This window comes from Lichenostomus cassidix, chromosome 7, assembly GCF_008360975.1.
Source record: "Lichenostomus cassidix isolate B80296 chromosome 7, HeHo_3.0, whole genome shotgun sequence".
Classification (NCBI taxonomy): domain Eukaryota; kingdom Metazoa; phylum Chordata; class Aves; order Passeriformes; family Meliphagidae; genus Lichenostomus; species Lichenostomus cassidix.
The window spans coordinates 37,116,873-37,178,961 of record NC_139488.1 but is presented as its reverse complement, the minus strand read 5'-3'; the positions used below and the strand labels follow the sequence as shown (position 1 = coordinate 37,178,961).

The 62,089-nt window shown below is 48.3% G+C and overlaps 1 protein-coding gene, 1 long non-coding RNA gene and 2 other non-coding genes across 5 annotated transcripts; 2 read left to right on the top strand and 2 right to left on the bottom strand.

Moving 5' to 3' along the window:
- Positions 1-2,839: 2,839 nt before the first annotated feature.
- Positions 2,840-50,987, bottom strand: GPD2 (glycerol-3-phosphate dehydrogenase 2). 2 transcript variants are annotated; one of them, XM_085067216.1, is made up of 17 exons: positions 50,852-50,987; positions 40,055-40,162; positions 34,884-35,052; positions 33,299-33,423; positions 31,664-31,761; positions 30,540-30,703; positions 18,132-18,296; positions 17,122-17,266; positions 12,945-13,138; positions 10,680-10,814; positions 10,271-10,446; positions 9,670-9,801; positions 9,127-9,285; positions 7,199-7,311; positions 6,978-7,056; positions 6,779-6,877; positions 2,840-3,617 (listed from the first exon to the last, which is right to left on the bottom strand). In XM_085067216.1, exons 2-17 carry the CDS (start codon positions 40,154-40,156, stop codon positions 3,492-3,494), a joined length of 2,181 nt encoding a protein of 726 aa, XP_084923342.1. In that variant the 5' UTR covers positions 40,157-40,162; positions 50,852-50,987; the 3' UTR covers positions 2,840-3,491. The 2 variants fall into 2 exon arrangements, with proteins under 2 accessions (XP_084923342.1, XP_084923343.1); XM_085067217.1 differs by lacking the exon at positions 50,852-50,987 and adding an exon at positions 40,663-40,797.
- A 190-nt stretch (positions 50,988-51,177) lies between these two features.
- On the top strand, positions 51,178-54,281 carry LOC146434977 (uncharacterized). Its single transcript, XR_014853566.1, has 3 exons — positions 51,178-51,489; positions 52,565-52,676; positions 53,435-54,281. It is a non-coding gene; the product is annotated as an uncharacterized LOC146434977 (long non-coding RNA).
- A 3,822-nt stretch (positions 54,282-58,103) lies between these two features.
- On the top strand, positions 58,104-58,174 carry TRNAG-GCC (transfer RNA glycine (anticodon GCC)). Its single transcript has one exon. It is a non-coding gene; the product is annotated as a tRNA-Gly (tRNA).
- Positions 58,175-58,379: 205 nt separating this feature from the next.
- On the bottom strand, positions 58,380-58,451 carry TRNAA-CGC (transfer RNA alanine (anticodon CGC)). Its single transcript has one exon. It is a non-coding gene; the product is annotated as a tRNA-Ala (tRNA).
- Positions 58,452-62,089: the final 3,638 nt, after the last annotated feature.

Sequence of the window (62,089 nt, the reverse complement as noted above, 5' to 3'; positions counted from 1 at the left end):
CAGCAGCAAAGACTGGAGTGTGGCATAAGGCAATTCTAGTGCTGCAAAATATTTGGGACAAAGCTGATCACAGCAAATATTTTTTGATTTATCACTTAACACACCACGGATTAGGGGAAAACCCATAATCTCTGTAGTTCTCCTCCAGTCTGGTTCATTCCCACGTGGAAGGAGCTGTTTGTACACAACCCCTGCATCAGCACAGCTCCGTGGCAGTTGTGCAATATCCCCATTACAAGTGTAAATTAAACTCTATAAAATAATCTGGAGATTCTTATAAAGATTGTGCTCACCATGATAACGGCGCTGTGGATTCCCTGACAGGGAAAATGGATCTGTTCTGTCAGAACATCCATCAGCACATGGCAACCCCGGGCTAACCTGACATGGAACACGATCCAAACGGATTAGGGAATCTCTCCTGTTCACTGGGATTGATTTGAGCCAGGATCAAACCCATCGGTGTGCAGGGTCTGCTCCCAGCTGGCATTTCCCCCACAAAATCCCGGTGGCTGCTGCCATTCCAGCCTGGGAGGGCAGTGCAGCATTCCTGACCCTGTCACCTCCGGGAATGCCAAGTGCTGCACTGACTCCTCACTTCCACTTTTAAACCACAGGGTACTAAACTCTGAGCTGAGATGGGAAAGCATGGGGAAACTGAGTTCTGTTTGCCAAACACATTTATCCCAACGCTTTGCCTTCCCAAAGAAACTTCTTCAGGGCGACTCTGAGTTATTTTTGCATTTGCCACAACAAACTGCCAGGGAAAGGAGTGTTTTTAACCAGTTTTATTGATTCATGCTTTCAGTCCTTACTCAGTTAAAAACAAGGCACATTAAATACATCTTCTTATTGCTCAATAAACGCATGCGGCTCATTCCAGATATCAAAGGTAATAAATAATGGCAGGAAAACACCAAGACAGTTATAAAAATGACAGCCCAGCTTCAAACACAGCATTGAACAGCCCAGGCTGCAACAGGAACCTGACAACAGACTGAAGTGCCACGTGTAAACCTGCAGTGTGGCTGTACAAGTATTTACACACACCCAGACACTGCATGGATCCCCCCTCCCCACATGGGCAGCTTATTTAAAATACAAAACACCCACAGAAAAGCCAGAAATCTTTCACCTCACCAAAAAAAAAAAAAAAAAAAAAAAAAAAAAAAAAAAAAAAAAAAAAAATCCCATTCCTGCTTTTCCACCCCAGATCAGCACAGCAAGACAGTGACATCGTACAACTCTCCCCACAGTACATTCACATAAAAACCCCTAAAGACAAAGCCAACATTCCTGCAGACAGAACGAGGGGATAAATAAACACTGGAGAGTTCTCCATGCACAGATTCAGCTGCTGGAGGAACACATGCAGTTGTCCCTGTCACTGCAGGCCTGGCTGGCCGTGCAGGGGAGCAGGATGTGACATAAAGTGCCTGAGATGCAAAGCAAATCCTTGTCCAGGGAAACACAGCCAGGAGATCCCAAAGCCACATTCCAGATGCAATAATAGCAAAACAAGAGCACAAAGAGCATACTTTGGGTACAACACAGAAATCCTGCTTTCCAGGTAAACTCAGGTGTTTAATTCAACAATGCCAGTTAGATAGGAGCAGAGGAGAATTTCTCTTTAAACTATACAAAAATTGTTCAATAGTGAAAATATTTTTTCTTTACAAAAGCTGTTCAATATTGGAAATACTTTTTCTTCATATGGCCTGGAAAAGGTCTCATGACTTGTTTTTTTTCCCCCTGAAATTACTGTTAATAGTAGAATCCTAAACCCCTTCTGTCACTCACTGAGCCAGAATTAACTGTGTGTTATACATTTTTTCCCCTCGACTTTTCAGGAGATGTGAAATCTGTTACTGTGGGTTTGGAAATCCAAACATCCCATCCTTCACCTGAACATTCTGGAACACAGCTCAAAAGGGAGAGTCTACAGGACCACAGGAACAAACCCCTTTGTTCTTTAAAACATCCTTGTGGTGTCAGATGTGCCAGCTCCTCCTCCCTCAGCCCCTGCTCGAAGCACAAAGCCACAACCTGAACAACATCTGCACCAAAAAACGAACTGAACATGCAAAACCCATCTGAACTACTTAAGGAACTCATTTTAGACGAGTCTTGCCCTTTTCTTTTTCTTTTGTATCTACTATTTTTCAACAACTGAATTTTTAGTTTTCTTTTTTAGGGACTCTGCTTCTCCAGCCAAACACATCTGTACTCACTGTGCTATATCCAACCACTCCTCAGCATCTCCATTTGTGCCTGGAACCATTTTCCCTGCTAAAATATCCAAGGAATCTTTGCTGTCCACTCCTGCCCTGCTATTTTCCATCAGTGAATGTGATGATACCAGTTAAATACATCAAATTTTACTTCAGCAGAAATTCTGACCCCTGGGAAGTGAAGCTTGGTTTGAGGTGGAATATAGCAGATGCCAAATCCAGCAGCAAACCAGGTTTTCCCTGCCTTGTTCTACGTTAGTTAGAAATCTCCCACCTGACCTTGACCCAATCCAGCAGCAGGAAGACAAGAGGCAGGTACAGCAGTGCTGAAAACAGCTCCAGTGAGGCTCCTTGGTTTGGTTTTTCCATTAATCTGCTGAAAAACAGCCCTTTGCTTCTAGAAAAGTTAGTAGGATGCACGACACACTTTGTGGTTTTTTTTCCACTGTGTTTGAGCATTTTTAATTAACATTTAAGACTGTTGAGCTACCACAACCTGCCCCATCCAACACAGCATCAGGGTTTGCCCCAAACTCGAAGCACTTTTTAGCATTAAACACCTTTTGCCTTTATTTCACGGCACAAAGCACCACCTGCAGACAAGGCCATTTATTAGAGGCAGTTTATTTGTGTTAACAGGGGAGAAGGGAAGCTGCTCCCAGCTTTCAGCTACATTATTGCCTCGGGTGATTAATCCAGGTGTCTTGTTTTCCAGCTGGAATTTTTGTGTGGCTGAATTCTGGCACCACTGGAATAACAGGGCAAACCTATCCCCCCCAGAAGGCTCAGGACAGGTTTCCACCATCACCACCACCACCCCAGAAGTTCCAGATTTGATCCTCTGGGATGGTACCTCCACTCCAGCACACCAGCTTTCCCTCTCTTGCTCCTCGTTGAAGAGGCAGAAGCAGCTCGGAGATTTTGTATTTGCAGAACTCAAGGCGTTTAGGGCAGGATTCACTCTGAGCATCATGTGCTCAAAAGGTAAAGGTGATGCAAACGTTAATGGCCGAGGCAGGACGTGCCTGAGTGTGCAGCCAAACCTTCCCAGCCTGCATTCCTGACCTGTGCCAGGAAGCCCTGGGACTGCAGGAGCCTCACCCCAAGGCCGCGTACCGGAGCAGTAAGGAAATCATTAATGACAACAACAAACGCACCCAAGTATTTTGTGAGAGCTACGCCGAGGCTCTGTGCCCTGGGCCAGGCCAGGAGGGTCAGCAGCCCTGGAATGTTCTGGCAGCCCGAGGCTGAGGTGGGAGCTCAGAGCCCCCCGCCGCTGCGATCCACCGGGATGGCGTCGCGGCGCCGCAGGTTCTCCTCAGCGCTCTTCATCAGCACGGCCAGCCTGCTCCCCGACACGTGGCCCTTCTGGATGGCACTCATCAGCTGGGGACACAGGGGACACAGTCACCTCACGGGCTCTGGGCTGCCAGCAGTCACTGCTTGGGCCCAGAGCCACGTTAATGAGCCCACAGACCTGAATTCTCTGGGCCAAACCCAAACTGCAGCTTCAGAGCCTCACTGGGACTCACTCACACCTCCCAGAAATAGCAGAGAATGCTTTGGACAGGCAGAGTGGAAGTACCAAATATAATCCACGTGGAAGTACCAGTGAGGATAACCATCAGCACCAGGGCTTTTCCACAGCATTTCAGAATGTGGGATAACCCACCAGTTGCACAGGATTTTTTCTGGTTACTTGTAATAGCTGAAGGATGCAGCTCACAGAAGAGCACCATTTGGGACTTTTTCCATTAAAGGAAGGAATTCCTGGCTGAGAGGGCAGGGAGGCCTTGGCACAGAGAAGCTGTGGCTGCCCCTGGATCCCTGGAAGTGTCCAAAGCCAGGCTGGAACAACCTGATCTAGTGGAAGGTGTCAGTGCCCCTGGCTTAAGGATGAGCTCTAGAGTCTCTCCCAACCCCCATCATGCTGGGATTCCATGATTCCTGATCCACCACTGATCCCACACCTGCCCTTCTCCACTCACATGCCTTTCTCTGGAGAGACACTGCACTTGACTTCCACAATTCTTTCAAATCCAAATTCCTTTATAGACTTTTAAAACTAATTTGCCTTTAAGTCCTGGAAGCTGGACTCTGTTCTCTCCCAGCTGATGCACACTAGTGCTAAGATTTCAGTTAATTCTCTTTTATCCTATGGATAAAGCCAGCATTAGAGCTGGAATTACCTGCAGCCAGCTCGGCAGAGAGTGCTGGGGAAGCAGTCAGCACTTGCCAAATGCAGTTCCTTACTCCCACTGACTGCAGGAATCCTTCAGATTCCTTCCCCTCCACAGGAAAATCTGTTCATTACACCTGCAGCTGGACCTGTGTAAGTGTGCTGTGGCCTTCTCCCTGGCCTCCCTCCCAATTCCAGAGCCATCCCTGAGCACAGACAGGGATCTCCCTGGAGCAGAGGCACTGCCCTCCTGCCCTGTCACCCTCCTGGGCCACCAGCCTGCCAGCCCTGGGTCTGTCTGCTCTGGGACACAATGTGGGAAATGACCACAGAGGGCTGATCCTCTGGCACTGCCAGGAACACAGGAGTTTCTGGTCTGTCAGGACCCCAAAGGAAATCTGCTGTTGGGAATAATGTCCTATGGAGCCAGGCTGAGAGAGCTGGGAATGTTCACCTGGAGAAGGGAAGACTTCAGGGAGACCTCAGAGCCCCTGCCAGGCCCTGGCACAGATTCCCAGAGAAGCTGTGGCTGTCCCTGGATCCCTGGCAGTGTCCAAGGCCAGGCTGGACAGGGCTTGGAGCAATGTGTTTCAGTGGAATGGGATAGGCTTTGAGGTCCCTTCCCACTCAAACCATTCTGGCATTCCATGATTGCTCCTGATTTACCATGGGAGAGTTGCCTTTACATCCCAACACCACTTCCCAAGGCTGCCTCTCCTTCCTGGAGCACCACTGGCAGCAGCTGCTCTCCAGGAGTGCAGTCCTGTGCCCTGGGCTGTGCCAGCTGTGCCCCTTCCTCAGGCAGCCCGGTGTGCCCTCAGTCCTTCTGAGCCCCAGGGCCACTCTGTGCCCTCAGCAGCATGCAGGGGACAAGGCCAGCCCTGCTCTGCTCCCACCTGGAGAGCCAGGCAGCCCCCAGGTACAACCTGCTCTATATTCCAACACAAACCTCCACAAATATTTGCCCAGGGCTTGCACAAGCTCTGTGCCGAAACGCAATTACTTGAAAGTTTTCAGAAAGCAAACACCCAAGTGTTGGGCACTGACTTAACAGATCCATTAAAAAATTAAACAAACATTTAATGTATTTTGCTCCTTCCATGGCAACCCCCAGTGCATTTCAGTGCCACCCTTCCTTCTTAGCACAAAAAAACCCCAGAATACCCTCAGCCCCACAGAACAACATTTACTGGTTGTTTCAACTCTTCACCAGTGTAGCCAACCTAACCAAAGTCCAGCTCAGCCCTGCAGAAAGGGCTGGCTGTGCCAGTGAAAGCTTTCCCATGGAGGTACAAGGGGGATCCTTTCCAGCAGCCAAACTCAGCTGGGATGTTCTCTCCCATTTGAATGGATCAGCATAAACTCCCAAAGCCAGTGGTTCTCCCTCCCCCCTGGTTTGTTGGGTTTGGCTTTTCCCCTTCCCCCAGGTTCACTGCAGCTCCTCAGCTCAATTGCTGCATTTTAGGCAAATAAATACTCCTTTTTGCTAATGCTGGACACAACCTGTGAAAATTTTCTGCATTTAGATTCAACAATGCTGCTCTTATCCCCAGCTCATCTCCAGAGAGACAATTACCATTTCCTTTGCCTTGATCTTGTTTGTTTAACTTGACACAGTGAAGAAAGGGCTGACATTGACCAAAATCCCCAGCATTAATTTCTCTCCTGTTTGGCATTCATCATTGCCACTGGGCAGGGGAGACATGGCAGCTCTGAAATACCACCCCAAAAAAGACTCCTCACACACCAACCCAGCTGACAAACTGCATATGCAAAGGGAGCACCCTTGGGCTTGCCTGAAAGCCCCCCAAAAAGCAAATGCATGTCATTTTTTCATAGAGACTGGGACAATTTAGCCAATCCAGGAGTTAAAATGGGTTATAGGGCCTGGATGGGCTCTAGCTACAAGTTCATTCTTTATAATAGTCAGTTATTTAGGTTATTATTTAGTTATTTAGCTTATTATTATTGTAGCTATATTACTATTTATTATTATATTTTGTTAATTGTTATTATTCAGTTACTTAGTTGACTCATCTTTATAACATCCCTTAACAGCTGCAGGTAATGTCAGTGTGCATACCTCCCAATGGACACCTGTATCATTTTTAATATATTTAAACAACATTTCTGGGCTGAAAATGCAAAATTCAGGTCTGGCTTGGGGCATACTTTGTAAACTGGACCTGTTCTTTGGGTCTCAAAGGGAAAACATCCCCAAACTTCCGAGGTGCTCGAGGATGGCTCTGTGTGCTCCTTGCACCAACACCACTGGTAAATCTCCCCTGGTCTCCAACCCAGCCCTAGGCCAAGGGGAAAATTCCCTGCCTGTGTCTTTGCTGTCTAAGGAAACAAGTGAATGACATACCTGCAGGAACTCGTCGAGCTCCACCTGCCCGTTCTTGTTGAGATCCACCTCGTTGAGGATCTCGTGGAGAGTGTTCTCCGCAATCTGCACACTGATGCTCTGCACACAACAAGCACAGCAGGGAGCTCAGCACGGCTGGGCATCACTCCAGTTCCCACCAGCTGCTCCCCAGGGGCTCAGGAGCTCGGGGAAGCCTCACCTCCAGCACACGCTGCACGTCCAGGATGGTGATGAAGCCTTTCTTGTCCTTGTCAAACATGCGGAATCGCTTCTTGTACCTGCGGGAGAGACAGACAGACAGACAGACAGGGGCTGTCACAGGGGCTGTCACAAGGGCTGTCACATCAGGGTGTCCCTGGGCTCTGCAGGGGACAGGGCTGGGGCTCACCCAGCAGCACAGGCAGCTCCTGCTTCACTCACCTCTCAATATCTGAAGGCACTAGGCTGATCTCAGACCTGTCTGTTAATTGATCTGTTTTTACTTTGTAGCCCATTTCATAATACAGGAATTTTTTAGCAATTTCAAGCTCTTCCTGCAATGAAAACACAAAACCTGAGTATCTGAGCAATAGAAACTTCTTACACAAGTAAGAACAATTTATTTATTATTTATGTTTTATTATTAGATTCTTCCACTTCACCAGTATCTATCTAAGGTCCCAAGATTAAGCAGAGGGCAGCTGAAAAGTATTAAAAAGTTAAACTTTGGCACTTTTACTCTTGGAATGAGGTATCCAGGTTAACAAACATTTCTAATTTCTGTGTGAATGCTTTCAGGACCATCCCACACCTCCTTTCAGGAAGAAATGGCCCTTTGAGGACAGGCCTACAACATGTCATTTCTCTCTCAGCTGATATCTTAGTGTGATGTTTCACCCAGCTGTCCAAAATCAGTGAAAAAATCAGGGAGCTCAACACCAGGCAGATTCTTTATGGTTCAAACTGGTTTTCTGATGGTAGCAAAATTACTTTATTACCTGTAAGTTCAGTGCAAGGTCTTCCCTGGCCAGGTTTTAATAAGTGATAAAGCCCTGACATACATCAAGTATCACAGAACAGAGTTCTCTCTGCAGCCATGGGTTCTCTTCCAGAGCAAATCCCAGAGGACACCCAGGGGATGCAGGAACACTTTGCTGGCATTCATGAGCTCCCATGAGCCAGGGATGGCTCTGGAACTGCTGCAGGTCTGTGCAGGACTTGTCCATTTTCCTGGCTGCAGGTGAGGGTGGGAAGAGTGCCTGACTCCCCACGTGGGCTGCAGGTGCTCAGCCTGTCCATGCAGCCCTAAACATGTGCTTGTTTCAAATTCCTTGCCTTGGCAGCTTCCCACTGGCTAAGCTATGCTGAGGGAAGAACTGGTGGGGCTTTGTTCAACCTGGAAAATGATTCCCAGAGCAAATCTGCCAGGTGAGGCACCTCTAATGCAGCCAAATTCCTGTGCCCAGCAGGGTGTCCCACACAGGCACCAGGCAGCACACCCACACCTGGGACAGGATGGCATCCCTGTCACACAGAACCACAGCAGCTGCCCTGGCTAGGAGGGCTCAAGGGAGCTCCTTCCAGAATGTCTGTCCAACTGCTGACTGGCTAAAAGATTCCATGAGCACTCCAAGGAAAACTCTGGGATGGAAGTGCCAGGTGAGCATTCACAGGCTCTGTTTCCCTCTGAGCAGAAGAGGTCCCAGAGGCTGTGTCCCTCCCTTCCTGCTGTCCCTCCTCCACACTCAGGACAGCGTTCAAGTGCAGCCTCCACTGCTCTGGCCACTCCTCTTTTTAGACCAGCAGCAACAAGTGTCATTTGGTAACTTCCTGGTGTGACAGCCCAGCAGCAGGACTCCTGTAAGTGGAATATCTCCACCTGTTGCCAACCCCACAGTGACTTGCTGAGTATGAGCATGGACCCACTGAGGGCAAAGGGAGCCAACAACAACCTCAAACATTCCTTTAGACCTGAGATTGGTGCAAGCTCAGTCTCAACCCTCCTCAGAAAACACCGTGGACAAAATGGGGTGAAGAGGTTACAGGAGCCTCCTTTGCTGACGCAGATGTGTTGAAAAGTGTCAGTAAAACAAAAGAACTGATGGGTAGGACAGCAGTGCCAAATCTGCTTTCACTTGTAAGGCTGGGGAGCAACAGGATGCAGATCTTCCCCTTCCCCTCCATCCCCCAGCCAATCCAACTGATTTCACAGCTATTTGATAAAGCCTTTAGAATGAAATGCACCGAGTGACTCATTCTCCTGGGAATAAAACATCACTTGTAGCTTTCTATTCAACCGAGTTGGATGGCTAACACGGAAACTCCTCAAGCACAACAAAGCAGCTTCAGCTGAAAAAGGCCCTTTGTACCTTCTTCTTCTGCTCAGACCAGTTGAGCTCTCTGCCCATGATGTCCACAATCCTGGGCAGAGCCTCCTCGGCAGCCTGCACGTTGAGGAAGGCGAGGCGGGTGCGGCGGGAGATGATGTCCACGGCAGTGCGGGCATATTCCTTCACCCCGTACACAACCTGGGCAGCACAGAGCCAGAAATGCACATCAAACACAGACTGCAGCCAGGAGAAAGCAGGTTGAGCACCCCAGACCCCAGGAAAAGGGCTTGGAAAGCTGCCTTTTCCTTGGAACATTTTACAGAATGCACCTGGGATGAGATGTTTGGATATGAAGTGAAAAACAGACACTATATAAATATTTAATTATAGATAAATATATTAGTATGTGTATACATAGATACATAAAGTGTGCTCTAGGAAAGGGGAAAAACAGGCACAGAAGAAGATGTTGGCCTCCCCAAAGGAAAGGACTGAAGGAGATGTTTCACAGAGCCACCAAGCTGCTCTGGAACCTGCTCGTCCCAAGGACAGAACCACAGATGATGTGCTTTTCCCACATACCTCAGCTTCAATGTAAGGAAATTCAGACACCAGACGTTTCCCAACAATAGGCCACCTCTTCCCTGTCACCTGGGCGATTTTGGCCACCTCAAAAGCCTTGTCCCCGTAGGTGGAAGCCAGGTGCTGAGCCACCTGTGGAGAGGAAAACAGATCCAGCATGATTCAAAGCACATCAAAAACACATTTCCTTGTCCATTCCCTCAGCCCCAGGAACAAACAGACTGCCAAGGGTGTTGGACTGTGACAGTGTGGGAGGAAGCTCTGTGCTGTGGGAGGTTGGATCAGCACTGCCCCACTGTGTCTGTGCCACTGGGACTGCCAAACCCCAGCTGTTGTGCCATGCTGTGCTCACAGCTTCTGGGGGGTGCAGGGACAGAGCCCAGAAAATCAGAGTCGTTTTGGGCAGGAGGAAGGAAAAAGGGAAGATGAAGAACAATTATTAGAATTTATTTCTGTTAGAACTATCTTGGCCCCAGCCAGACAATAAACTCTGATCAGGCTCACCAGACCTTTGTCCAAGTTATGTTGGTGTTTGATTTGGGGGAAAACCAAACCCCTCCAACACAGGAACATGAGAGCATCTCCAGAACCCAGGACTCACCTCGCTTTCAAGTCCATAGTCTTGGACCAGCCTGATGTAGAGCGTGGGGCTCCAGTTCTCAGCCCCTTCCAGCTGCAGCCCCATGGTTCTGCACGAGTCTGCCTTCAGGTTGTGCTCCTGGATGGCTGCATCGATGGTGTCCCGAGCCATGGCACGGTACGTTGTCCACTTCCCACCTGGGGGAACACATGTTCACCTCGTTATTTGGGGAAAGCAAGGAAAAGATGAAGCTGCTACATACTATAAATATACATATGTATTTTATAAATTGCGTTATTATTGCTGGGCATGCTCCAAGCCAGTCCTGCTGCCACTGACAGAGCAGTTTGTGGTTGCAGGAGCTGAAAAATGACCATGGAACAAGATTTTACATTAAATGCCCTGGGGAAGCCCAGCAAAGGCAAAGTACCTGCAATGGTGATGAGGCCGCTGTCGCTGATGTTCACCACGTGGTTCCGGGATATGGACTGGGTGTCCTTGGAGTTGGGGTTGGTGACCAGGGGTCTGATGCCACTCCAGGCTGCCAGCACGTCTCCTCTTCTCACTGCACGGAGCCAGAGCTGAGGCAGGGCCACCCCCAAGCCCGGGGTGCCCAGCTACACCCTCCAGGCACTGCTCCACACCCTGCTCGGCCCTGAACAACCACAGAGCTGGAGAGAAGCTGGGCTATGGAATCAGAATCCCTGACGTTGGAAAAGCCCTCCAAGCCCATCAAATCCATGCTGATCCCCACCTTGTCCCCAGCCCAGAGCACTGAGTGCCACATCCAGGAATTCCTTGGACACTCTAGGGATGGGGAATCCAAACCTTGCTGGGCCTGAGCACCCTTTCCATGGAGAAATTCCTCCCAGTGAACTGCCCTGGCCCAGCCTGAGGCTGTTCCCTCTCCTCCTGTCCCTGTTCCCTGGAGCAGATCCCAAATCCTCCTGGCTGTCCCCTCCAGTCAGCAGTTGTGCAGAGCCACAAGGTCCCCCTGATCCCCTTTTCTCCAGGCTGAATTAAACCCAGCACTGTTCTGATCAGCATCAGCAATAATCTCCAACCCAAAGCTAAGTCAGACAGAGAGGTCTGTTTGTCATCCTCATTCAAAATCCAACAGAACAGAGTTATCCCAGGTACACATCAACCAAGAGAGTTCAGCTGTCAAACTCACCCACCAGCTCACAAAAATCCCAAACCCAAAGACCAAACCCAGCACCAAGTCCTCTCCTTGTCTGCTTGTGCTGACAGGACAGTCCTTACACTACATTTTATACACCAAAATAAAGTTTGTTCCATGAGTTTCTTTTGGAATTTCAAACAAATTCCAATTTCCTTTTGGAATTTCAAAGCTTTTCCTCTACTTTGCAGGTTATTTTTCCAAGTTTTCCTCTTGACAAGCCATCTTTATCCACAGCCTTCACCCTAAGTGCAGTCACCGATTTGCTTTATACCAAAGTCTTTGGAACATGTTTTTAATACAACTTTCAAATAAACGCTAATTGAAAAATCACTAAAAGGGTGTAAAAAACATCCCCCAAAGAACACAGAATAGATTTCCGAAATCAATGGTGCTCTGCCAGCGTGTTTAACCTGCCAAAATGAAGTGTTAATCACAGACATGAGATCCTGTATTAGGTTTCTAAACTAATGAAACTACAGAAAGCAGCACGCGTGACGCTGTAATTAAGCAGCTGGAAGGTGTCCAAGCTGTGGAAGTTGATAACCCTGGCACTGCTCTGGCAGCAGAGGCAGCACTGCTGAGGGTTGATATGGGCAGTGCAGTTGTTAGTGCAGCTCCAGCCATCTATAAACAGTCATTGCACAGGAAAACCAGCATGGGCCCAGCTGGGCTGAGCCACTAGCACTGAGCAATTCTGAATGTGCTGTTGGAAAACTCCTGGGAAATCACAGAATGGCCTAGCTTGGGACAGACCTTGAAGTCCATCCAGTCCCACTCCTGCCATGGCCTTCCACTATCCCAGATTACTCCAAGCCCCAGTGTCCATCCTGGCCTTGGACACTTCCACTGATCCAGGGGCAGCCACAGCTTCTCTGGGCACCCTGTGCCACCCAATAACCCATCTAATCTGTCCTATTCACAGTCCCAACTCCCTCCCCAGTCTCCTGTGCTTCCAACACTCACTGCTGCTCCAGACGTTCAACAGACTTTCCCTGGACACTCTTTTAGAGCTTTATAAAATGTGCAGACATCAATTCTCCACTGCAGGAAAAAAGGAATCCAGCATTTCCCATCTCCAGACAGCATGTTTTCCTAAACCTAAGGATGCTACAATGTTCCTGCCTGAGTGCTTTTCAGATTTATTTTAATGCTGTAGCAGAAACACAGCAGAAAAACAGTGCAAATGCTTTCACAGAAAAATTTACATAAACCAAACCCTGACTCTGACGGAAAGATGACTGCCCAGGGCAGTGGTGGAAGCCCTCAAAATCCATGTGGCTGTGGCACTTGGGGACATGGGTTAGTGGTGACCACGGTGGAGGTGCTGGTGGATGGTTGGACTCGATGATCTGGAACAGCATCACTGTCAGCTCCTGCTGACACTTCACCCCACGGGTTTTAGACACTCAACAAGCACAGCTGTCAGTCCCACAAGGACTTCAGGCACAGCATTTCCCCAGGCTGAGCTGCCTGGGCTCCCCAGCCCTCCCCAGGAAAGGCTCCCCAAATCACCTTCCACATCGGCGCCCAGGTAGTTGCGCACTTCGCTCAGGATGAAGTTGATGTCCTCCTCCATGGGGATGGGGTGGGAGGTGACATCTGTGGGGCTGTCCGTGGTGCCTGCAATCGTCATCTTCTCCCAGGGCAGGAAGAAGATCACTCTGCCATCGCTGGTGGCTGGGTCCAGCAGCCCCATGTTGTCAGGGCTGCAAGAGAGGAGGGACCTGGGTCACAGCAGGGCAGGTGGCACCTGGGGCTGTCCCTGCACACCCAGGGAAGGACTGAGACACAGCAGCTGCTCTTAGGGAAAGGAGTTCATAAATACATGAATAAATAACAGATTCCACGTGTGGCCAAGAACTGGCTTTAAACAGCAGTCCCAGGAGTTTGAGGAAACAAGGCTCCTGGATTTTTTTAATGACATCAAATCCCAGTGATTCCTCGAACCTGCCTCCAGAAGAAAGGTGGGGCAGGAGGGGTGAGGTGTGCTGACTGAGAGAAAATGGAGAAAAAAGAAGAGAAATTAGGAGATTTAAGAATACCCTTCCAGTGACACTAAGCCTGAGTTCATCACCACAAGGAACACCCACAGACTCCCAAGGGATTTGCACCAAGGAATACACCCTGAGTGCTTCCAGCTCTGTGGCTGAATGGGGAACTGTGCTTTGAGGAAAACAGGCAAAAGAGACTCTCAGTGGATGCTGCTACTCAGACACTTTTCATTAGTTCTGCCAGTGCTACAACGGAATGAGTCAGTGCAAGGGAGAAAAATTGTAGTTCTCTGGATAGGAGATTTTAATTTATGTATCAGGGTTTTCTGGTGTAAGGTAAAAAAGAAATCCACAGGTACAAATCCAGCTATGTCTGTGTAGCTTATTAAAAAGCTCTGCTTCTATTTCAGAAAACAAAAGGCTTTCAGAAATACTTAAAAGAAAACAGCTTTTATGTAGCAAAACACTGAACTGCCCCCTTTTTCATTCATTGTTATTTAAAGGACCAATGCTGACTTTCATTTCAGGTGCTGCAAGTCCCTACAAAACCACCTGCAGTCAGGTTAGGGCTCTGCAGGCTGTGCCCCTGCTCCTGAGATACAGGGAGCACATGGAAGGAGGGCTTGGAGGTACAGATTTAGGTGGCAAATAGGGACTTTAGAGAGGACTCAACTCCTAAGGCAGTGTTTGAAGGCAAAGACCTGCTTGGGTGGGATTTACCTATTCAAGCTGAACCACTGAATATTGCATTTTTAGGAAGTCTGAAGTGATTACTGAAGGGAGGTTGGCAATATCTGGCAAGGCTGGGAGAGAGGCTGAGAATTTCATAGCTAGCATGTATATTAGACCCATTTTAGCTGATATTTATAGACAGCTTAGGCATACAGTGGGAGAGGTACAATCTAATAGGGGAAGTCAACACAGGTTTGGGAAAGGTAAATCACCTCAGGCAAATGATTACTTTTTAAAATGAAAAAGCTGTTGATTTAGAGACAGAGGAAATCAGAGGTTTAATATACAGTATCAGAATTCAGAAACTTCATAGACATTTTCTTCAAAGTATGAAATTTTTTGATGTGATTTCATAAAAACTGGTAAAAACAAGGAAGAGAAACAAGCAAAGACTTCAAACTAAGTTTCCCCACAGCACCTCTGGACTCAAGTGTTTTAGACTGCACAGCAAGTGCTGAGAAAGGCTGAAACAGTTTTCCATATGCCAATTATTTACTGAATCACTGATACTAGCTATCCTGGGAAGCTCTCTCTCCATGCCCTTTGCCATGCTTGTTCCAGCTTATTTAAATAACTAAAGAGCCACCCAAACAAATGCAAAATAAGGTGTTTTGCATCAGAAAGAAGCATCTTAACACCCAAATACTGGCCTTCCTGAGGCCTCTGGAGTCATGCTGCTGCACACCAGGAATACCTCTGAAACAACATGGTTTTATGAGGCAGGAATTCCTAGATCCCAGCATGGATGGGAGAAGGAGGTACAAGCCATGTCAGCCATGGTGAGATTTCTCCTGAAAGATGGCTAAAATGGGCAAATTCAGGATTGGAAACTCTAATATGAAGCATAAAGCAATGCCTTTACAGAGAAACGTAGAGGCAAAAGCTCTGGGAGACCCACAAAAGGTCTTGGGTCCATGAAAATCTCCAGCTGAAGAAGCGTTTGACCAAAGCACTGCAAATGCAGTTAAAGAACCATAAAAAGTGACTGTCCAGAGAGAACTAAAGTGCAACAGACAAGTTCACCTGGAATCTGGAATGCAGAGCAGAGAGGAAAATTCCAGAAAGACAGAAAGCATCTGAAATCAGTCGGAAGGGAGAGGAAAAAGCTTTGCCTTCACAGACACATTCCAGGCAGGAAGCCTAATTAATGAGTGGACGAATTCTGGGACTATTAATGAAGGACATCAATGAGTAAGAAACCCATGGGGAGTACATGCATTAGGTTAACATTAGTTTTACAAAATCCTGACTATATTTATAACTAAAAGCCTCTAGATGTTAAAAAAAATTCAATTTGTGTGACTGTGGGCCAGAATCCTGTACCACATTCACACGGCACACGTGGACACGGTGAAATGCCAACCTTCCTGTGCTGAGCAGTGTTCCTTGGCACCAGGAGAAGGAAGGCCTGATACAACCAAGATTAAATCCCACGAGTGTTTTCTATTTAGCAGACAGTTCCCTGCTTTCAGCTATCCCACTCCAAGGAAATTCAGTGCAGTTTTATCTTATCAGCTGTGCTGGGGAGGCTGTGTGTGGGCAGATACTATTTTCCAAGGAAAGTAATGCCCACATGCTGACATACACCAGGGAACATGGAGAACAAGAATTCTCCACATTTCCAATTAAAATTATTGGGTTATTACAAAATAAATAAATCACAGCCCTCAAGTGTATCCAGCCATATTCTACTTAGAATTTACCAAATGAGTCCAGGCTTTAGAGCTTTCCATGTTCTTGTGTAGGGCCATAAAGCTAATCACACACATCCTTCTCCTGGCATATGAGGAAACTGGGATTACAGCCCATTTCTCCACATTTTTAGTACTTTAAAGCAGCTATCAGGTCATTTTACCATTTTTTCATGGAGAAAGATACAAAAAAGAAAAAAAAACCACGAGAGAATGCAGGGGTGATTTTACACTAGGCCAAAAATGCCTCAATTTTACAGCCTGTGGTCGTGTCCTGTTGGGACAGCTCTGGCAGAAACACCCCCTGGTGCACTGGAAGGCTGAATTCCCATTCTGAGAGGGGCTGTGGAAGGCATTACTGCAAGGGCACTGTATCAACACAACTGGGCTAAGTCCATAAAGGGGAATTTCCATTAGGATGCTAATGACTTCAGGAACCAAAGGTAATATTTGAGTTCCGACTGACAAGGCTGGCTTGGGAGAAGGGGATTTGGCTTTGCACAGCAAACAGGGAGAGGAGCAGGGACTGCAGGGAGCAGAGTGCCATGGGAACCTCTCCTGGAACAAGGAGGGACACATCCTGTCCACCAAAATCCCCAGGTTGGGGCTTGGGCTTGGGGCCACAGCAAATGTGGTTGTGTTACTCTGAACTACCTCTATTGCCTGTGATAGTAATCATTATTACTGATTACATTGCCCCATCTATCACTTATTCTGTAGTTCTGCACTCCTGTTTTCCCTGAGCAGAGCCACACCACGGCAGAGTCACTGCACAGGCAGTTTCATATGCAAAGGCAGGCAGCTGAACAAGATCTTTAAAGTCCCTTTCAGCCCAGACCATTCTGTGATTCCATAATCTAACAGGACAAGAGATTCTGCATGAAGGTGCAACCTCCCTGGAAGGTTTGAAATGCTCCTTGTTTTCCTGAGGGGCTGAGCATGCAGCAGCACACTCAGCTCAAAGGCATCACTGACACAGGTGCTCTCATAAGCCCGGGGATGCACTGCCTAAACGCCTCCTGCTTCAGCAGGAGTCCTGCCTGGGGGAGCTTGAACTAAAACCTACGAGACTCCAGTCTTTTCTGAAGAGATGAAATTGTTCTTCTCAGCGGCACAGTGCCAAGATCCTCTTGAAAAAACACAACTAAAAACCAGAATCAAGGCTTGCACTCGGAACTGCTGTAAAGGCAGCAGCGTGTCTCTCCCAGCTGATTTATTCAGCAGCAGCAGAGATTACAAATGGTGTTAGGGAGCAGCAGGCTCCCCCTGCGTTACCTGTAATAACCAGGCATCACGATATGCACGCCTGCACTGGGCTGACAGATGTTGGGCACTTCCTCATCATCCATTTTGCGCACCGAGTCTGTGAAAGGTCCCGTAGCATTGATAACACACTTGGCTCTGACATCAAATTCCTTCCCTGTGAAAGAAAACAGTATCAATCACAGACACCATTTGTTTCCTGCTCGCTGGTGCTCTTTGTTATTAATCTCTCTATGAACTCAACCTACTGTAAAGTGTACCCTGTGTGTCTGAACACAACAGCTGGGATGGGGTCTAAAAATTAACTAAGTGTTCACCCAACACCAGATTTGAGAGAAAATGTTTTAGAGTGGAATTCCAGCTTATCCGTAAGGGCAGAAGAGAGGCAGGCAGGGTGGAAGTTGCACAGCTGAAATGTGCCTCTCAAGAAGAGAGATTTCAGTCTCAGCCCGCAGACTCGGTAAATGGGATTACTACTGTACAACACAGAGCTTTTACAATGTCATCTTTGCTTGACACAAGGGCTGGGATGAAAAGCTCAGCCTGGCCTGCCAAAACACTGGGGTTTGAGTGAGAAATGTGACAGAAGTGGAAGCTGAGTGACACTAATGGTACAGCCCAGGAAGATGGCTCCTGTGCCGGTTCGGGGATGTTTGCAGACAGCAGTGTCCTGCTCCTCCCTCCTGCATTATCCCAGGGTGCTGCTGTCCCCAGGCACCTGAGAGCACAGCCCAGCAGTGCATCCTACACATCCCAAACACACCTGAGAGCATGGCCACACCCCACACACCTGAGAGCACGGCCCTGCAGCGCACCCCACACACACCCCACACTCCATACCCGTGAGCACACACCCCACACACCCCACACACCCCATGTACCTGTGAGCACGTCCCTGCAGCGCACCCCACACACCCCACACACACCTGTGAGCACTCCATACCTGTGAGCACGTCCCTGCAGCGCACCCCACACACCCCCCACACACCTGTGAGCACTCCATACCTGTGGGCACTCCATACCTGTGAGCACGTCCCTGCAGCGCACCCCGCACACGCGCTGCCGCCCGCTGCCCGGCTCGGTGCTCTTGAGCAGGTGCCTCACCTCGGTGTAATTGGCGGTGGCAGCGCCGTAGCGCGCGGCGGTCAGCGCGATGGCCAGGTTCATCCGCGCGTCGTTGTGCTGTCCTGCGGGGAAGGACAGCCGTCACCCGCGGCACGAGTGTGTCACAAGGCATCTGTCACGCCGGGCTGTCACACCGCGTAGCGCTGACGGCCGCTCGCTGCCGGGCTCTGCGCACAGGGCTGAGTGGGCAGTGCTGCGTCCAGCCTGCGCCCCACGGGGCTCTCTGTGCCACCCCTCACTGAGCATCTGCACCACTGCCCTGCACTGAGGAGCACACAAACCATCACTGCCTTTTGGAATCTTGTGGTAATGCCACACCTGTATCCGAGATTTTGACAATCTGACTGGTATTAACCAACAATTCCGATTACCGAGTGAACACGCGACACTCGACATCCAAAACGTCCTTTCAGAGACTGTGCCAAATTTAACTGGTTTTTTTCTTGTATATTCCTTTGAACTTCCCAACATACAACATAAAAGCACCCAAAAAAGAGAAATAAGTGGACAAGAATTAATGAAGGATTCTTAACATATATCATTAAAGATTTATTACTGAAATTCCCTCGTTAAAGAAAACCAAGAGAGAGGCGGAGGGACCGTGAGGGGAAGATGATTAATTACTCTGAAATACTGGCTTCACCTGAGACTTTTCCTATTTATTATTGCACTGAAGTTGGAGGCCTGGATGCTGGCTGGAAAGAATTACTATACATTGAAGGGGCCAGGCTCTGTGTGTCCTGAATAATTAATCTCTGAGTGGGCTAAACTTCCTGAGGTACGGTTCACTTCCCCACCTGTTTGGACCACTCCTATCACAGATGATACTGGTAAAGTGATAAATTTGTAATAGATACTGTAGGTGATTTATGTTGCCAGCATTCCCAACGTTTAGTATAAATGGTTTATGTAAAGTTTGGTCCTTCAGATTCTGCCTGCGCAGATCTCCAAGCCCTGCGCAAATCATCTGCTCCCAGCTAAAAGGGCAAAGTTATAAAGATGGGATCAATGGCCTCGCAGGCACCACCTCCCCTCCCCAAACCCCTCATTCCAACCCAGCCCAGGCCGTGCAGTGCAATCTGTCTTCAGCTACAAGAAAAAAAGTTACACAAAGTGTACAGAAACAGCAGCATGATAAAGCACCGATGAAGAAACAAACAGTAACTCCAATTCCACTCAGCAAACAATGCCCGGAATCAGCTGCAAAAGAGAACAGCAAAACAACTGAGCAAGATGTCAGGAAAAGTTGGGGATGCTCCATCACACGAGATGCACGAGAGGGAACAACCATCGGTCAGAGCTGGCAGGCAAAGCATTCAGCAAAGGCACAGACACTGCTGCTGCCGCCGGGGCAGGGAGGGATAAATGACCTTATGAGGTTCACCTCAAACCTCCCCAGTGTCAGGCAGGGTTTAGAGAAGGTACAGCTCGTGTGCAGAAGGAGCTCTGGGTGAAAAAGGGACAAAGGACAGCACAGCAGCTGCTTCCACATACAAAAGGAATTCCAAAGGAACCCAGTGCTCAAGGAATGACTTGTCGTGGCACTCAGTGCTCTGGGCTGGTTGATGAGGTGAGGTCACAGGTTGGACTCAATTCTCTTGGAGGGCTTTTCCAACATAAATGCTTCAGTGATTCTGTAATCCCAGAAACGCTCCTCTAGCCTGAAGCCAAGGGCTCTCCAGAGCTCATTATTCTGGAGATATCCCCCTTTATCCTGGTGCTGGACGTGGGGCCAGCCTGACCCACAGCCCTACCGGACTCTGCTGTCCTGAGCCACGGAGCAGCATCCCCTCAGGGCCACCAAACCCCAAATCCTGCCGTGCCATCAGCACAAGGGGGCTTTGCTCCCTCATTGTAGCAGGACCCTGGGGTTGGGGGGTTCAGACCCCCTCTGTGTGCTCCTGCCAGCAGTGCCATCCCCAGGTGGCACTGACACAAACCCCTCATCTCCTGCGGCTGCCCTGGCGTGGGGATTCATCACACAGCAGCACAACCCTGCATCAGCCAATATTAGCTTTGGTCTATGGAACTCTGACTGTTTAAATCTGGCAAGTTTGCCTCTTCCCAGATTTGTCCCTTATTTGTCCAGAGCAAAAGCAATCCAGAGAAGCCAATCAGCAGAATAAATAATGTGGAAACGGGTAATTTCTATAAAACCAAACTTCCAAATAACAGTTGTTCAGCAAGCCCCAAATCCAAAGGCTGCTCAGCATTTCACTGAGCCTCCCAATGCTCCTAAAGCCAGAGCGAGCTCAGGACAATCTCAGCACACTCCAGGATTTGGACCACTGTATTCAAAACATCATTTTCCTGCTTTCTCTGAACCTCTCATCCATTTTCCCCTCATCATTATTCTGACGCAAGAACCCCCATGCTATTACTCACTCCTCAGCTGTCCAAAAGGAACGGCGTGCCCATGGAATGCATTTGCAGGCAGAGGACTGGGAAATAACCAGTTCCTGATTAACTACACTGGTAGAAAAACCCACTGACTTCAGATTGATGTGACCTACAGTGTGGAGTCCTTGAGTATTTCATGACATAAACAGCAGAGATCTAGAGAGGTCTGGATTTGAAAGGAATAAAGAGTGACTTCCCACCTTGGGAATTTATCATCTGTGGAGAACAACAGTGCAACAGTTTAGGAGAGATGGGGTCACAGGATAGTGGTTTTATACTCAGGAACAGCTGGGTTTTGCAGGTTTTTTTTTCTTAAGGCCTGCCAACTGGCATGTGTGTGTTCTCCCCTAGAAAATGACATTAAAATCCTGCACTTGAACAGAGAATCAGAATATCCTGAATGAGGAAGAGACCCACAGGAATCATCCAGTCCCACTCCTGGCCTCACACAGACACCCCAACAGTCCCACCTGGTCCCTGAGAGCATTGTCCAAATGCTCCTGGAGCTCTGGCAGCCTCAGGGCTGTGCCCATTCCCTGGGGAGCCTGGGCAGTGCCTGACCATGCCTTCCAAAGGGGAAGCACCTTTTCCTGATATCCAACCTAAACCCTCTGGAAACAGCTCCAGTCACTCCCTCGGGTCCTGTCCCTGGTCACAGAGAGCAGAGATGGGAGCTCCAGACCACAGTGATGATCCTTAAACTCTGGAGAGAAAGGGAAAGAGAAAGCAGATTCTGCATCTCAACCCTTCTGATCTTGTAATCAAATGCCATTCTCCCCAGACACAGAGATCACCCAAACCCAAGAGAAAAGCACCTTTGCTACCAGAAGGCTAAGCCAAATAAATTTGGCGTCCTTCTCCAAAGGTGAGTACACTCCTGGAGATCTTAATCTCCTCAGTGTAGGCAATAAGGGAAATTGTAACTGTGACATTCACCAAGAACATATGCTCCCTAACGCCCTGCCTGGAGAGGACTGCTGCCCCAGGGCTGGGTGTGAGAGCACTTGCTCCTTGCATGATGCCAGTTGTCCCCTGTGCATCCCGACAGAAGGCAGTCACAACTCAGTGCCTTGGGAGAAGCCTCCCAGAGCCAACTGATGGAACATGCTGAGTTCTCTTTGCAATTCCTTGCGTAGCGCCTCTTGAAAATAGGAGGATGTTCTTTCTAGCAAGGAAAGCTGAAAGAATCATTCCTCCCTTAATCTGTTGTTGTCACCTGCTGTAATATGGTGACAGCAAAGAGATACTTTAAATTTTATTAAGGGCAGTCAACCCAGCTTTTCCCAAAACAGCGGCCTAAGTGCATTCACCAAATTATACTGAATTATCTAAAAACCCCTCAATCCTAGAAGCCACACTGTTGAGGACATTTAGTGTGCAAAGACAGTTTGAGTAAGTCTATCCCTCATCATGTTAAGCCCAACAATGATGCCATTTGGTTTATAATTTCTTCTTTTTGTGTAATTTGGGAAAATTCTATTTTCACTCCTTAGTAGCAAATGCTGTATTTCTTCACATCCGAACAGACAATGTTTCCGTTGGCACTCGCAGGATCCTCCCCCAGAGTGCACACAGTGTACATTCAATTTTATTTTTATCAGCGCTGAGCCCCAGCCAGCAGGGAGTGCTAACAAAGCCCACAGACCAGAGAGATTTGTTTGGGACTGATTTGTGTGAAAACCAGAGCATTAATGAGGCACTCTGGCAGTTCTGGTATGTTCTGTCCTGTGTCACTCTGACAACGATCCCTGTTATACCAATTCACAGAATCACAGAGCCACAGAATGGTTTGGGATGAGAGGCACCTTAAAGCTCATTTGGTGCCACCCCTGGCCTGGGCAGGGACACCTTCCACTAGCCCAGGCTGCTCCAATTCCTGCTTTCTCCTCTGCAGCTCTCTTCAGTTCAGACAAACAGCACCCAGTGACTGCAGCTGTAGTTTTTAAAGGAAGCTGGAATGCTTTCAATGCTCATGTCAGCCTTTCTGGGCCAAGAACTCCCACCTGGCTATGGCGTGCCTGCAGCACAGTGACAATGAACTGCGTCACGACACACACACAGGTGTCACAGCAACTGCCCCAAACACACCTCAGCACAGCTGTAACACCTGGGCTGGCAAACTCCAGCTGTGAGAAACAGCTAGTTCTCCTGTCTCCTGTCTCCCCTGCAGCAGAGACAAAGCCTTTCTCACCTCTTCCCAGTTTACAGCCTTCCCTGACTCGGCACAGCCCATCGTGCCACAGAGCTGGGGTGTGCTGGGGAGCTGGAGGTGGCTGTGCAAGGAGCTGGTGACATGAATGAACCTCTCGGGGGGGAAAATCCCTCCCCAGAACCATCTGCCATGCTGCTTTGTAAAGCAAACACACATTAAAACAAATACTTGAATCAGACGACCAGGCCCTTAGTATGGTCACAAATACAGATCCCTACCAAGTGCAGCCACAAAAACAAGGAGGGTTTGAGCTTTTTATGTTTCTTCTAAAAAGCTGAGAGAATAAAAGCAAAATAAATACTTGCAGATTAACCCGTATGTTATTCCTTTGATGATATCAGTGAGCTCCCCAAAACCACTGATATTATAGAAATTATGCTAAAATACATGTAATTCTGTACCTACAGGTGTATTTCTGACAGCAGCCCTGCACCAGATAACTGCAGGCACACAATAAAGCAACACAGGAAACCAAATCCTTCCATGTTCAAAATTTTCTCATTGTGTACATACAAACCTTACCCAAACCCCACCAAATTTAAAGCTGGTGAGTGATTACACAATTATCCATGTACATTAGATATATACAATTAACTTCACTAAGGTACCAAGACTGTCCCTATCCTATAATTTTAAAGAAGTGCTTAATTGCATGAGCAGCTTTTTTACAAGCACTAAGCAGGAACCCAGGAGCTGTTGTGCATATGGAAAGGGCTAGATCCCAGTTAGGCATGATGAATCAGCTGGAGTGACTCAAAATCATTACAGACTTCTCTGAGAGGGAACTCAGCAAGTTCTCCCCAACACAAGCAGAGTAAGTTCAGGGGAAATGTCCCCTTTGACTTGTGAGTCACAAGTCAGTGCAATGCCCTCAGACCTGAGCTGTCTCCAGCTCTCTGAATCACATGAAACTGAAGTGGAATTTACTGCAAACTCCCAGACTTTTTAGGATCTGCAGCACTCATGTCTCTGTTCCTGGCCTGCTGCAGAGGGATGAGCTCTGCCTTGGCTCCATCAGCTCCAGCCCAGCCAGCAGCACAGTGACAGCACACCTGGCTGTCCCTGCAGCTCCTGCACTGAGAGCCCCAACTCTGCTGTGCCCTGGGCCACCTGTGCTGCTGAAGTAAGGCCCAGGCAGCTGGGACGGATGATAGACAACATTATATGCACTGGAAATAACCACACCCACCACATTTTAGTTCTTAAACATCTGCCCTAAGGTCTGTGTACTTCCAGCCCACAGGAAGGAGCTTTTATGGCAAGGGAAGCCTCAAGCCTTCTCACAGGTAAATTGATTCCAACACATTCAAACTCAGATTTGACACAACCATCTTAAATAATCCAGCTGCAGTCATCTTAATTTCTGACCTCCTCCACTTAGCACCAGCTCAGACCACAAGAACTAAACCTCACTGTGCTTGGAATCCCAGAATGGTTTGGGTTGGGAATTTAAAGCTCATCCTATGCCAGGGACACCTTCCACTATGCCAGCCAACCTGGCCTGGAACACTTACAGGGATGTGGCAGCCCCAGCTTCTCTGGGTAACCTGTGCCAGACCCTCAGCACCCTCACTGGGAAGGATTTCTCCCTGATCTCCCACCTACCCCTGCCCTCTGTCAGTTTAAAGCCAATGCCCCTATTCTGCTATGATTAGTTCCACATTCTGCAGTTGTAAACAAAGGAATATCACGAGCAAGAGGCAGGAAACCCATCAAAGTTTTTTAAAGAAGAAATCCCAATATCCTGCAAATGCCTGTCTGATTGAGTCTGCTGCCAAGTTACAGCAAAGGAGCTAAAACTCCTACTGAAACGAAGATCCCAGAAAGCAAAAATAAGCCACAATATCCGCCACATCCAGTGACAGACAAAATTTGGAATTCTGGCTCTGTGTGACGGCTTTATAATTATGTTGTTTCCCACTTCTTTTGTATCAGCCTTCAACTTGTCACTACACTGTGACTGCCGTGTCAGTGGCAGGAAAAGCACCGTGTTAAAATGAAACTAAACATTGTCACTGTCAGTTTATGGAAACGGCGCTAAAATGTCACCGTGAGCAGCCGTCACGGCAGGGCTGCTGCGGCCGTGCCACCGCGCCAGACAGCCACGTGCTGATGTCACCACAGCCCACTGTGTCCCCACTGGCATCAGCAGCTTCCAGGGGGAAACATCCCATCGGGGCCAAACCGTGGGGTTTTTAACTCTAAACAAAGCAGAGATGGATTTATCAACCACCACGTGCTGTGCTTGGCCAATGCTGTGCCATCCAGGAGAGCCTCGCTGGGAATGGCACATGGCCAGAGGGATGGGTGCCTGGAGGGACAGAGCTGGACAGAGGCAGCACTGCTCCTACAGATCACAGAATCACAGGATCAAGGTTGGAAGAGACCTTGCAGATCACCCAGTCCAACTGCCAACCCAGCACCACCGTAATCTCCCCTAAACCATGTCCCAAGTGCCACATCCAATTGCCTCTTAAACACTTCCAGGGACGGTGACTCCACCACTTCCCTGGGCAACTTATTCCAATGCCTGATCATTCTTTCAGTGAGAAGTTTCTTCTATCTACTCAACCTCCCCTGCACAGCTTGAGGCTGCTTCCTCTCCTCCTGCCCCTTGTTCCCTGGGAGCAGTGAGATGTGCAGGGATGCCACCATCTGCTTCCCTTCCCAACCACACCTCCCACCTGTTCTAGGCAGTGACCCACTCCAGCTCCCATAAAACACAGCCCTGGAGCACAGCAGAGCTCCATCCTTTCCCCTGAAAGCCATGACACTCTGGGGATCACTCTGTTTGTGCCACCATGAGCAAATAACGTTGTTTCGTTCGGGAATAACCTTAAATCTTTTTGGTAACATGATCTGAAGAATTATTCCCCGTTCACTTCTTAAGGGACACCATCCCCATGCTTTGGTTATACAAGCATTAAAAAAAGAAAAGAGAGAGGCCCCGAATTCACTGGAATATTCATCATTTCCAACCTTAAACCCACAGCGTACAAACAGACGAATCCAGCAAGTCAGAAAGCAAAGCCAATTTAATCTGTGGCTCCCCTGAGGTAAATGTAGTTCACAGTCCTGCCCCCACCCCAACCTCTGCCATAATCCCTGCTTCCTGGAGGTAAGAAAGCACTGGAGTGAGGAAAATTCTGCAGCAGGATATAATGATCCAAAATGACAGGGACAATAATGACAATGAATTTCATGTCTCCCAGTCATGAGCCGGGGATGCTTGACTGGGCTGACTCACACAATTAAATTGTTACAGGTACAGCAGAGACGCAGTTATCATCGTGCTTTTGGGAAGGGCGCCTGCGGCAGCGGGGAGCGAGCGCTGGGCAGCACAGCCCGGCTGTCGGGAGCAAAGGGCTCCTCCTGCAGCGACGTGCCTGAGCCTGCACCTCTGACAGAGGCAAAACTGGGTTAAAGATGCAGCTGGTGCAGGCCATTGATGTGATCCCTTCTGAAAATGATAAAAGAGCTCTGACGGGTGAAGCGCGGCAGGACTGGAGCAGCGGCACGAACCAGCAGAGTTCGGATTGTGCTGGGAATTGGGCAGCCCTGGGCACACCAGATCCCTGTGCCAGGGAATTGGGCAGCCCTGGGCACACCAGATCCCTGTGCCAGGGAATTGGGCAGCCCTGGGCACACCAGATCCCTGTGCCAGGGAACTGGGCAGCCCTGGGCACACCAGATCCCTGTGCCAGGGAATTGGGCAGCCCTGGGCACACCAGATCCCTGTGCCAGGGAATTGGGCAGCCCTGGGCACCCCATATCCCCATGGGTTTGCCAGCACCAGCAAGGAGGATGCTCCAGCTGCTGTGGGCTCAGCCCTGGGTTCACTGCACCCACATCACAGCCAGCATTTCCCTCTCCAGCCCCTGCATCCTTCAGGATTTCATGGGCAGCTCTATTGCACAGAACATGGGACAGAATGCATTGGAAAACAACAGGGTATGGAGCATGCACAGAGTATTTCCCAGCTACACCCATGGCTAGTGTGCCTGCAAGGGTTCTCTCACCCATCCAGCCTCAGGCTGGAAACACCAAGAAATACGAGTGGCTGTGTATTTAAAATCACCTATGGAAAGTCTTTTCAGTGACAAACTGTCAGAGTTTTTATACCCAGGGAAGGAAAAACAGCCACAGAGTTGTCTGTAATACCCCTATTACAGCTCAACATCTCCAAATATCCATTTGTCAAACATGAATTATAAAGCTATAACATTTCATAATTCAGGACACACTCAAATCCTAGGAAAAATAGCTACAAGAGCCGAAATAAAAAAAAGCATTTATTCAATTTTTGACAGCTTAATGAATGCCCTACTCTTTTGCATTGATTTTTGTGTGTGTGTCTGTGTGTGCACGTGTGCCTGGGAAGGATTTCTCAGGGGGTTTGCTGTAAACAGGGAAAGCAAAATCCTCTGCCAAGGCTTTTTCTACTTTTAAATAACCTCCATATTAAAGTATTTCAGCAGAGAATGTATGCAAAACTACTGAGAATGCAAAGAGCGAAAAACCAACTACTTACATCCCAGTAAACACACTGGAGATTTGTAGAACAAGACATTAAACAATCCAATATCTTGATGTGGCAGGAGAGTCCCAGACATAGCCTATGTTAATTCCTTCTTTCAGGAAATAACAGCAAATTCAGAAAGCACTGTCAGCAGAGCCCTAAAATCTTAAATGCAGGACTGATTTCAGAGCACAAGTTTTCCTTACACACCTAAGGGCTCATCTTGCAAGGCAAAATATCTTTAAAAAGCCTGCAAGCACTTAGAGACAGAAAAATAACGTATCTTAAAGATAACCATGCCACTTAGAATTGCTGAACACTTTACATTGACACACTCTGGCCAGCTGGATCCCTGCTTTCCCAGTTCTTATCATAATGAACTCTATATAATTTAAATGGAGATTAATTCCTCCATTTATAGTGCTTTACAACAATCCTGCCCGAGATCCTGAGCTCAGCACAGCCTCTCCCTGTGCCTCCTCTCCAGTTCTCCTGGAGCCCCTAAGTGGATCTGACAGATCCCTGCTCAGATAGCAGCCGCCTTCTCCCCCCAAAATGTTGCCTTTTTGCTATTCAGGAGTATCCTAATACCAACGAATGCTAAATGCAGTCTGACATGTCCCCCTAAGAAACAAACTTGTAAGTTGTGGCTTCAAAGCAAACCTTGAATAAATAGGACACGTTGTGTACACCCCGGCTAACATCCAACATATGCTTTGGCTTCCCGATGCTCAGGCAGAGCAAGAATAGCCTCTGGACAAGGCTGTGATTTGCTCTTGCTGGTACTTCCAACGTTTCTAATGTCCCCTTTTTTTGTGCCTGTACAAACAATTTAAAGGATGTAATGAAGACGACCCCGGCGCCGTTTCGGAACACGACGTCCTCATGAATTATGGATGGCTGGAGGTGCCACTGCCCCTGCAGCTCACAGAGCCACACAAAGAGCATCCCTGAGCCACCCCTGCCAAGGGACAGGGCCACCACGGGGACACCACTGGGGCACCCCTGGGCAGGGGCTTTAACACATAAAAAAATAACTTAGATGCAGAATGTTTTACCTCTTCCCTTTGGTGGTGGGGATGGACATCTGTGATCATTGACAGCTCTGTTATTAACAATTCCAGGGACAAGGAATAAAGGAAAGCAAGGAAACTGGATAAAAATGCATTGAACTGCACTTACAGTTAAGACACTCCATCCTTAAAAGGCAAAATTATTGATTTGTTCTTCAGGGAAGAGAGAAGGGATGGACAGAGAAGAGAAAGATATCACCTACTTTAAGACTTGTATTTTTCTTTGCCATTATTTAATACTTTTTTTGATGACTAATTCTTCTGAAAGGACCAAAATTAGTTTAATTCCATCTTATCACCCCCTCCTCTGCCTTCAGTTCCATTCCCTTTCCCTTTCTGCTCCATTCCTCTGGATTTTGGGTGTGACAGTGCATCATTAAAATTCAAGTATAATAATTGACAAGACCTAAAGGGAGCTTGCTGGAATGTTCTGACTTAAACCGAATTTTCCTGTGGCCAGAACATCAGTTAACTGATCAGGATAGAACAGTTGACCACCCCACAGAGGAGACACCACAGACAACACTGAGTTGAAATGTGGCACATTAAGAACTGATTTACCACTGTAGTTGGACAGTCCTTATTCTGCATTTGGTGCAGCCCCAAAACACTCAGATGTGTATTATCAACTCACAGATTTCATCCTTGAGTCCTTCAAATCCACTTTATTCTTCAGGGAAACTGAGATTTGGTGGAGCTTAGAGAGCTTTTTTAATTTTAATTCAAAATACCATTTCTTTATATTCTGTCTTAAACCAAGGGTAACTAATCTGTATCTTATAAAGAATGCAAAAAAAGGCAAGACACACCATTTTAAATTTTTTTTCTATTTGACTCTCCCTTTCCAATACTCAGTGTGGGTTTGTTTCCCTCTGATGGGATGGCACTCCAGAGACATCTCTCAGTCCCTCAGAGCTCTGCCCTGCCTGTGTTTGCCATCAAAGCCCACATGGCATCTTGGTGCTGAATCTTTGGATTTAGAATGCTGTTTAAATAATTATATACATAATTATTTTTATATAGATATAATATAAATTTCTATTTATTATACGACTATATATAATATATATTTATATTTATCTATATAAACTATATATAATATATAGGAAACATGAAGACCAATTTTAAGACTAACCTGAAAGGTGCACCTTTGGAATGCTGGAGTAGTAAAAAGCTACGATACAGCCAAATTATTTATTTAATCAGAAAAAACTTCACTAGATTATAAATAGATTTCAAGCTATAGTGCTCTTATGAGAAGTGTAATTACAGTTAAGAGAACCACTTCGTTCTTCTGGCAGGCTCCTGGGATCCCTTAAAACAAGCTAAGGAATAGCTCAGGATAAGGAAAATATAAATCTGAATTCCTTCTCTGTATGCTAGCTACGGCAGCTCCTGGTATTGGGTACAAAAACCACCACATAATCCCACAACAAATTTTGCTAAATAACCTCTTATTTCCTCCAGACCCTAAAAATAAGATGCAGTCTCCATCAATAGTAAAATCTAGTAAAAACCAAGTCCATCCTTTAAATCCCACCCCACTCCAAACAGTAACCTGCACATATATATTCCCACACACATAATATGAATTTTTGCTTGTTTTTCCCTGGTGCTGGGCTCTGTCTGAGACACCTGCAATTACCAACACAAGGCAGAAGTTCTTTAGCCAGAAGCCTCATGAACACTATCAGAGCCCAGAGTGTTTCCAGAGTCCTCCCTAGTCCAGAACCCCTTTGATGAGCTGATAATCCTGTAAATGCAGTTCTACAAAGGGAAAAGAATTCCTTTTATAATGCACCTTGTGCAAAGACCTTTCTGCTGCCAAAAGATCAGAAACCACATCTCCACCAGAATCCCTTCACACCGCTCTGCACCTACCAGCCGAGAAAATCACTGTGTTTCCTTCGACATCCAGAAAGTTGCTGTCATGAAAACATCATTTATCTCCCAAATTAATGCTTAAAGAGGCAAGTTGAATCCTTCAAGCTGTTGTTCCTCCCTGCAGAGACCCAGTGTACAGGATCTCCAGCCTCACACTCGTGTTCTAACCCCAAAACCACAACCACAGGAGCACTGAACACCCAGAGAGGCAACATACCATCGTAGTAGACAATGGCTCCGACCAGCTTGTCCTTGCGCAGCATGGGGAAGAGCTCCAGGGCACGGGACTTGTTGAGGACATAGCTGCTCTTCAGGCACTGGCTGCCTGCCACCAGGTCATAGAGCTTGATCCCAATCCAGTAGTATGGCAACTGCCACCACCTGAGGGCAAAAAAGGACCGTGAAGTGAAAAAAAATACCAGTGAAGCATTCAGAAGTGCATGCAGATGCTATTATTGTGATACAGAACACTGTGAGAAACACAGGCTGCTGCTCTACAGCAGTGTCACCTTGGACATCACTCCAGCTTGAGGTAACAAGACAATCTAAATACTCCATCCAGACTTAGGTGTTGTTTGCCACTGTTTTCAACTGAGCTACTCCCTGCAGCGAGCCAAGCAAATTCAAGGATTTGTTCTAGAATCAGGATCTAAACAGGGGCTTTGTGTCTCAGTGTGAGAACCTGAAGCTGTGTGTGCAAGCTGAGAGGTTTCCCCGAGGCACATTCTGAGGTCTCCTGCACAAAGAGCACCACAATAAATGCAGGCAACCTACTCCAGCATTGCCTACTCCAGCTCCAGCCCTCACAAGCCCCTTCCACTAAGACAGGAATAATAAAGACAGGAATGGTTTTCATTTTATTAAGATCCTTCAGCAAAACCTTGCTGCTCTAAATAGCCTGTTTCAGCGAGTAACTGCTCTTACAGACTGAAAACCTAATGGAAAGCACTGAGTGTCCTCCTCAGAGGAGGAACCTGTTCTGTCCATACTCAAACTGCCCTGTGCTTGTATGGACAGAATAGCACCTTGCTGGGAACACTGGGAGGGTGTATGCTGACAACAAGAATGCACTGAAAGAATAGCAAATACATCCTGGGAATGAAAGCTCTTTCCAGCTGTCCTTGTTGGGGTGCTGGAAGGACACTGAAGAGCTGCACCCCAGGATGTGCCCCCAAAGCAGTGATTGTTGGCTGGGGCACAAGAGAATTTTGTGCTTCTGCAGTCCAGCAGCAGCCACCCTGCTGGAGGACAGAGCTGGGACAGCTTTAAGGAAACCTCCCCTGGGCCAGGCTTTGCCTGTGAGAAGCCAAGGTAAAGGACAGAAGGCACAGCAGAGCTTACTTGTAGATGGGGAGCATGATGGGCAGCGGGGCCGAGAGGTGGGGTGCACTCTGCAGCAGGTGGGCACGTTCCTCCAGAGCCTCCTTCACCATCCTGTACTGCAAAACACCAGCCATGGTCAGAGCTGTACTGCAAAACACCAGCCATGGTCAGTGCTGTAGGCAAAACACCAGCCATGGTCAGTGCTGTAGGCAAAACACCAGCCATGGTCAGTGCTGTAGGCAAAACACCAGCCATGGTCAGTGCTGTATGTGAAACACCAGCCATGGCCAGTGCTGTAGGCAAAACACCAGCCATGGTCAGTGCTGCACTGCAAAACACCAGCCATGGTCAGTGCTATAGGCAAAACACCAGCCATGGCCAGTGCTGCACTGCAAAACACCAGCCATGGTCAGTGCTATAGGCAAAACACCAGCCATGGTCAGTGCTGCACTGCAAAACACCAGCCATGGTCAGTGCTATAGGCAAAACACCAGCCATGGTCAGAGCTGCACTGCAAAACCCCAGCCATGGTCAGTGCTGTAGGCAAAACACCAGCCATGGCCAGTGCTCTAGGCAAAACACCAGCCATGGCCAGTGCTCTAGGCAAAACACCAGGCAAACACCAGCCACTGTCAATCCCACACCACCCACCCTTGGATCCAGGGGAAACACTAGGAAACACTTTATCAAACACACCGCGATCTGCTGAAAAATCCAAAGGTTAAGGAAAAGGATCCCCAATAAAATTAAGTTTCAGAAGTTTTGGCTTGGACTTTTGGCAGCTGAATTGCATAATTTTTCGTTTGAACAGAAAGCACAATAAGCCATGTTACCCTAACATGGGCAGGAAGCACTTCAGGAGGGTAGGACTCATCCCACAGCACAGCTTCCATCCAATTCCCACAGCTCACACCCATCCTAACTCCAGGCTGCAAGTGCAGAAGGGTTCTTCTCCAAACCACCAATGTAAAGCTGTTTTTTGGTAGAAAATGTGGGTTTCTATTGGTGGATAACTGCAGGGTATTTCCCCCTGAAAAATCACCATTTCTGCAGCAGCATTACAACCACTAAAGCACACTTTGAGAGGTTCCAACGGGAAGACAACGTGATTCCTCAAAACAGGAATATCAGGCTTCCACCCACACAAGAATACACAAAAGAATTTATATGCTATCACTCATTTACCATATTTTCTTTCCCCATGCCAAAATAAATCAATCACTCACCATCTTTTTTCGCTTATTCCAAAATAAGTCACTCATTTGCAGTATTTTTTCCTTATTCCAAATTAAATCACTTATTTACCATCTTTTCTTTCCCCATTCCAGAATAGGACACCCACTCACTCCCCCCAGTTCATGACATTATCCATATGTATATATATAATTTTTTTAAGCTCTTTTTATTCTGAGATCAGCCCTGTCTCTGCCTGCCTTCCCCAAAACCCACAGCCTACAAGGCACAATGACACTGCCCATCAAAGCACTGCCTTCTCCAGCCTAGAAAGCTCTCCTGGAGAAGACACTTCCCATGCACAGTGGCTGTGAAATACAACAGTCAGGCACTGCAAAGCTCAAGAGGAGACTCAGATCTAACTGGGACAGTGAAGTGTCTACCAGCAATTTTTGCTTAACAACCAGCACAAACAATTACCTGCTCGAAATCCAGCTTCATGATGGCCTTCTGGAGGTACCTCACTCCACCGTGGATCAATTTAGTGCTCCTGCTGCTGGTCCCCGATGAGAAATCATCTCTTTCCAGAAGGGCTGTTTTTAGTCCTGTGTTACGGGAAAACCAAATTAACTTCTTAAATTACACAATTTGTATGTAATTCATTAAAGACACTTCTCTAGGGTAGAGACAATCACAAGAAAAATTACTCTGTACATGGATAAATTTGTATTCAAAGTGTAGTGCAGTGTCTATATTGTAATGAAAAATTTTAGCCTCCTTCCTGAGGGAAAAGTCAAACCAGAACTTAAACAGAAGCACATTAAAAGCTGGATTTTTCACAATGGAAAGGCATTAGGGCACATTATGGGGGCCACGCTCCCGCAAGCAAATGAGAGCTTGGATGCATGGCAGGAACAGAGGGTTTTCATGGATACTTTAACCCTTTGCAGCAGAGAGCTCCAAACTTCTTGCACTAACAATTGAAGTGGCATTCCAGAGAGGGAGACAATGGGCAGCTTTGCTTACTTAAGAGTTTGCTTCAGAGGTGCCCAAAACCAGGGGAGAGCCAGAGAACACAGGGCACACCTGGAATTCTGACATACACAGGAAATAGTCTGATCATCCTTATCACTGAATCCTTTGGGCAGAAAAAAACCTCCAGGATCACTGAGTCCAATCACACTCCAGCCCTTCCATGTCCTTCTTGTCATGAGGGACCCAGAACTGGACACAGCACTCGAGTGGCCTCAGCAGTGCCAGCACAGCGATTTTAGCATCTATTGGTCTCCCAAAACTTTTCTGTCCTTAAAAAAAATCTAATTATTACTGGTAACTTCCAAAGATCAGAGCAATTTATTTTTGTCGAATGTGACTGAAGATTAATGGACACAATCAGAAATAATTTGGCAAAGATTTATCAAACCCAAGAAAAGCAAAATTTGTTGTTAAGCGAAGCAAACACAATAAAAGAGCAAGTTCCATGAATGAACAGCAACGAGACACAACTCATTAACCAAATGCCTGTGAATATTTCACACCTCAGAAACCTACTGATATAATCAGTATATCCAAGAAAAGGATAAACAGAGATTAACTGTAATAATTTCTGTCTGCTTTACAACTGCATTTTGTGCCAAAGCACAGCAGAAGCAGAAGTGAAAAGATCCCAAGTTCTTCTTTGTCCCATGCTATTAACTGTAACAACCAGGCTGGAGTTTGGATCCATCTCCCTATGGTCAGACCCCACTGCTTTACCCATTTCCAGTTATCACACCTTCTGGAGAAGTGTTTTCAAGCTCAAACTGCAAGACACTCCTGGGGTCAGGTTCCTTAACCTGAAAACTTCAGGGCTGTCTACTCTGGCCAACTCCCCAAAGCTGGGGCAATGGAAGCACAGATCTGCTGTTTGACCTTCTTCAAGTTCCTCCTGCCTTCTAAGAACAGAGGTTTCCTCATCAGGATAACCCCTCCTCTACCTTCCAGTACTTCTGCAAAGGCAGTTTGAGCAGTTTGTTCTAAGCCATGCAATCCAGAGGGATCCTGCAAGGGAAGCTGCAGGCTTTACCTCGGGTGGCTGCATCCAGAGCACAGCCACAGCCCGTGGCTCCCCCGCCGATGACAAGGACATCGAACTCCCCGCTGGTCTGCAGGGCCACAATCTGCTGCTCTCGTGTGGGGAGATGGTCCTTCTTCACTGGAGCAGCTTCTGCAGCCTGAACCTGCACCAAGGCACCCTGCAAGGAGCAAACACAGCCCACGAGGCATGGGTTTGTTGTGCACACACACACGTGGGGTACAGACACCCCCCAGCTCACAGCCTTTTCTAGAACCAGAAAGGTAAACTCACATATTCCCAGACACTCCTTACATATTTAATAATATGTATAATATAATAATTATATTAAATCACTGACTGGCAAACAGTATTAAAACCATGAAGTGTTACCACATTTACTTCGCCTCGCCCACTTCAGTGTAACACTGTAGTCAAGTGTTACTACCTGTACTAATTACTTCCAGGAACACTCAAATACCATAGGACACTATTCTTATTTTAATAAACATTATAAAGGAAGCATTTTAATAAACAGACACATGGTTGGGCTCTCAACTCTCTACCAAAAAATCCACCACAGCAAAGGATGCAGAGCTGAGTGTACATTTTATATCTCATACAGTGAGATTTAAATTTATTTGATATCCAAGTTCAAGTTTGATCAGGCTCATGGTGATGTGATTGTCAAACACAGTGCACCGAAACACCAAAGAAACTCTGAGTTCACATCCTTTCTGAGAAACTCCTAAGCAATGCACTTTATGTCCTATAGCATATTAAAGCACAACTTTAAAGTGACACAGCTTAATGATGTGCAGTTTCTAGACAAGCTCACATTTTCCTGGAATGGCCTTGGGAAGCTCTTTGGGCTGACATTGCAGGAGCAGTGCTGCTGTCTGTGCAGTGACTGTGGAGAGAAGGGCTGATGCTCAGTCACCTACCAGGGACCATGGCTTAAGTGCAAAGGGTTTGAGAAATCTCTGAAGGCTCTCTGCTGTTAACACCAACTGAAACTGAATTCTGAATATTTCCAGACTTTCTTGAAAATTATAAACATTTTGAATACCAGAAAAACCTGTTTCACCCTAATTTAAGACCTAATTTAAAGTCTGAGCATGGCCCAGTCTCCAGGCCAAATGGCAGACTTAACTATGCAGAATAGCTTCTGTCTAGATCTCCCAGACAGGAAAGAGCAAACTAATAAAAATTCAAGTGACAAACCACAGAAACTCCTTTCCAGCCAAGCACAAAAAGCCTCAGTTCAGATTATATGGTGCATGCAACCTAAATATTTTTGTTCAGGATTATTCGCTCATTCCTCAGCAGTATTATGATTTAAATGCATTAGTTCAGTGTTCCTCTCACTACTATACAGCTGAAAATAAAATCTAGTACTAGTAGCCATGACTCAAGGAAGTACAAATACCAAAGGTAATCAATGATCAGGTTCTTCCTGTGATCAGGGATGATAATAAGTATAATAAAAGTAGCTCATGCAAATTATTTAGGACAGCAGCAACCACTGTCACTGGCACAGGGTGCCCAGAGAAGCTGTGGTGCCCCTGGATCCCTGGCAGTGTCCAAGGCCAGGCTGGACAGGGCTTGGAGCAGCCTGGGACAGTGGAAGGTGTTCCTGCCAATGGCAGGGGTGGCACTAGATGAGCTTTAAGATCCTTCCAACCCAGCCCAGTCTGGGATTCCACGATGATTCTATATCTTCCCAGAAATAAAAGAAAAATTAAGATTTAGGAAAAAACCCTGGCATACCACTGTTTTTTCCCAAGCATGGTGATCCCATGTGGGGCACCCGGGAGCTGCACTGAGCACTCACCCAACTGTGCCCAGCTCAGCTCTGGCTGCAAACAAAGGTGTGCTCATTAGCAGGTGTTTACAGGCAGAGCAGCCCTCAAACAGAGCCTCAAACAGAGCCCGCAGCTCCCGAGGCACACACAGAGCTGGGAAGCAGAGAGGTGAATCCTGATGAGCCTCATGTTTACACACTAACGTGTGCCTGCTGGCAAAGATCACCGCAGGAGGGACAAAGTTGGGGCACTTCAAAGAAATTCAGCTTCCACATTATTCTGCTGGCCATGGAATTCTGTCCATTGCCATGTCCTCCTGCCTCTTGCCCTGCTCTCTCACTGGCCCTCCTGTCTCTAGTAGTCCTATAAAACTTTTATATCCCCCAAAGTGTAGTAGAAAGAATCCCAGAATCACAGAATCCCAGAATGGTTTGGGTTGGAAAGGACCTTAAAGGCCACCTCGTTCCACCCCCTGCCATGGCGGGGACACCTTCCACTATCCCAGGCTGCTCCAAGCCCTGTCCAACCTGGCCTGGGACACTGCCAGGGATCCAGGGGCAGCCACAACCTCTATAAAGAAAGGAACACTGAAGCAGCTCCAGCACGTTTTTCCAGGGAGTGACAGACCCAAGAAAGGAGACTGAGAAGACCCAGCTGTTTCTATCTGCACTCACTCCTTGGTGCTCTCACACATCCCTCTGCCCAGTGCTCCACAGAGGTGTGCTGGGAGCCTCCAACCATGGAGCCTCCATGGAGCCTCCAACCATGGCTCCCAGCCTTCCCCCCCAGAAGGGGTGGGAATGCAGCAATCCCAGGCTTTCCCCAAACACTCAACACCAACAGGGCTGCGGCAGCTCTGGGCTGCAGCGCCAGGGGCAGTGGCTGCTGCTTCCCCTCGCTGAGCTGCTGCTTCAGCACTGCTGGAGGATCCCAGCCAGTGCAGGTGGGCAGCTGCTGCAGCTTCCCAGCTTCCCTAAACAGCACCCTGCCACTCCCAGACAGCAGTGACAAGCAGGAATTGGGAACACTAAAAACACCCATGGCTCTGTCTCGCACGTGTTTTGGCTGATCAAGCTCAGCCTCATGTGCTCAGCTTCCATGAGCTTTGGAGAAGGGAAAATCCCCACCTCCAAATTCACTTTGCACTGCATTTCCAGACAATTTTCCAAGCATACTACTAACTTTGGAAAATAATAGAACACCAGAAAAGCCAAATTTGGAGTTCAAGAAATACTGGCATCAGGTGGGTTTGACTCCATGTTTGGGTTTGGTTTTAAACACATCATTTACAACAAATGGCTCCTAGCAGAGCTCAGAAGAGAGTCCCCAGCATCCAGCCCCTGGTATAGCCAGAGTGTGGAGATTAGCCCTGGAATATAAGCAGAGTGATTAGTACCAGGAATTGATATAGATATGATGCATCTTGCTGTCAATTAAATGGGGGAGTGAAGAAAAGCTGCACACAGGGATTCCATCTGCAGTAACGTGATTAGTTTGGCAGTGAACAAGTGTGTTTACTGAAATAAGCAATTGCTGTTTATATCTACAATTTCTCAGGCAAGAGTTCCCTGAATGGTTTTGATTACGCTCTTAGTGAGAGGAATTTAGTTTGGCAGTTTGAATTTAATCATCAAGTTATAAAGTGATCTAGTAATCCATAAGCCAGTGCTCTCGTTAATTTGCTACTGTAAATCTCCAGGTAGGTTTTCAGAGTCAAATTCATCATCCTTATTCATTTAAACAAAAAAATACAGTAATTAAAACTCCCCAAAGCAGACCCTGATGCATTATCATATTATCACATTATTGGATTCACCTTGCTGAGCAATTTCTACTGACCAACAATGCACTCCCACACCAGGAGGAGCAGGATTGGGAAAGGACAGCAGTCTCTTCCAACTCCAAACCAAAGCACTGCCTTTCCCCTAGTGATCATGAGGGGAGAGGGGTAGGAAAAGCCACCAGTGGTCTCCAACTTAAATCCCATCCACTCCCACATCCTGCCATGGCAGGGACACCTTCCACTATCCCAGGCTGCTCCAAGCCCTGTCCAGCCTGGCCTTGGACACTGCCAGGGGTGGAATGATATGAGCTTTAAGGTCCCTTCCAACCCATACAGTTCTGCTATTCAACGATTCAATTTCAGTTGCACAAATGTGACCCAAAATGTCAGCACATGTGTGGGCACAGAAAAATCAGTTGGGATAAAAGAACAAGTGGTTCTGTCATTTTGACACCACGATCACACTGTAAAACCCTGTGGTTTAATCTGTCTCTGGAAGTTCATAGTGGCCATCCACCCCCAGAAAAATGGGAATTCCCTGAATTCTGTAATACTGCAGACAACGTGCAACAAGTGAGCTCTCCAGGTGACTTTCCTCTTCCAACTCCTTCTCTTATTTAACAATCCTAAAGCCTTCAGCTGCCATTTTTGACAGTAATGAAGCCAGACTGCAAAACCCTGGGAGAAAGACTCTGGAGAGAGTATTATGAGCTTGGAGCAAGGCAGGCAGCCCCATGGGGAGCTCACTTGAAATGCTGGGGTTTATTTTCTGCAACAGTATCTGAAGCCATAAGAATCCTGGCTTATCCACTTCCCAGCTTGGCTCCCCAGAAATGACTCATCTCATTCCCAGATGCTCCTCCTCCTCCTCCCCACAGAAAAGGCCAGAAGAGGGATCTGAAAGCCATTGTGGATGTGGCACTTGGGGACATGGGTCATGGTGGCCTTGGAAGTGCTGGGGGAATGGTTAGACTCGGTCTCAGAGGAATTTTCCAACCCAAACAAGTGCATGGTGCCATGATCAAGAAGGGAGTTCAAGAGCACAGCCACTCCAACCCTCCTGCGAGGAGCAGATATCCCAGGGAAATCTCTTTTTTCCAACAGCACAAACCGACACTGGGATCTGCTGCACCTCTTTCTCTGCTGCTGCTTTACTGGGCCAGGTGTCCAACATCACCTTGCACTGCTGGGGGAATGCACTCTGTCCGTGCCACACTCATGGAGCACAGCCCTGCAGGGACCCTGGCTCAGCAGGGCTGGGCTGTGCCCACCAAGGAGGCTGCCCAACAACTCCCCTGGCACACATCCTGGCCCCAGCCTTAGGAACTCAACAGGAACTGGCACCAGGACTGTTTTGAAGCAGAGATGTTCAGAGGTAGTGCTGCTGGTGGTTTCACTTCCACCTTCTAAGCTTGAAAATACTGTCCAGGCTCAGTGCTTTTACTTCAATCAGGTCTTTCCATTCCTCCTGCAACTAAGTAAAGACCCCAGTGGCACCCAAAGGTCATTTTTTAAAACTATTTGTACAAGCCTGACATATGCTCTGACAGATTTTTAAGTTTCCTATTTTATCAGAAATCATAATTAATACTTACGTGTTTGTTTCTATACTGAGAAAATTGAGAGAGGCCAAAAACTGTTGCTATGGCACCTCCTCCAATGAGAGCAGTTCCTTTCACTGCCTTCTGAAATGCCATTTTTTACTGGAAGAAAAGAAGATAAAAATTAATTGGCAGTTTTACCATGTCAGGATCTAGGCTACACAGAATAGACCATTTGAAGAAGCTAATGACAATGTTGTGACAAGTTGAAATTTAGGGTAGCAATGTCTTAATTAAGAGATTTTCACTGCAATATTTATAACTTCCAAACAAAGTCTAGACAGGCAAGCCAGAACGCTCTGGTGTTTGCTGAGAAAGCTGAAGGACAAAAGAGTATTTAGATCTGAGTAGACCCACTCTCCCCACAGTGATCCTTGTGTGTGTGACAGGTCCTGCCAGCCCCATGGCAGAGGCACACGAGGCACAGCCTGTCCCCAGCCACAGGGCCACCACATCCTCATCCCAACACCACAGCGCATCTGCTCCACAAGGTCTCCTTAGCTCCCCGCCCGTCCATTCCAACCTCTGCTACAATCCCAGCAGCTAGCAGCACTCCCTGCTGCCCTCCTGGCAGGAATTGTCCAGCAGCCCAGCTGTCCTACCCCGGGATGGTGGCGGAGAGATGCCGTGCAGCAGGAGCCCTCAGCGAGAAGCAGCAGCACACAGCGACAGGATCAGGCAGCTCAAAAGCAGGGTGGCACTTGATCACCCAGCTCCAGAGGGTTTGAAACCAGCCCTATGTGGGTCAGGCAAATTCTTAATAGACCCAGTGTTCGGATTCTGAATGACAAATTTGCATGGGACTGACCTGAATCTTAAGCAGGCACAGCCCACTCCATCCTCCCCGGCCTGCAGGGCCTGTGCCGCGCTGGGGACAACATCCATCCCGTCTGGGGGATCCTGCCATGGCCCTCTGCACGTGGGAACACCCTTGGCCACGCCACAGATCCCCAGCAGCCTCCAGACAGCTGATTTAGCACCAATAAAGCTTGAAGCAGAGGCAGACAATGCGTGCAGCCCCAGGCCAAGATGGAGCACCGGTGGGTTTACTGGGCATGGGGAGCCCTGGGCCAGGAGCAGAGCCAGGGCAGCTCCCCATCCCAGGCTGGGCAGGAATGGCCCTGGCAGCCTCCCCTGGTGCTTGGCAGGACACAAACACACAACCAGGGCACTTCACTGAACTGCTTGTGTGCATGCACATGCCACCCATGCAGATATGTTCCTATGCTGAAAGGCCTCAAAGGAATAAATCCTTCCCTGTGAGGTGGGCAGGCCCTGGCACAGGGTGCCCAGAGAAGCTGTGGTGCCCCTGCATCCCTGGCAATGTCCAAGGCCAGGCTGGACAGGGCTTGGAGCAGCCTGGGCTAGTGGAAGGTGACCCTGCCATGGAACCAGATCAGTTTTAAAGTCCCTCCCAATCCAAACGTTAACCTCATTCCCTGAGCACTTTGCTTGCAGCACGCTCAGCATGGGGGAAATTCCCCACACAGTTTCTGACACAGGCATTTGATGCACAGATGCTGTGTGTACAAACTGCATGGAAGAGATCATCTACGGAAGGCCAAGACTTGCAGCTTCCCACAAGGTTTTCCAAAGAGGGGCATTTATGCTCTTGGAGATTCCAACCATGACAGCCTTTCTGGTACCACATTTTCCTTACCATGGTTACAAAAAAAGACCAATTTCATCTTTCCTTTGTGCCACAACAGGGAGGAGTGAAAGGGAAAGGCCAAAACCCAGCAAAGGAAGCTCCTGGAAGGGGAATTGCTATGGAGGTCTGGCCTCAAACACTACAGCACCTCTGTGAAAACAGGGAGGAAGACTATGGACAGCCACAAAGTTGTAACCCAAGATGGAATCCAGGCCAGCAGATGAACTAAAAGAGCAGCTGGAACACTCCCACTGCCATCCCCACACTGAAGGAGCTCGGACAATCGACACTGCTCCTGTCCCGTGTGCAGTCACACGACACAGATGGTGCCAGGAGCACTGCACACACACCAGCCAGCACCCTGGGATACACACCTCCACCCAAGGCTCCCAGGAGCACTGCACACACACCAGCCAGCACCCTGGGACACACACCTCCACCCAAGGCTCCCAGGAGCACTGCACACACACCAGCCAGCACCCTGGGACACACACCTCCACCCAAGGCTCCCAGGAGGCAGCAGTGACAGCTCTGCTCTCTGAGGGATGGCTGGTGGAAGTCGCAGAGTAGTTTCACACCCCTTGTTCAGCAGCAAAGGAGTAGCTTTGAGAGCCTGAAACCCTCCAAGCGCCTGTGCTGGAACACAACATGTCTGCAACCCAGGGAGCTGAAAAGGAACAAATTAGCATCTTCCAAGGAGCCGTCTCACACGTCTGCAGAGATGCTGGCTTGCAGGAAAACAAAGAGAAGTGTGCCCTTTCCATGGTGAACAAGCTCAGGAAGAAGGGTGATGGCTGAAGCACAAATCCTTGTTCATGCCTGTTCAGAACCAGGGCTCCTGCAAGCACAGCCAACACCATCCCTGCTTCTTGTCCCCTGGCCTAGACCTCTCCCAAGACTTCACTGGGGATACCAGGGACACACCTGCCAGAGTTGCACCTTTCTTTTTCATGGAATTTGAGCATAAGGTACACAAACCACTGACTAAAAGGCTCCATGACTGTCAGCTACACCAGCTTGCTTTAAAAATGCAGTTTCCCAGACAGCTCTGAAAGTAATTTATTTTTGTTTTTCAAGGAAGAAAATCATGATCCTGGCCGCAAGTTCTACTAGGCCTTTTAAACAAGCATTTTATCAACACTTCTAAAAAAAAAAAAAAACAATGCCAAACCCCAACCCCCTTAGTTTTTAAAACTGAAGAAATAATGTCGCTATTTGATATTCATGTCTTTAGTTTGGGATTACAAAAACATTACTGCATCAGCTTGGGGCTGCTCCCTCTTGTCCTGTCCCTTGTTCCCTGGGAGCAGAGCCTGACCCCACCTGGCTGCACCCTCCTGTCAGGTCTGCTGGGAGCCCAACAAGCTCCTCTACCAATTCAGGCCATAAATATTCCTCCATGTAGATAAATAAAAGACAGTCAGGCTTCAGTAGTTCATTAATTCCTGCTCACAGCAAGTCAGGGACACCGTGCCAGGCATGCCCACAGTGGGCACAGAGGTGCAGGCACACGAGGAATAGGGTTAGGATCGCTCCCAGCAGGAGCTGACTCTGTCTCACTGCAGATACAGCCATGCTGAGGTGACATTACAGGTGCTACAGGAACAGCCTTCCCACTTTCATCATGCAGGCAACATCTGTAACTCCCAGGAAGGGGCTTGGTGCCCACTGTCCAGGAGGATTTGTGGCCTCAGCTGTGGGGAAGGGGCTCATGCTGCTTGCCCAGCCCTGGGAGCGTGTGGCATTAGCTCTCCTCTGAGCTGAGAGCCGATTACAGGCAATTCTCCCGAGAAAGGAACTCTCCCAGGAGACCAGCTGCTCAAATTGCCACATCAATCTTGCTCACCATCCCTAAGAGAAGCTTATTCAGGGAGAGAAAGGAAAATAGGGTTTAGCATAAGCCACACCAGCACAAAGCCAGACAGGCATTCCAACCCACCAGACAGTGCTTTTACACCTGGAACAGCTCAATTGCATCCCGGGAACCACGAGCCCACGTTTGTGAGGTCTGAGCAGATGTGTTTGGATGGGGCTGGATGAGCTGGGGGCAATGCAGGGCTGCAGGTGGGCAGAGCAAGGCAGGCTGGCACCACCCCAGCACCACCGTGCCAGCCTGCCCGGGCTCTGCCAGGGCACGGCACATCTCTGGCTTCTTCCTGCAAGGAGCAGCACTGCAGGCAGGAAATGGCACACAAGGTCTCCTCTGGATAGGAGGACGACTTGAACACTGCCTCAGCGGCCACAAAGCCAGAGGGAAATTAGAGGCTCTGAACAGATACTCGTGGGTTTTTCCTCCAGCTCTGCCCCAGACGGTGCAGAAGGCTGCTGCCAGCTCCAAGCAGGATCCACCCGAGCACACATGAAAGGGGAAGGAATGCAGTCCATGTGGCTCCCATGAAGGCTGCACAAGGGAAGAGCCCACACTCACAAATCCCTTCTCTTCTGTGAGCAGGTACTGAAACCTGCCTCTCTTCCAAGCTGAGATCAATAGCTTGTGATGGAAACGGAGTTTTATTTTAATGAAAATTATAATAGCAACCAGCATGAGAAGCACTACAGTCAGAAATATGTCATCTTTCCATCACACAAATATTCTGAGTCACCTTTAAAAGTGGCTCAGAGTGTTTTAGCGCTGTCAGTGCCATCTGACAGTAGATCTGCATGTTAAGCCTTACCCTGGGTTTCAACAGAAGCCATAAATGGCACCTTTGGACTCATGGCCTCACGTGGAGGGTGGGCTGAGGTCCCTGACAGGCTCTAGAACAAGCTGTGGCAGGAGCAGAAACCCTTGACTGGCATTGGAAGAGTCAGAAGCATGTCACGAGGAGTAGTGACTGCATAAAGTGATCTGTGTGAGGAGTTCAATAACCCCAGGGAATAGTTCCCAGGGAACAGCTGAGCACTGGTAAAGACTTAGAGGGACATTAGCTCAAACTACTCTTAAAGGATCCGTGATAAGAAGAAACAGACTTTAAACTTGAAAGGACATAAAGGGGTGGGGAGAGTAGTCTACAGAAAATAGAAACTACACAAAAGATTTGTCAGTACAAGTTCCTGCTTTCGATTTCCAAAAGTTAATACAAACCCTAGTCACAGTAGGAGCTGCTCTCTCCTTGGTGCATTCCTTAACCAGCTCAGTCACACTCACTTGGACTCCAGCAACATGCAATAGTCACTTCCAGAGGAGTGTCCCACTCCAAAGCCAGGCTGGTGACCAGAGGTCCCCCGTGACCCTCCCCAGGCATCAGACCCTGGAGCTGCAGCGTCACGGGTGAGAGCTCCACTCCAGCAATTAATGCATTCTTCATACTGCTTCACTTTCAGCCCCCTGTTTCAAACCCCAAAGCCTGCAAAGCACCACATACACCCTGGTTTTTAAAGAAGTGATTTCAACACCCATCCTCAGGAGATGCTCCTGAGCAGTGTGTCCTACACGACAAACCTCTGCCACCTGCAGCCCTCGTGAGGCTGACATAGCTCCAGGGAGTGACCTGCCTTCCTTCCTTCCCGCATTGCCCTGCCTAGCGAGCTGCCAGACTATTGTCTGGGTGTTATTTGGAGTTGTGCAACCCACTCCCACCAGAGGCAGAAGGTGACTGAAAGGGAAGTGCCACAATCCCAGGGTTTCTCTACTCAGGTGCTTTCTAATCACAAAGATATGGGGCTGGACCTGAGCAGCTCACAGACAAAGTTGGGGGAAAAGAATGAAAGAAATAAAGGAAGGGGAATGGTGGGGAATTCAGCCCCAGAGCCGTGAGATAGAGCCTGAAGCAGGATGAGTATTCCAGCAGAAGTGCAGGGACAGATGGATGGAGGCTGCGGAGCTGTGCCGCAGCAGCGTGAGCCACCCCGCGCTGCCATCAGACACGGCTCGGAGACGCACAACCCGGCAAACTGGGAGGAGAAACCCAATCTGTTATGTTGTGTACCCGTGTGCTTTGCGAGGCCATTACCATGGAATCCGGGTGCTTCGCATTCCATCGCAAACGAACACATCTAATAAAGTGAGTCACTCCATGCAAGGCTTAAAAATAGAAAACTTATAATCATCTCCACTACAGTTTGCATAACTTGCCATTGGCACAGGAGTGCTGCCTAATTCCTTCCTTCCCAAAGCTCCTCAGGTAAGTTTGGGATGCTGAGAGGCCCAGACTGATGTCCCTCCGGGCTGAGCTGAGAGTCTGCACTGCTGCCTCTCCAAACAGCTACTCTCATTCCTCTCACAGGACTGCTCAGAAGGTGGCCGCGGTGAGAGCAGCAGTGAGACCTCAGTGAGGTTCTGACTGGGGGTGCTTCCAGCCTGTACAGCTGTACTGGTTTGTTACTGTCAGTTTCAGGGTGTGTCAACGCAGGAAGTGGCTAACAAGAAAAAGGGGATATAACCAGAAAATAGCCCAATTAGCACCCTCTCAAGCAGCTCATCTACCGGCTGTCTCTCGTTTGCCTTTGAGGAGAGTGGTTAATGTTACATAGGATGTCAGGCCAGAGTGACTGAAGCAGCTGAAAACGAAATGACTAAAGCTTCAACCAACCAAAGGTGGAGATGCTTTCCCAGCAAGGCAGAGATCTCTGGTGAGGAGCAACACAGCCCAGGGAGGAGCTCCAGCTCCCAAACACTGGTGGCACAGCACGGCAGCATCCACCCCCCAGATACCCTCCTGGAGCCTCCCATGGTCACTCTGGGCTCTCAAACACAAGTTAGGGCACTGCAATTACAGTTATTATCCAAGAACTACCTCTCCAACCAAGCACAGCAACATAACCCATGACATCCAGACAGCTCACAGGGTCACGGCTCCCCTCAGCCACTGTCACCCCACAGATCTGTAATTCTGCACACAGAATGTAAACTCCCAATCCCCCCCGGCCACCCTGTGCCGGTAAGGGGAAGCCAAGCAGCACTTTACCATATGGGGAAAGTCCTTCCCACGCTCCAGTACAGGCAACCAGCTCGGCTCTCATGCCCAAAAGTGGTTGCAGCACTTGTCAGGCACAAAAATAAAGGAGAAACAAAGCAGAAAATAGGCATCCTATCCTCATTCCTCCTCTTGGTCCCACTGCTTCCAACTCCTTCATCTGCCTTCTGTGCTCAGACAGCAGGATATTCCCACCCTGCATTAGGTGACAACACAACTGCTGTAAACTCCATCCTACAATGAACAAACTTCTTTGGCTCCTTTTTTGAGTGTCTGCATTTTAGCCTGACCACTTCTTTTTCTTCTGTTTCATTACCCTTTCACAACCAAAAAAAATGTTACAGATGATGAGGGGAAAAGTCTGATGTGTAAATCCTTCTGGGGATTTCAATAGCAACAGTCTTGCCAGAAAGAGCAGCATGTGTCTGGGAATGAGGCAACACTACAGACAGGGATGGCTGTAATCCCAAGGACTGTACCTGAGGACTAACAGGAATACAAAGAAACACACATGTCAATAGGTATTTCGAGCTTTCCTACCATACAAACATCACAATATATTTACCAAGTTCTAGATAAAAGTATTTCAATTCCCTCCTGTCCTACTGAAAGGGGTGGGAAGCCTTGTTTCCAGCCGGATCACTGACTAATGTGTGCAGGATGATTTCCATACTTTTGTGTTCTTGTGCCAACATTGTTTTAGCTTAAACAGGTCAAATAATTATTCTTGCTTTTGCTGTTGGTGGGGGCTAATATCAGCCATAAACCACACACACAATACAAAGACTATAAGCCAATCACTGTCATTAGAAGGAAATGCTCGTCTTAGATACAGTTAATTTATAACTGTTCCCCCTTTTTTCAGATATTCTCCAAACCCCTCATTTTTGATGCAGATCTTTGAACAGACAGTCTACAAGTTCAGCTCGATCCTAATGCTGCACTTCATCCACGGTTTTCCTTCCCCTCCCTAGTCAAACACTCAAGGAGTAAGGATTAGAAAACAAGGTGTTTTGCTTTTTACAAGACTGGACATATACCTGCACACACAAACAAGAACCTGCTCAAAAATTAGCTACAAATTAGGTGAATACCTAGGTGTGGCAAGGAAGTAGCCTAGTTTTATATCCTGGGATAGAGATTGAGACCTGATAGCACATGCAAATGTAATCCTGGAGGAGGAGCCTGTGTTCAGAATCATTCTGAAATCAGAATCAACGCTGGGTTTGACAAACAGTTTGCGAAGCAAGTAAAAACAATCCAGTCCAAGCTTTGGATTCCATCCAGAGTATCTGGTTGTGATTCAGGGTGAGTTCCCCTGGAAACCCCTTGGAGACAGAGCTACACATCCACTCAGGAGCCTGGCTCAGAGAGAGCCACTCAGGGATATGGAATGTTTCCAAAATCAATACTGTGATGCTGTGGAAGAGGTTTGATTACAAACTGTCCGTTCATTACGTAACAAAAGCTCTTTCCTAAAGAGAAGCTTTTGGAAGAAACAGGCTCCATCTACATCACCAACAGCTAATCAGTGGAGCCCTACAGCCTAACAGCTGCTGCTGCAAACAGCTCTGTGATCTCTGTGCTCCACACCGTTTACTCCAAGTGGCTCCAATGTGGGCCACAAACCCCCATGGAGCAGTGAAGTGCAGGAATCCTTCCTTCCTTAAAGGGTGGTCTTCCACTTCTTTTTCACTTGCTTCAGCTTTGTTTTTATTTCACAGAATCAATGAGGTTGGAAAAGCCCTCCAGGACCAGGGAGTCCAAGCTGTGCATGATCCTCTCCTTGTCCCCAGCCCAGAGCACTGAGTGCCACAGCCAGGAATTCCTTGGACACCTGCAGGGATAGAAACTCCAAACCTCCCCGGGGAGCTCCTTCCAAGGCCTGACCACCCTTTCCAGGAAGGAATTCCTCCTGACGTCCAACCAGGTGGGTGGCAGGGACAGCACTCAGCACCCTCGTGCTCATGTCCTGCGCTCCCATCAGCTGCAGGAGCACACCCACAATGACACAGCTAATACCTGGAAAAATACAGTTTCAAACTGCACCTGGGAGGCCAAGAACATGCAGTAGATTAGTTAATCTATACAACCAGACTATCAGAGCTCTGGTTGACACTGAGGGCACACAGACCATAAAAAGGCAAAATAACTCACCAAGTCCTCTTTGCCAGTGCACACTCAAACAAGAACCAGGGCACAAGGAAGCTGTTGCTTAACTGAGAGCTACTTGGAAATGCCAAGCCCTCTTTTGAAACCATCAACTGTCAGTGGAAGGTGAAAGACACAACTGCAAACTGACAGCAGAAAAAGCACATTTCTTTTAAACATTTGCTAAAGCTTGCAGAGATTTGAGTGGAGACAAAGCAGGCAGCAGCAAGGAACCTGTAGGAGCTGTCCTTTGGAAAACTGCTCTGCATGAATGGCCTCTACACTGACCACATCCAGCCAGCTTCCTAAATTCCTGTTGGTGACAGTCAGCAGGAAAACAAGGATCTCCAGAGAAAATACTACATTCTGCAGCAAGGTCTAACTCACAAAGTTGTTGTTATTATTACTGTGTTCCTGTGCACATACATAATTAAGCAAAACAAAGTGTAAATCCATACATATACAACCAAAGTAATGCTACAAATTAGGTACAAGGGGTGTGAATAATTTTTCATGCACACTTGTGCCTACTCAAAACTTCCATCCAACTTTAAGTAAATTGGTGATTGCCTAACATTAAAATGGATAATATTCTGGCTATTGCTATTGAAGGGGCAATGCTGAACTTTGCTTTAGATACTAACCCAGAAAGATCCTGAAATATTAGACCAAGTCTTTACTGGCTAACAGGCACTGCTCATCACTAAAAATTCCTGAAGAACTGTAACCGTGAATAAGTGGGGAAAGAAGAAGGTAGAAAGGAGCAGGGAAGAGAAGAAAATGGAACTCCTTTGGAGTAGAGCAGAGCCCCTAGTTCCCAGCAGAGGTGAAAGGAGCTGCTTCCAGCACACCTGTACTACCTGTTTGCAGTAAACAGCAGAGGAAGTCAAGCAGGGAGTAAATCCGTCTGATTTAAACCCAAGCTCTCCACACACACATTTACGTCTCTGCCTGTAGTATCAGGCTTACAAACGTTTACTGATTGCTTTGTAGAGATAAGAACTCAGGGAAGTTTAGGACTCTTTACACAGGTATGCTCTCACCCAGCAATGGTCCCATGAGTACGTTCAGTGCAAATAATAACTTACTTTCATTTTACAAAGTCCACTGTAACTACAGCTATGCTATTTTTTACCCAGAGTTCCTTTTTTAAAAATAATTTGAGATGCTGTTTCTATCAGCTTCATCCAAGAAAGAAAATATAGCTAACGAGCTCTGCAACCCCCTTGTTATATATAGACACATAGAGACACTCATGCAGCTGTCCTGGACAGGGAGACACTGGGGCTGGACTGCTCCCTTTGGGACTTTATCAGGGAGCACAGGGACAACCACCCGCACTCGGGACAGCTGCCAGGGGCTCTGCACCACTTCTGTAAAACTGCCACACTCTCCTTTTTTTGGTACATTCATTTCCCATCCAAAGGCTTGAACAAAACAAGGGGAAGAGGCTGGGAGCGCTTGGTAGTGAAAGCTGCTGTGTATGATCATAGAATCCCAGAATGGTTTAGGTTGGAAGAGACCTTAAATGCCACCCCATTCCACCCCAGCCATGGCAGGGACACATTCCACTGTCCCAGGTTGCTCCAAGCCCTGTCCAGCCTGGCCTGGGACACTGCCAGGGATCCAGGGGCAGCCACAGCTTCTCTGGGCATCTGTGCCAGGGCCTGCCCACCCTCACAGGGAAGGATTTCTTCCCAACATCCCATCGACCCGTGCTGTTCTTGAGCCTCACACATGGAATGATAAAATGCCAGAATGGTTTGGGTGGGCAGAGATCCCAAAGATGCTCCAGTGCCACCCCTGCCATGGCAGGGACACTGTCCACTGTCCCAGACTGCTCCGAGCCCTGTCCAGCCTGGCCTGGAACACTCCAGGGATCCAGGGACAGCTGCTCTGGGCAACAGGGTAACATCTGGAGCAGAGGCAGCCAGGATGCGTTTGACACACATCGATAAAAAAAGGCGCCTGCAGTGTTCATGGCGCGGCGGCCGCTGTCCGGCCGGCCCCGCTCCCTCCATCCCACCGCGGCCCCGAGCCCCCCGCGCACACGGAAACCCCAAAGGCACTTACTGCGGAGCCCGGGCAGCCCGCGTCCCTCTGCGGGCTGCTCGCCGGCCGGCGGGAGGAGAAGAGGGGAGGGCGGCTCTCTCCCCGCCCGCCCTCCGCCTGCAGCAGCCAGCCAGGCTCCCCCGAGCTCCGCCTCGAACACCGCCGGCACCTCCCCACCCTGCCCTCCGCCCGGGGCCGCGGCCGTCCCGCCGAAGGCCGCGGGAGTCCCGCCGATGCGACCTGGGCCCGCGGGGCGGGGCCCAGTGCGGCCTCCTCATCCCCGGGCTTGCGTGACGGGGGTCGCCGCCCATGGCCGCCCCTCCCCGGGCCTGCGCCGGTGGCGGTACCGGAGGCCTCCGGCCCACGCGTGGGGACCGGCTCCACTGCCTGCGCAGCTGATCGGCTGTTCAGCTGTCTGGGTGTCATTTCAAGTCAGTAAACAACTGCAAGGGTTGGATTTCATGAGTTTTGCGAAGTCAGTGATATTCAGCCCACCGGTGATGAGAGAAGTGTTTATCCCAGGCACATCAGTGCTCTTAAAAGGGGTGAAGATCTCCAGTGACAACTGGAATTGGTAGGCACTCCGGCTTAGAAACCATCAACTGAAGAGAAAGAATTGAAAATAAAAGGAAAAAGACCAGAAAATGCTTCATTGTTTTGTAAGGATATGGTTTTAGGGTGTGTGTTTTTGGAGAGCATGAGAAAAGAAGAAGAATAATTGGGATAGAGAAAAAAATGGGATTTAAGTGCAGTTTGTGGTGCAGTTAAATGGGATTTAAGTGCATGAAATTATTCAGTCATGAATAATTTCAGCATGATCAAACACACACAAGTTGTGGATGTGAATGCCTGTCCCACATACATGTTCTAACATTGTGCTAGATGTTGTAGTTTCTTCCATCTCTAACTAATATTTGTCAGAACTGGAGAATCCCCTGTCCTCCCACCCCTCACACTGCTTGTCTACCCAGATGTGGCTGCACTGTCACATTAATAGATGATAATTTTTGATTGACCCAGGGCAGTTTATGAGTGCAGAATGTATCTACATCCAGTTTCCAAGGGAACATTTTCTGCACCCTAGCACTGCAGTGTCTCATTAGCTCTATAAAACCAGCAAAATATTGAAGGGGTAGAAAAGAAGTGTATTGTACTACTCTCCTCATAAATGGAAAGTGAAAACTTCGTAAGGATCACATTTCCTAAGCAATCTCCCTTTCTCCACACCTTCCCAGTGCAGCTGCCAATAGACAGGGATGGGCTGTTCTCTTCCCTCCTTTAGGCTTCTGTTCAACTACCACTGACTTTTTATCTTAGTTACTGATTGTTGAAGGTTGGGCTTCATAAGTTTGAAGAGTGAAAGTTTTACAAGGTTAAGCAAAAAAATGAGATGCCTGAAAGTATTGCAAAATTCATCCCTCTCGAGTCTGTTTTTTATTTAATGCCTGGATGAAAATATTACCTCCAAAGTCTCAGTGCATGTGGCTTGGTCCCTGGGACACCTGCCAAGACAGGAGTTTTAGATGCCCGAAATCATGTGCTCAGCAGGTGTAAATTGTGTGCAGGGAGAGTTCACCTTTTGTCCTCAGCCCCAGAGGCAGTTTCTCTTCATTAGCAAGGGAAGATGGGGAAAAAGATTATCATCGTTTCCTGACTGCATGCCAAAGTTATGTATCATAAGAAGAAAATCTGTTCATATGTTCACAAATATGTTTTCTCCTAATCTGTCTTCAGGAAAATGTCTTTGTGAGGAGCAAGGGGTGGTGGCAGTCGCAGGAGAGCTGAGACAAAGGGACAGAAACAGATGCAGAATTTCTCTGCTGGGATTTTTCCAGCAGGATCCATGGTAGGTCCTGCCGTTTCAAAATCCAAGTACTTAGTCATGGCTGTGATTAGATATTTAAATTGTCCCCACCTCGGGCTGCAGGTGTCAGGTATCACTCCAAGCACAGCCCTGTGGCTTCCCATCGAATGCTCAGTTTACTGCTGAACCAGGGTGTGTTGCTGGTGTTCAGATATTTCCTCTACACTGCAACAGATAAATCCATCCACCATGTTCGTGTGTCTGAGAGAGAGAAGTGGCTCGTTTTTCTATTAAAACTGCAGTCATGTGTTATCATCATAATTATGGCTGCTTGTTTGCTGTCCTGTTGAGATCCCATCATCAGGTCTGAGCCACGGAAACAAATGCAAAAATAGCAGTTTTAAAAGAATAAGGTCATGGGTCACGTTATTTGTAGCAGAACAAACACCATAATTAATTGGCCTCTCCCTGCAATGGCAGCACAGGAGGGAATGGAAGGAAGGGATGTGGAGTATCCATGATTTTCTGGGGCAAACAGCTGAGCTAGGTCTGATGGACAACGTGAATTCCATTGGTAAAGAAAAGAAGAAGGACAGTATCTTTTAAAAAGCAAGACTGCTTGGACTAGTCAAGAGTAGTTATTTTCTCTTTAAATGTTTGAGTAGGTTAGTTGTGGCTGGAAATATGAAAAAAATCTATTAAATGTATTTTCTCTACATGTGCTGGAGTAGGAGACTGTATTCAGCAAATGGTAGGAAAAAGGCTCTTCGGATTCTGAGCTGAATTATTTTTTCTCTCAGACAATGACAGATGAAAACCAGCCGTGGTGAATGTACATGACTGCTGTTTATCCAGGTATTTTCTCCATTGAGTTGATTAGGAAAAGCTTAGAAAACCTGTCCAAGGACATACAGAATGTATTTGAAATTCCCAGCCTGGTATCCTGTAATGAATAAATCCAGGGTTTGAGTCTCCTGTTTGCTTCCAAAGCCCATTTCCCTGGCATTGCCTGCCTGATTACTTTCTTTTGGGACCATTTGAACAGTACCTGGGATGAACATTTTCAGGGTGTCCATGTATTTATAAGGAGCTTACAGATTGCCAGGAACATCATCAATAGTTGTGTTGGGAAAATTTATTTTAAATAACCACATATATCATTGTCAATTTGGTTTCAGTGACCTTTTGTGATCCAGAACTGTTCCACTGAACAAAAAAAAAAAAGGATATTGGAAAATCCCTACGTTTCTACCTTGCTGATATGTGAAACAATTGAGATTCCTGGATGTGAGTGGTTTCTCTCTGTGTCCCAAGCCCATGTAAGGGATATCTTCCCTCCATCTTCCTGCAGCACCATTTTGACCACACCAGCCTTCTTGTACCTTCCCCGGAATTTCAGATTATGCCTTTTCATCTACAGAAATATTTCTCCCTGCAGATTTAAATAATTAATTGGGACGTGCCTAGTGGGTCTTGAGCTAAACTTCAGAGAAGCAGCAGATATGTGTGACCAAGTGACCTTTTGCTGTCCTGCTCGTCCCCGCGCGCTCGCTGTGCTCAAAGGGACGCTGTCAAAATTGCTAGGCCTTAAAACTTTAACCTGCACTGACAAGTTGTTCTACATTATAAGTCTTCCCTAAAAGATTACCACGATTGTTTTGTTTGTTTTGTTCCAAGCATCTTTGCTGAAGGCTCCACAATACGGATTCATTTGTCCTTTTGGGTAGGTGGATATTTTTAAATGCCCGGCTTATTCCGTGACCTGTTAAAATCGAGTTGATGTGCGTGTGCTCCACTCAGGGGAGAACTCGCTGAGGATGGAGTGATTTCTCTGCACTCTGGGAGGAGAGACAGGAACACGCTTGGGAAGCCTTTATGGAGAAGCTTTGAGAAGCCATTTTGAAAGGCCTCTTGTTATCTTCAGCGTTTTGGAAGTCTCCCTGGTGATAGAAAGTGTTAGGTATGTGTTTGTGAGATGTGTTGGTTCTTACAAAGAGGTTTGCTGTATTTCAGGCTTTGTCTCTAAGATCTCCATTTACAGAGTCACAGAATCACAGAGGCTGGAAAAGGCCTCCAAGATCATCGAGTCCAACCTCTGACCAGTCCCCAACTTGTCCCCAGCCCAGAGCACTGAGTGCCACGTCCAGTCCTTCCTTGGACATCTCCTGGGTTGGAGATGCCACCACCTCGCTGGGCAGCCCCTTCCAATGCCTGACCACTCTTCTGTGAAGAAATTCTTCCTGAATTTCTAAAAATTTTCAACTAAATTTTCAACCTGAGCCTCCCCTGGCCCAGCCTGAGGCTGTTTCCTCTCCTCCTGTCCCTGTTCCCTGGGAGCACAGCCTGACACCCCCACTGTCCCCTCCTGTCAGGAGGTGTGCAGAGCCACAAGGTCCCCCAGAGCCTCCTTTGCTCCAGGCTGAGCTCTTTCCCAGCTCCCTCAGCCTCTCCTTGTAGGACTTAGGTGATATAACACAGCTCCACGTGAGGAGGTGGATCAGAGCCAAGGTACAGCTGTACCATCACTTTCCCATTTTGATATGGCAGGACAAAGATTGATTCAACTCCCATTTTATATGGGGTGACTGCACAGCTGCTGTCCCGCCACGTGACACAGGAACACGTGTCCATGCCAGCTTGGCAGGAGGGAAGGAATGATATCCACTGGCCACACCCCAGGTAAGCCACACCTGCACTTTTACTTTTTAATCAGCTTGATTTGAGCTCATTTACTGCTGCCTATCAACCCTGCCTTGTTGCTATCACAGTGCACGCACTGGACTTTGCTGCATGTGGCCCTGAGCTACAGCATCCTCCTCAGACGCACACAGCAGTGTCAGCAGAAACAGCTGAAGCTCCTGGGCTCTGCTCTGTCAAGCCTCAGCCATGGGCAGAGACACCTTCCATCAGACCAGGCTGCTCCAAGCCCTGTCCAGCCTGGCCTTGGACACTACCAGGGATGCAGGGGCAGCCACAGCTTCTCTGGGCAGCCTGTGCCAGGGCCTCACCACACTCACAGGGATTTCTTCCAAATATCCAACCTAAATTTCCCCTCTGTCAGTGTGAAGCCATTCCCCCTTGTCCTCTCACTACAGTTCCTGATGAAGAGTGCCTCTCTGTACACCCCTTCAGAGGCTGGGAGGGGCTGGGAGGTCACTCCAGAGCCTTCTCTTCTCCACACTGAGCAGCCCTCACTTTCTCAGGCTCACAGGAGAGGCCCTCCAGTCCCCTTTCCAACTTTGTTACCTCCTCTGGACATGCTTTGACAGTGGCACATCTGTTGGGGGCACACAGAACAGATCCTTTGGCACTGAAGGTTGGCAGGGAACATTTTCCCAGCCATTGTGACAATTAAGACAAGGAACCTGGTAAAACTCCTTATCTTGCTGGAGCAGGATGCTGATTCTTACTCAGCTGAACTGATCCTGTGTGATTTTCACTGGTTCTAAGGCTCTGGACCACCATTTCTAATATTGCAGGTCTCAGTTTCTCCTCCATTCAGCACTCTCCTGCTCACAGTCAGTTGTGAGGGAAGCCAAGTGTGAGCCTGGGTCACACAGCTTGGGAAAGGTTCCCAGAGCACGTTCTGGAGTGACATTTGGGCCCCAGGGAGGCCTGTGAGTTGCCAAACGCCTCCTGCTTGACAGAGTTCCATGCAGGACGTCATCCAACACCCCCAGATGTTCTGGGCAGATGCAAAACACAATCTAATAGACATGAGAAGCTGTTCTCTGAGTTACTGACTGGGAGTGCAAGGACAGGTTCCATTTCTGCTCTGGGAATGAGTGGGTCTCGCCTGCAGTGCAGTGTGTCACGGTGGTGACCCTGTGCAATAATTCCCCAAGGAGTGGCGCAAGCAGCGTGTTCTGCTCTGCTCTGAGCTGCCCCAGAGAGCAGGGGGCACTTGGGGACAGGGGTCAGAGGTGGCCTTGGCAGCACTCAGTGAACCATTGGACCTGATGATCTCAGAGGGCTTTTCCAACCTAAACCATCCTGCGAGTCTGTGATTCCATGACTCCCTCTGAGGACACGCTGCTGGGTCCCGTGTGGCTGTGCACAGATGTTGCCAGATGTTCCCTGCCCGGCAGACCCTCAGCTCACCAGGAGTGACAGGAGGTGAGATAATAAAAGTGGGGGTAAACTTCCTCATTCCTCTGGCAGGCTTCCAGATGCAGTAAAATGGGGGATCAGAGGCTTCTCAGTAAGAATATCTTTTGCCTAAGTGCTTAGGGGTTTCTGGTCCTGGGCTTGTCTGAGAAGACAGTTTTTCTAGGCTGACTAATGAAACCATAAGCAATAGCCTAAATAATAGTTATTACTTACAGTTTTTACTATGTCACCTGCCGGTGGAAGCCGAGAAGGAAAGGGAACTGTGCTGGGTTGTTACCTTGTGTTGTTCATGTACAGCCAAACACAGGAAGCTGCAACATGACTTGCAGCCGGAGTGCTGTTGGTTGAGCAAGGAAACGCCTGCTCCCTACCTCTGCAGGGCTGTTGGTGTTAGGTGTTCCTCCTGCCTGGGCGGTGTTCTCAAGCACAGTCACTCTTTTTGTACATAAATCTCCGTGTTCCCTTGACGTGAAACCCTTGTTGCAGCTTTCCCTTGGACTCTTTGTCTCGTGCTTGGCTGCTCGTGGGAGTGTGTCCAAGACAAACTGAGCGTCAGGAGTGTGCATCATGCATTTTGGGACACAGCATTGCTACATCACAGCACGGGCAACAACTCACTATTGACATCTCATCACCACACACGGGCAGAGTGCTGGAACATCACCATGTCACCTGGCAAATCTGTGAATCATTGTGAGCACACTGATGATTCCTTTGTGGATCAAAGGACTTTGCCTCCCCTGGCAAAGTCCTCCCAGGACAGCAAAGGAACAAAAATACACATTTGTGACTTGGTCTGAAAGCTTTTAAATGTAAGGAACGATCACAGAACCATTTAGGTTGGAAAAGACTGCTAAGATCAACTCCAGCCATAGTGCTAGGTGTAAGGAATCTTGGAAGCCTTCACCTGTAGTCTCTTGAAGCTCTTCCAATTAAATAACTCCTCACTATTCGAGGAATAATATTTGTTTATCCCTGATACAAACAGAATGCTTAGAAAAGAAAGGAGTTTTCAAAGAATATGCTGAGGAAAAAAAAAGTTTTAAAAATTATTAATGAAATAATGATTAGTCAAATCTTGTGTCTGTGAGAGATGAACAAGACTAATGGTCAGACCAGACTCTGGGGGGTGTATGAGGGGTGCATTATACACTTTTCCAGGTGTTTTTTAATCCTTTAGAGGAAAAATGTATAACGGGCATTGCTAACTTTTTAAACTTTTTTCCCCTGGAAATAATGGCTCGAAAGTGCTGCCTGAGCGCGTGGGACTGAAAAACAGGATAAAGCGGGTGGGTTTGGTGACATCGGTGACATCGGGTGAGCGACTTGGGCGAGGGGAGGGCGAGATAGTCCGAGCGCGCATTGGTGGTTCAGTGGTAGAATTCTCGCCTGCCACGCGGGAGGCCCGGGTTCGATTCCCGGCCAATGCAGCTCCTTTTGCCGGCTCCTCAGCCGTCGCGTTTTGAGGCCGCAACGCTTTGATTTTTCCCCGCGGGGCTCCCGGGCGGGAAGAAGCGGCGCCAGGACTGCCAGGCGGGTCGTGCCGGCGGCGGGGTTTCGGCCCTTCCCGGCGGAACCGGCGGCCGCGCGGGGAGACGGAAAAAAAAAAAGAAATAGAAACAAAAATGAAGCGCCTGGAGATGCCGGGGATTGAACCCGGGACCTCACACATGCGAAGCGCGCGCTCTACCACTGAGCTACATCCCCGGCTGCGAAGGGCTCGCGCCGGGCGCCCCCAAATGGAGGGCGAGCAGGCCGGGGCTGCTCCTCGCCCGTCCCGTCAGGGCCTGAGCCGCACACCTCCCTCTGCCGGCACCGCCCCGGCCCGCCGCGCTGGGACACCGGCACGGATAACGGCAGCGGGACACGGGCACGGCTCGTCGGGAGCGGACACGGGCACGGATAACGGCACTGGCACACGGGCATGGATCCGAGAGCGGACACGGACACGGGTCATCGGCAGCGGCATCGCCCCGTCCGTTCCGTGCGCGGGAGCAGCAGGAAAGCCTCGGGCCCGGGGCAGCCGCGGTGCTGATCCCTCACCCCGGCGGTCCCCAGCCGAGGTCCGGAGCTGGCAGGTCTGGAGCCCTGCTGCCGAACGGAGAGGAACCAAACACGTTCTTCCCTCCGCGTATTCCCAGCAAAACTAGCAACGTCCCTCAGCTTTACCGGGGCTGCCTGCTGGTGCTGTTTGCAGAGCCCGAGCAGCATCTCCATGGTAGCGCTGGGTTCTTCGGTGTGCTCCTGAGCTGTCCCACAGCGTCACAGAGCCTTGGGACGGTGTAAAACCTCAAAGCCCATCCTAGTCCACCCCCTGCCATAGCAGGGACACCTTCCACTGTCCCAGGCTGCTCCAAGCCCTGTCCAACCTGGCCTGGGACACTTCAGGGATCCAGAGGCAGCCACAGCTTCTCTGGACACCTGTGCCAGGGCCTGCCCACTGCACAGGGAAGGATACGGGTACTACCGGAGCATATTTAATTTATACTCCCACAAGCAGCAGTCCTGGTCCCTCAGGACCCTTCCCCACCCAGCTGTTCCCATTTTGACATCCATAACCTTGGCCACTCAGATTTTTCCATCCTGTTAGGAAACCGCATTTACAGCTTGGCTTTCTTCAACCAGATTTTAAGAAGCTGCTTTCTGGGAGTTACTGGATCTGTTTTTCCTAATCGACATCCAAACTCTTTGGTTTCTGTCTATCCTAAGGCGCAGAGCAGCCATAGCTCCTCACTAGGCCAAGCCAAGGGCGCTGGGAAAGGTTAATACCGACCCTGCAATAAAAACACAGAGCAATTTAAAACCTTCTTTTCGGGTTTTTCACCTTTTGTTTACCTTCCTGTAGACTTCAGAATAGCTGAAAATGAATAATACAGATATTGCTATGCTATTATGGATTTCTCAGTTGTGATAGACAGTCTCCCAGTTGTGAAACTTCCTGTTCAGGAGGTGGATGGAGGCAGAGCACATTCTGGCTGGTGAGAGGAGCAGCTCCACATCCAAAGCCTATCAGCAAGTATTTAATTAATGTCCCTATGGAAGCAATACAAGTGCTGCCTATATGAAAATGAAACAAGGCTTCTCTTCCAGCCTGGACTAAATATCCTCCAGATCATGTCCCTGTGGAAGCAATACAAGTGCTGCCTATATGAAAATGAAAAAAGGCTTCTCTTCCAGCCTGGACTAAATATCCTCCAGATCATCACCTACCAAATACAAAATAAATTGAATTATTCAGGCAAGACACAACATAAGGATCTGTGGGAGAAAATAAGGTGCCTTACAGTGAGATGTAAAGGAAAATAAAATGCCTACGGATGGCTATGATTTCCGGGGTGGAAGCCCCAGCCCCACCAGAGCTGCATGATCATAAACAGGAGGGAGCAGGATGGGCCCTGTCCTGCTCCCAGCACACGCACATCCCTGATCCTTCCCACCATGGCACATCCCTGATCCTTCCCACCACGGCCCAGCTGGCCAGAGCCAGCCCTTGCTTCCAGGAAACACTTTGTCATCTTGTTTCAATGCTGCTGGATGCCAGCACAAGCTCCACATTCAGCTGCCTCCAAGAACTACATTCACCTCTTTGTGTTTGGGTTTCTGTGCTGACATCAGGGAAAAACAATGTCACTCTGTTATCTGGCAGCTCCTCCGCATTCCTTGGTGGGATTAACTCATTCCTGGTACCTCGGGAACCTCACGCCTTTCAGGGAGGCCTCCCCTGGCCCCGGGGATGAGCTTTTCTTTGATCTGCTCAAGTTTCTGCGTTTTTCGTCAATTCTCGTCAGATACACGCGTAAACTCACTCGCTGTTTTCCACAACAACTCTTCTCCAAGCTGGTGGAGCCCGACTAGAGCTCTGTTTTAAAGTTCCCAGATTGCATGGGAATGGGGATCCCAGCAGGGTTCTGAAGAGACAGATGGGCACGTCCATGTTTCCTTCTACTACAGCTTTCTACCGCTGCACTTGTTCCCAGGATTAAATGTTTACACTTGAAATTCCTTCTTAAAACCAGTGCTCATTCGGTAGAACCCAGCAGCAAAGCCCAGTGGTGTAAAACAAACAGATTAAGAGGATTCATGTGCTGGATGCAGCCCGGCCTGGAGCAGTGACAGAGCTGCAGGTCTCTGCTCCCAGGTGTGTCTGACAACTCCGTGTAACACCTGAGCCCGTGACAGTGGCACCAGCCATTTATAGTTAAATACATAAACTTATTTTCCTTCAATCATATGACCATATCATCCATTTGTTTGGGATATCCAAATGAGTGGGTGCAAAATTCCAGCCTTAATTCCAGCCTCTTCGCCTGGAGAAAAGGAGGCTCAGGGGGACCTTCTGGCATCTCCTGACAGGAGAGGACAGCCAGGGGGATTTGGGATCTGCTCCCAGGGAACAGGGACAGGAGGAGAGGGAATGGTCTCAGACTGGGCCAGGGGAGGCTCAGGTTGGACATCAGCAGGAATTTCCCCGTGGAAAGGGTGGTCAGGCCTTGGAATTGCCCAGGGAGGTTTGGATTCCCCATCCCTGCAGGTGTCCAAGGAATTCCTGGAGGTGACACTCAGTGCTCTGGGCTGGGGACAAGGTGGGCATTGGGCATAGCTTGGACTCCATGGTCCTGGAGGGATTTTCCAGCCTCATTGATCCTGGGATCTTGTATGATGATTTATCCTTTATTGAGCATTCCTGTTCTCCTTCAAAAAATATTCCTGTTGGAGATCAGGAAAACTGTGAAGTGACAAATATCAGAGTTAGTGTGTTCAAACAACACTTAAGTACTTAATGCTGCATAAACATGCCACTTACCCAACCATTCCATGTAAGAAATGTATTAGGAAAATGAAAAATGGTGACAGACTTGTGATTTGCAAAGTTTAACAACTAAAAAACCTGCCAATGCTACATTTCAAAGAATCATAGAATTGTTAAGGTTGGAAAAGAGCTTTCAGACCATCGAGTCCAACCATCAACTCCACCACCATGGTCACTGTTAAATGGTATCCTCAGGTGTCATATCTCTGTTTTTAAAACTCATTTCCCTACTGGCACTAATCATGCAATATAGTGCTCAGAAGGACCTTTAGGAAGTTCTGTACATTGGTCACACTGAGCTGAAAGTTACCACCTTAAGTCCTCCAAATACAACTGGCTTTTTCTCCTGGATTTTTACACCTTTGATTTTTATTGACTCAACTCTCTTGTTTGTTGAAATTGAGGAATAAAGCAAGGAAGGCTTTCAGCAGTTCCCAGTCATGAAGGAGAACTACAGAGTCCAAGTGTTTGCCTGGGTTTTGTTGTGAGAACAAAAACATCCCCAAAATACAGGTTACAGATGAGCCTATAGTAA

Coding starts and splice junctions, on each gene's coding strand:
- GPD2 (XM_085067216.1), bottom strand. CDS start 40,156: ATGGCATTTCAGAAGGCAGTGAAAGGAACTGCTCTCATTGGAGGAGGT. Junction 18,297..30,539: donor AGCCATTGTCTACTACGATG/GTATGTTGCCTC, acceptor CCTTCCCCGCAG/GACAGCACAACGACGCGCGG. Junction 7,312..9,126: donor GGTCTGAGCAGAAGAAGAAG/GTACAAAGGGCC, acceptor TTTTCATTGCAG/GAAGAGCTTGAAATTGCTAA.